A 72089-nucleotide genomic window follows, 5' to 3' on the forward strand; every position below is an offset into this window, starting at 1 on the left:
TCCTACCCTGCTGTGGCTGCCAACAATCTTGGTATCCCTTGGCTCCAAGACAATCATCTCAATTTCGGCTTCTGTCCTCACACGACCTTCTCTGTGTCTCTGTAACCAAATCTTAATGTGAGTACATCTGCAAAGACCCTGTTTTCAAAAGTGGTCACAATCAGAGATGCTGGAGATTAACACTTGAATGTAACTTTTTGTTGGACTTAACCTGCTAACTTAATGTAATTCCTTTTGATCATCTGGCTGCAGGTTTTATATTATTATTGTTATATAATGGGATAAGACTACTTCTCTCTTTCCAGGTTGATATGAATACTCAATTACCCAAGTATATGCTTGCCTTCTAGTAAGTGTTCTCTATGATGATGCTAAGTCCTTACCAGATTTCCTTGTTCCCAGTGTTAAGTCCAGTGAATATCAGTAGGTATGCAATATGTTTATTAATGGATGGATTTTCCAGGTAAGAAAGAAGTCACATTTTAGCAGAATCTAATGTGGTAAGATGACTCTAGAAGTTTCTTTAAAGCCAAATGTTGAGCCAGGGTTAAAATCAAGGGAGAAAAGAAAAAAGTAGCAGAGCATAAGAAAAAGGAATTGTAGAATTTGCTCAACAATGATCATAGTGGAGTATATTTTTGAGAATAAATAAAAAGGTAAGATTAAGACAATTATTAATTCACCTTTTTGATAAAAACGAGACACAAATGACGATGATGGTTTCTTCATCTTGTTGGAGCTCTCCGTGTGTACATGTGTATCTTCCTAGTTAGATGCTATGTTACAGCCTGACTTAGATGAACTTCTATATGGCTTTTCAACTTTTTTCATGTTCAAAGAGATAAAGTCAATGATAGCCTCAGCACTGCCATTAAAGAACGCCGTTATTTAATTCTTGAAGTTTAGGTCTTGGCAAAGTAGAGGTCACCAAGGGACAAGGTGTGGACCCCTTTAAAAACAGAGATATCAGAATCTGTGCCCCTGTCTTGGTTAGTTAATCATAGTTAAACATTTTAAAACTTAAAGTGCTAGTTGACAAATGTGTATACTGAAGATATATGATGGTGTGAAAAACAAGTACATTATGCTATAAAATGGCATTGTAATGTTGACCCTGGGCTATTAGTTTCTCTCATGGTTTGGAGCTGGGTATTTGGCATAGCGACCTTGAACTGCTGGAGATGGGGCCAAACTGGATTCTATTTGAATTTGTCAACACAGGCATCATTCAACTCTATGGTTTCTAGCCAAGTAGCTTTGCGAGGCTGTTGTCAGATGCAGTTCCAGTTGCAACGGAGACCGTGACAGTGTTGATTGGTCACTGTTTAGTCAATGCGTGCAGTCCATTGGTTGCCACAGTTCATGCTATGCTTCCTTCTGGAGACAATGGTCAACCAGCTCTCCTAGCATTGGGCCCTGTGTCAACAGGGGAATATTTGGACTAAATTTTCAAATTGTTTTCAGTGACTATCATAAATATTGCAACAGAGTGTGCATGTTTAATATTGAGCACTTCTGAAAAAGTTTACCTAAGTACAAGGTACATAAATGGACTGCTATCCTTTGCAGTCTTGTCCTTGGGTGATTCCATACTTATTCTAACAGTGATTCCACATTTGCACTCAATACTTGCTTCATTTGAAATTGTTCTTAGGGCTAATTAGTGATATATTAAAATGATGTTTTTTTTTTAAAAAATATGACTTAAGTGTTCATATTACTGATCATGAATCTTTGAAAAATTTCCTGACTGTTATGGACAAAAAAATGACCTCAAAAGCAAAAGATTTCTTGTCACTGGATTCATATAACAGGTAGTGCTTCAAGCCCTGACTGCATTCTTAGAGAAGAGTTTGAAAAGTGAGTTTTGACCAGTGTCACAGTCTCTGTAATGAGTAAACAGTGCCAAGAAGATGACTCAGGAAGGAGAAAACACTGTTAAGTGGAAATTATGGCACACTTACTTGAAACTAATTACACTATTTTATAGTACATTGAACAAGGCAGATCTAGCTGGTAAGAGGAGTTTATGCTCTTTACCTTCTAAAAATGGTCTGTATAATACTTGCTGTTACAAAGGTGACACAGCATTTTTAATGAAAGCTGGGTCTAAGAATAGCTCTACTACCAAGTTCAGAAAATTTACCTTAGGGGGTGAGAAATGCTCAGCAGTTTGTATTCAAATAGCTTCCTTAAATACACTCGTTACTCATTGCATATGACCTTCCCTATAATTCACGTTTATTTATAATTACTTGAGTGAGGAGCATTAAACTTTCAGAATTACATATTAACTTTTTAATGTAGCACTAGGAAAGTGATGTCTGAGAGTAGATGAAATGCAAAGGCCTGTAGCACCTTATTTGTGGAAAAAAATTTAAGAAGTGAGTCCTAGCTCTCCCGGTTGAGGCGTAAAACAGTCCTTTCTTTCCCCCATTGAAGCCTTATTGAATTGTCCACTTTGCCTGTTAAGAATTACCTACAGCTGCTGACAACAATTTCCCTTCTTGTTTTTAATCATTTTTTCTCCTCCTCTTCCTTCCCCTCCTTTACCCCCTTCACCCATATCTCCATCTCTCTGATGGAGAACAGAGAGATAGGAAGGAAATTGACTCTTCTCTTTGTAAGGTCAGTAATTCAATTCATGAAAATTTCACCCTCCTGACTTAACCACCTCTCAAGGCTCTATATCCTCAAACCATCCTGTTGGAGGTTAGGTTTTCAACAAATGAAAATTTGAGAAAAACCTTTAGTGCATATCAACCCCTTACTTTCTATTCTCTCCCTTTCCAGTTCTTTAGAATCACACAGTGATTCAGTAAGCTCCCTTCTACTTGTTTTCATTTCTGCATGGATCATTCAGATGCCCCCATCCTTGGTATCCCCACAACCTCACAGATATTCAGAGCTACCATGCCCTTTTAGTCCCTTCAAATAGAATGGTTGGCACTACCCTTCGTGGGCTGTGTGACCTCCAGCATTTCTGCTGTTTCCCCAAAATTTTCTGGAGGGAGTTGAGTTACACTCTTCTTGTCATTCTGTGCTTGATCTGTTTTCTTATTTTAGCATGGAAACTAAAGCCAGAGACTGCTGAATTTTCCCTTCACTGCATACCTGGCATACATTGTGGTTCCTCTCCCTTGACGCTTTCCCTCTTCTATCTGTTACTGGTATGACTCTTAGGCTACAAACTGAAGTTCTCAAGAAATGAGACTTCCTTGAATTTTCTATAGCCGTGCTTAGTGATCACCATTCCATCTACTGGAAGCAGTTTTACTTTAGTCAATTCCAAGTAAAATTCATGATCTCTCCCCTTTTCCAATTTCTCCTTTGTAAAAACTTGTAGAAAACCAGAAAATTCTTGCCTTAAGTTCAAACTTCTTGGATCCCACATGCCAGGTCTGCTCACTCATCTCTCTAAGCCAAATCGAGAGACATGGTGAAGGGCAGAGAAAGGAGACTTATTATACATCACTATTATATTATGGGAAGACACACTTCAACCACTCCTCAGCTGTCTTGGAGGCATAGATATGAGCTAAAGGTTTGAACAGATAAAGAACTGGGGCAGGGAGAGAGAAATGATTATCATGATTAAATAGTCCCAGACCCAGGTGCGGCCTGGCTGATCTTTATCTCAGTCTCTGTTCTCCAGGTTCCTGAGCAATTCTTAGAGGTTATTGCTGTCATTACATGAGGAGAGTGAACAAGTATGTCTTTAGATTTTTTTTGGCTGTTCTTCTTCTTTTATTATTACTATTATTATCGGTAAGTCCTGTACTTGCTGGAACCCAAGGTGACTGAACACTGACTGCAGGAGAGGGGCTCAGATTAAAGGACTCCACTGCCAGGGGAGGCTGGGGTGCTTAGCTTTTATACTGCCTTTAGTTAATTCGTGGTCTCAAGAAAGGCATCAGTGCTTTTTAGCAAAAAGCAGTGTAAGTACCTCCTACTTTAGAGCTGGGGCAGGCTGCTGTGGTGTCAGATAATCAAGTTAGGTGGGAGGATCTGGTCCCCCATCCATGCTGCCCTTCATTTAAGAGCTCATCTTGCTTGGGTGCTGTCCTTCTCCCATTTCATACTAAGGTTGTAGCTGACTTTGATCTTTTCCTGACCTTGAGGTCTATCCAGATCTTCTGGCTCTCAGTTGGACTTTTGCCACTCTTGGCTGGAGAGGTTGACATCCTGTTGAGCTCTGTTGGCTGCTGTGGTTCTGCCATCACTGCTATAACCCCACAAACATCTCTCCTCCATCCTGCAGGGTGCAGAGGACCTCTAAGAGCCTGGCCAGCTAAAGAGCAATGGAATGATTTGCTTTGCCCTCAGATCCGTGAAGGAATTAAGAACATGTCTTTTCAACACATGCTGAATTGATGTGTTCATGACTTTAAGGTGAAATCACTTAAGGAGCTGTAACTTCAGAAAGCCATTTGTTGCGTTTTTCCCTACATGCTGCAAGCCATGAGATTCTTTTTCACATTTCTAGGCCTGAAAGTAACTTTGATCACCATAGACTAATAATTCAGGCTGCAATGAACCTGAATAAGCTCTTTGAAGTTACTCTTATCTTCTAGGAGTTTCTATATCCATGTAACTCTTAGTAATATCCCTAGAATTTATTGTCATAGCCTAGATGTCCATCTATCTGTCCTTCCTGAACAAATTAATTTATCTTTTTTTTTGGACAAAAATATATGAAAACATCATGCTTTTTCATTTCTTCTGACTTCATTGTCTTGTGAAGATCCCAATGTACATGTGAATTTAACAAACAGTTGATGTTTTTCTCGTGAATCAGTGCTAATAATTAATTAGGCTCTTAGATTTAATCAGAGACCATATAAGAACTAAGGGGAGGGAGGGGTCTCTTTTCCCCTATATCCCAAACCCGCTGTAGAAATGATGACTCCTTTCTTCCCTGGGACTAGTCTGGTCACTGGGAGCAGAACTACTCTTGAAAAACATGTAGCAGGAGTCTTATCTGCTTTACCTTCTGACTCTTCCTGCACTGTCTCAAAACTCATGTGGGTGGGGTGGGAGCAGAAAGAACTGGTTTTGACTAGTCACATATTCTATTAAATCTATAATTGATGCCTGCAATCCTAATCCTTTAAAACCCAAAGTCAGGTATCTGGCCCCTCTACCATCAAGGCAATGTCCTTCTCCTTGTGGAATGCAGTAACCGACAAAATGGTGGGTGGGATGGAGGGGTGTGCCAGAAAACAGGAAGTGTTAGGAACAAGAGCCACATTGGATGACATTTCAAAATAAGCACCTGCTATTGAACAAGTCAGGTGCTAAACTTTTGGATGGAGTATGTGAGCACAATGCTACTTTCTTCCTGGCTGATATCTTCTCTAGCTTTGGTCTATCTTCCCTAGCTTTGGTATTTTCATAATTAAACCCCTCAGCCCAATCATTTTTTTCATTCCTGTTCCCTCCCTTTCTGAGGTGCTTACAAGCCTTCCAAAATTTGGCACATTTACTTAGCTCTCTTTTTGTATTATCCACTTCTTCCAGACCAAGGCCTGGATTAATGAGTGGGAATCCCTTGACATCTGCAGATGCCTTCTAGAAATTTAAAAGGCCATTCCCCACACCTCCTTGTACAAATGCCTGTGCATTATGCCTCCCTTTTGTTATTTGAAGGTAACTGCCAATGTGTTTTGCTCAAAATAGTAAGTCCTTCTTATTTATTTTGATGCTTTGAATTAAATGTACTTTTATTTAGTAGACATCACTTAGGATTAAGGACTTGTGAGTAGTTTCACAGAATATCATACCCAAGAAAAAAAAGAGTCGACTACTGCAGATCTCCCTTTCTCTAAAACCATGTGTCTCCTTAACCATTATCATCTCCAGAGGCTCTGAGAACTAAAATCCAAACTCTATAGCCAGCTCATTGCCTGAGTCCCTCAGACAACAGGGAACTTGAATCAAAACATTCGTTTCATTCAAGGGGAAAGGGATGGAAATGTCATAGTAATTTAAGGGTACTTGGTTTATTTTACCTGGAATGCTAACCTGATTTTTTCAGATTGGAACTGTACAAGATCCAGAGACACTGTTTAAAATTACTGTTTATTTTCATTGCAACTTTTATATCATTACAATTCAAAGTTTATATATGTTCTAACAAAGATTTATTATACTAAGACAACAGGATAATGGGGAAAATAGGAAAAAAAAAAAAGAAACCTCCATTGTTTCCTATGTAGGAAATGAGAGTTAAAAATTTCCATGAAATATATTTTAAAGGATTAATTCACAGTTTTGTCTGCACTTAATCTTTTAAAAATGAAGTGATGCTAGAAGGGACTCAGAGGGAAAACATGGTCTTTTCAGATTGACACTCTGTCCTTCACATGTTCCATTCTATCCAATTTGTAGCACTCTTCTCCCACAAGTATTGAACTGCTGGTAACCATAGGGCTAGGGTGATTCCTATATATGTAGATTCAAATCTCCCTCATTTTTCAACCTACTGCCTCTCCTCTGTCTTCTCTGGTACCTCTGGCCTGCTTCTTTGTAATTATCCTTATCTTTTCCTCTTCCCTTTGTCTTTCTGTTCCACCTTATCCTCCCGACTTTTCCCTTTTGCCCATATTATAAATTCTATAGAAGATGTTATCTGTTAAAGAATGTTGAGATTTACCATACCTAGCACATCTACATACCTTGTAACCTGCCTCCCAAGTCCTCAGTTTTGTTTATTGCTTTGAAGTTTATCTTGCACAAAAGTAGTTTTCTTGGGGAATGGTACTAGGGATTGAATTTAGAGACTTGTACTCACTAGGCAGGCACTCTTACCACTTGAGCCATACCACCAGATTTTTGTGCTGGTTATTTTCAAGGTAGGATTTGGCTTTATGTGTGGGTTTCATTTTTCCTGCAGGTACACACCACTGTACTGTGTATTGGTTGAGATAGAGTCTCATAAATGTTTGTGTCCAGGCTGGCTTCAGAGAACAGGGATTTTAATTCTGTGAACATTCTAAACTTTTTTTTTTTTTTTTTGTCGGTCGTGGGGCTTGAACTCTGGGCCTAGGCACTATCCCTCAGCTCTTCTAGGCACTATCCTTCAGCTTTTCAGCTCAAAGTGAGTGCTCTACCACTTGAGCCACAGCACCACTTCCCATTCTGAACTTTTATGGGAGTCTGTCATTTACTTTTAGGATTTTTCTATCTGCTGACTTTCTTCACACTTTGGGATTCTGTACTACATATGTTCTCTGGGGGGGTCAGCCTTGAGAATGCACATTTCCTGTCTTCTACTATAGTGATTGCAATTGACCTCAAGACTGGTAATTACCATAGAGCACTCTTGATACTCAGGCTGCTCTGCCTCCTGGACATGGCCTGTCATCAGCAAATGCTTATTATTGATGGCTGCCTTGAGCCTGCACAAATTCCATGGCTGCCCCAATGAGGATAGCTGGGTTCTGTCCCCCTACATTCAGTGAAAGCAGAGTTGGACTTAACTCTGTGGACTTCCGACTCTGATTTCTTCAGCCTTCATATGTGGACTTGGGCCAGTAATTCTAGAGAGTTCTAGGACTCTGTCCTCACATTGGATCTCATCATTGGCCCCTCTTGTTCCAAGGCTTTCACCTTCTTGAACGGAGCAGCTCTCCACATTACTGACAGCCACTGTGGGACTATCCAGCTTCTGCTCATGTAAATTAGCTTACTGAAACACCTTTTATATGTACATTCTATTAGCCTACTCCTCAGGAGAACTTTGACTAATGTTGTATTCATGGCTGTCAAGGCCTGGGTAGCTTAGTCATTCTTTCATTACCTAGTCTGTGAGTCCTGTTCTACTAGATATTGGGAGCCATGGGATCTCTCACAATGCTTCCAGGCACTGTGACTCCCAGGAAACATTAATCTTTTTTTTCTTTTTTCATTTCTTCTTCTTCTTGGGGAGGTGGGGGGGGGAGTGGGGGGAGGGGTGTGGAGGAGGCCCTTACTAGTCAGGTGTACCATTTGAGCCACACCTCTAGTGTGATTTGGCCATAATGCCTATGGAAGTTTTCTTGTTTGGGGTGTGTCAACTCTAAGCTATTAAGTTATCAAGCTGACACTGGCTATATAGAACATCTCATCTTGTTACAATTTAAATTTTGAGATGAGGTCTTATTATGTTGCTCAAGCTGGCCTTGAATTAATGATAATTTTCCTTCAGCTTTCCCAGTTGCTGAGATTACAGGCTACCATGTATAGCTGGCAAATGTAATACTTTAAGTGTTCTTATTCACATATGTCTTATGCACTGTGGAAAGCACAAACCTTAAATGAAAACTTACATCTGTATCACTCACCACTACTCAGAGTGAGATTATTTTCAGTGCCAAGCAGTTTTTCTTCCTTACATTTGTTCCCATGACTTTCTCCAGGACAGCTTGATCTGTCCCGATAGATTAGTTTTGCCTGTATCTGGGACTACATATTCAAGGAATTATATGGTAAGTGTTACATTCTTTGAAAATGGTAATCTAGCTTGATACTGGGTAAAGTAGGAGTGGGCTAAACTTTCCCTTTCTCCCACAGTTGGTAGCAGTGAGTCAGGCAGTAGTAGAAGGTTTGAATCACTTATTAATTAATTTTATATTTTAACTGTTAGTTTCTTTATCCTATAAAATGGAGAGAATAATCAGTCCTACTTTGAAAAGCGCTCATCAGAATAAGTAATAGATGTAAAGTGCCTCAACAGTGTGTGGTATGCACTTGAAAAGTATTTGTAATTAAAATGTATTCATTCTTGGCTGTAGGACTTTACCAAATACACATCCAATTAAACTATTAGCTATATCCCTACTTGTACAATTTCTTGTATTAATTCCTATGTTTAACTTTGTGTGGCTGTGATAAAAATATCTGACACATAACACTTAAGGGAGGGAGGAGATGTATTTGTTAGTTCACAGTTTGAGCAGTTTCAGTCCATAGTCCTAGCTCAGAGCATGGAGTCTGAAATATGTGGAGGAGGAGACTGTTCATCTAGTGGTGGACAAGACCCAGAGAAAGGTGATCCTGAAAAGGATTAGGGGGTGAAATGTAGCCCTCAAAGACATGCCCTCCTCCAACTAGAGCCCTGCCTCCTCCAACTAGGTCACAATGATGACTCTTCACCATCTCCCAATAAGCCATCCCGTTACGAATCCATCCATGGATCAGTTCATTCATTAGCTGGAAGGCCTCAGATCCAATCACTTCTCCACAGACCATCAGCTTGTCAATCAAGCTCCAGATACATCAGCCTGGGGTGACATTTCATCTTCCTGGTATCAAATCTTTCTGGTATCAAATCCTGGGACTTAGACTTGCTTCCTTTGATTTTCAGCAGCCAGAGGCAAGATACAGGGAGTGGTGAGGCTGGAGGTTCATTACTTGGGAAATGGGTTATCATTTGGATCTTTTTGAGTGTAGCCCCTTTAACAGCACAAACACCTACCGAAGAAATGCAAACCTCGGTGCTGTTCCTCACCCTCAGGCCCCAGGTGAATCTCCCTTCACTCGCATCCACTTACTTAGTAAGAGGGCCGGTCCCTTTAAGGCCCTGAAAAGGGTGGCCGCGGCGAGGCCACGCCCCGTCACGTGTGAGCCGCCCGGAGGGGGCGGGCCGTCTCCCCCGGTGCCGTCACTTCCGGTTCTCTGTCAGTCGGGAGCGAGCGAGCTCGAGCCTGTCGCTGTGCCGGAACGGAGCGTGAGTCCGCGGGGCTGGGCCCCAGCCCGAGGGCCCCTTCCCCGCCGAGCCGAGTCTCCCGGCCGGGGCCGCGGGCCGTCCGCGGGCCTCGGCGCTCTGCGCTGGCTCCGGCCGCGAGCCATGGCGGAGCCCCTCCACCCTCGCCCTCCCGGAGCCCCCTCCTCCGTCCTCGACCCCGCGTCCGCCATGCTCGGGGCTCAGGGAACAGGGTTGCGGGCGGGCGGGCGGGGCGGCCCCGGACAATGCGGCGGCCCCGGGCGGGCGGGGACGGGTGCGGGGCCTCCCTCCGCCCCCGCCCGGGCCTCGGGGTGGGGGCGCCCGGGGTGGGGGCGCCCGGGGTGGGGGCCCGGGGTGGGGGCGCCCGGGGTGGGGGCGCCCGGGGTGGGGGGGAAGGGCCGTGGGGAGGGGCGGGCGTGTGTGCGGGGGGAGGGGACGGTGGTTGATTTGCTGGGCCGGGGAAACGCTTCGAGAGGAGAAAATGGCGCTCGGTGCCCGTCCCTCCTCCTCTTCCCGCACGGCCTCCGCCCCCCCCCCCCCACGCCCCCTCCGGCCTGCGGGTCTCCCCGCGTCCGGGCCGCCGCCAGCCCCCCCCCCCCCCCCGGCTTCCCGGAGCGTCCGGGCACCGCGCGACCCCGCTGGCGTCGCGGGCCCCCCGCGCGCGTGCCGGGGCGAGGCGTGGGCCCGCAGCCCTAGCGGCTTTTCAAGAATCTTCTCCGGTGCCGCAGGCTGAGGATCCCCCCCCCTCCCCCCCGGTAGCTGAGCTCCGTGCACCTTCTGCAACGGCTCCGACCTCCTCGGGAAACGTTAGCCCTCGCTCAGTCAGAGCCAAGTAGGTCTTTTGTGAGAAGTTGGGGAGCCGGCCTCCGTTCCCCACGCCCGGCGCACTCCCGGACTTGAGTTTTAAGCCTCCAGGCAGCTTTTCGTAATAAACGGTAGTTCTTACCGCACGTTGTTGTTCATTGGCTGCTTGCAAGTTGAAGTTAATGACCTTTTAATAAAGCTTGGGGGGGGGGGGAGTAGCAGCTAGCAAAGGACGCTGAATTAAATCGACTTCGGGGGATAGGTTGTAAAGTGGAGCAGAGGAAAGTGTATGAAACGTGGGAACATTTACACCGAATTCCCTTAATCGTCGTGAAATGACCAGTTAGAATGGTCGTGTTCGGGTTGGGCATAGTTTGAGCTTTTTGAATTTAACGGTCAGGACCGGAATGGCCCACTTTTTTTTTTTTTCTTTCTTTAACCTTGATTTCTTATTGTGGAACATTGCCATACCTTGGCCAAAGCTAGATCGGTGGTGTTCCTTTAGTTGTTTTTAAAGGAGAAATTGAAATCTTATTTTTTTTCCTTTGATCAACATTTACAGAGGGTGTTAACGTTTTTTAGGGGCTATGTTTTTTTTTTTGTGTGTGTGTGTCAGCCTTAGAGCTCGAACTCAGGGACTGACTAGATGTTGCCTCTGAGCTCTTTTGCTCAAGGCTAGTGCCCTACCATTTGAGCCACAGCTCCACTTCTGGCCTTTTAGTGGTTAATTGGATAAGAGTGGTTAATTGGAGATGAGAGTCTCATGGATTTGCCTACCCCAGGCTGTCTTTTAACAGTGATTCTCAGCTCTCAGTCTCAATGATTAGGTAGGATTGCAGGTATGTCCACCTGCACCCTGCAGGCCCTATGTTTTTTAGGTATACAAAAATGAATGAATCTAGGATTTTTTTTAAGATGAAGAGAGCAAATGATACTTTAGTAATTTACTTTCTGTCACCTTGTATGAGTCTTGAAGTATCAACATGTCTTGAAATTTGGAGTCTAGACTTTTCAGATATTCTGCTCTCTGTTTTATAACTCAGGCACTAAGAAAATACTTCAGAAAAGTACTGAGGTATATGCTGGCCTGGGGTTTGCCCTTCCCATAAACATTTTTCAAATTTTAATTATATTCTAGGGTAGAAAATTAGTGTAAAATTTTGTGATTTATGATAACTTTGTGAATGCTGAATTAGAGCTTATTTTGATGTCATCCAAAAACCAGTGTATACAAAAAAAGATTTAATGACAAAACAAATTAGATACCACAGTTTGTGGTACAGCTTTTGCCCATATGTGAAAGATGGTGCCCATTCTGAGTGGTTTACTTTAAATCTAATTCCAGAAATGTAAAACAGTACTGAGAAAAATTTACTTTTAATCTGATTCGAACAGTGTCTTCAGCTGCCTGGCAATCTACTTTCCCCACCTGCTCCTAAGCCCTATAAGTATCAAAAAGAGTGGAGGAATGTATATGGGGCATTTAGTTCTTTCTCCTGTTTCAGAATATAGTCTATTTCTTACCACCTTAGATGTGATGAAACCTGTGTTCAATACCTTAAAATGACAGCATCATTGATTATTTGATTGGGGGAGAGTTAAGGTGAAGATAAAATAACAATGTGTAAGCTATGTAATATATTTTTCTTCCAGAATGCCTAAATCAAAGGAACTTGTTTCTTCAAGCTCTTCTGGCAGTGATTCTGACAGTGAAGTTGACAAAAAGGTGACTTTTTTTACTAATCAAATCGTTTTTTCTGTTTAGCTCAGCAGTATTGCCAACGTCTATTTTCTGAAGGCTATTAAAGGGCCTACTACAATTGTTTTTTAAACATTCCCATGTGTATGCCAGGCTGTCAGGTTTTGAGAAGCTTCCTTGATCATTCCAGAGGCTCCCAGCATGTCTGGAATTAACACAGATGCCTCCACAGTTGGATCAGAAACTTTTTTTTTTTTTTAAATTTTATTTTATTTTGAGAACATACTGTACAGAGGGGTTACAATTACATGGGCAGGATAATGCATACATTTCTTACCAAGCATTGCAGCCTCCTCCTTTGTTTACCCTTCACCTCCCTTCCCAGCCTCCCCCCTCCCCCCCACCCAATCATACCCCCCCCACACATGGACATTGTAAAGCTGGTTTTGACATGACATTTTGTACTTCTCATTGTTGCAACAGGTCCACCTGAATCCTTAAACGACTTGTTTGTCCCCATCTCCTCCACATGTTATACTAACATCAAATATAGTGAAAGCGGGGGTTACACTGTGGGGGAGGGACATACAAAGCAACAAAGAAATAATCTTATAAATGCGTTAGAAACACATGCATGTAAGAAACAAAAACATTAAAGTACATATTTGAGGGCTCGTTTTCCTAACATCACATTATCTGACTTTTTCCGCTTGACTCATACCTATACTAGATATTGCAAATAAGGGAAACCATGGGACCTATGTTTCTTTGGGCCTGGCTTACTTCACTTAATATAATTTTTTCCAAGCCTTTCCATTTCCTAACAAATGGGGCAATGTCATTCTTTCTGATGGAGGCATAGAATTCCATTGTGTATATATACCACATTTTCTTGATCCATTCATCTACTGAGGGGCATCTGTTGGATCAGAAACTTAATCTTAAAATTGAGAATCCAGTTTCATGCTTCTGAAATTGTAGGTGGCTTCTGTGCCACTTGCCTAGAAAAGCAGGTCTTCTGTTGAAGACCTTTAGGAACTGTGGAAAGTTGAAGGACCCCACTTCCTTAGACTGTATGCTCTAGAATTGTAATTGGTCCTCAGACAATTTTTGTCATTATATTTAGCAGTCTGCCTAATCTGTAGGTATTGTTTGTAGTAGTTTGACCAAATTACCTGAAGTTTTGACCAAATTACCTGAAGTTTGAGTGCAAGTGTTAAATTTGACTGTCTTCACAATTTTTCCACAAAAATTACTGAATTTTAGTCTTTGTGCATTTAAAATTTGAGTTTTTATTTCCGCTTTATTTTAGTTAAATCAGCATCCAGACAAAGTAACATGAAATTATCCATTTTGACAGAATAGACTATGCATAAGATGATAACTGCTCTGTAGACCCTGCATTCCACCTAATTGAGCACAGCAGTGGAGCATAACTGAGCAGCTCACTTTGTGGTCAAGACTTCTTCCACCTGGAACTCTCACACAAGTTTCCGTATATACAGAAATACATACACAATATACATTTATGTGTATATATATGTAAATACTTATATCCTAGAAGTAGAATTAATTAGATAGTTGGTACATCTCCTTTGTAAGAAGTGTCTAGTAACTTTAGAAATGTAAAGTGTATTCAAAGGTAGCAGACTCATCTTTTTTTTTTTTTTTCTTTTTTCCCTTGTAGCACTGTAAGCTAACAGGGTGAGTGATATCCTAGACTCTAGAGGAAGTGAACTAGTAAAGTGTAAATACAGACTGAAACATTACCAGGAAGTTGAAATAAGGCTTCAAAGAGCATGTATAGCTATACTCAAGAAATCTCTTTATTTTTATTTTTTGTTGGTCATGAGTCTTTAACTCTGGGCCTGGGCACTGTCCCTCAGCTCTTCAGTTCAAGGCTTAGCCCTCTACCACTTGAGCCACAACACCACTTCTGGTTTTCTGAGTGGTTTATTGGAGATAAGAGTCTCACAGACTTTCCTGCTCGGGCTCTCAGCCTCCTGAATAGCTAGGCATGAACTACCACATCCGGCATTTCAAGAAATCTCTTAATCGAAAAAATAATGTATTGGTGTAACATTTGAACATATTTAAATAAACACATTTTGATTCTTTTTTTTTTTTTTGTCCCAGGCAAGCAGTAGTCCACAGATCTTGATTTAAAGAATAATTGATTGCTGCTTTGTCTAATTTTTTTGTTATTTTTCCTAAATAATACTATTAAACCTGCAAGCAGCTACATTACATGTTTTTTTATTTCGTTTTACTTCTCTGTATGTTTTACCTAGTTTCATACATTAAATTTAGTAATTAAAATACTAATTTTGGATGATGATGTAGTTCTAAATAGTAGAAGGCTTGCTAGCATGTGAAAGGTCCTGGGTTCAAGTTTCAATGCCACAAGTTTTTATTTTTTCCACTCATGATTGCCCTCTACTGTTTGAATTGAGAACTGTAGTCATTTTTATTAGGTCATTTTGAGAATGAGGCTATATAAAAATCTTTTACAGTAATGCTGCTTTTAAAATATTCTTCTGAGTGGCTCAGTGGTAGAGCGCTTGCCTTGCATGCATGAGGCCCTGGGTTTGATTCCCCAGTACCACATAAGCAAAAAGAAAAAAACCGGAAGTGGTGCTGTGGCTTAAGTGGTAGAGCGCTAGCCTTGAGCTGAAGAGCTGAGGAACAGTGCCCAGGCCCAGAGTTCAGGCCCCACGACCGGACCAAAAAAAAAAAAAAAAAAAAAATTCTTCTGATTTTAAGTAGTCATCTTAAAATACACATCTTAAAATTATACATTTTCAGTAACATTTTTTTTTGGTGATGAAGACATTGAATTTAATCGCCTGGTACAAAATAGCTCTCTTAAGCTTTCTTAATCATATTTCTTAAGCCAGTTTAGATCCTTTCATAATAAGCAGGGAATTAATAAATACCTTTTTTAAAAATTTTTCGAGACAAGGACTTGCAATGTAGCCTTTCATCCCAAACATACAACCTTTCTGCCTCATCCTCCCCAGTGCTGGCATTACAGGTGTGCTCCTCCATGCCTAACAAAAACAAAACACAAATAAATACAGCAGTTGACTAAGCTTTTAGTAAAGCTGTGGTTTCTAAAAGTATTCAAAAGCATGAGCTCTGTATCTTTTTCTTTCAAAAATATTTTACGTAATCTACAATATGACTTTCTGATTAACACTATTCTAACAGCTGAAGTATTTTGGGGATCCTGACAACAATTTGAGAACCCTATAGATATACATGAAGCTTAAATTCTTAGATGTGTGGTTAAGTGAAACTTTCCTGTGTCTATATTTAATTTTTTCCCCTTAATGTAGTTTTTTGACTAAATCTTCAAAAGAGTTGAGTTTTTGAACCTGAAATGTCTTTTGTTAATGTAATTTTTAACCACATTCTTGCTTTTTCTTTCAAGTTAAAGAGGAAAAAGCAAGTTACTACAGAAAAGCCTATAAAAAAGCAAAAGACAGGTGAGACTTCGAGAGCTCTGGCATCTTCTAAGCAGAGCAGCAGCAGCAGGGATGATAACATGTTTCAGGTAATGCTGATTATCTCCTTATAAATCCAGTGGAACTATTATCTCGACTAAAGAATGTTAAATTTTTATGATTGGGTGGGGGGGAGGGGGGAGGCTGGGAAAGGAGGTGAAGGGTAAACAAAGGAGGAGGCTGCAATGCTTGGTAAGAAATGTATGCATTATCCTGCCCATGTAATTGTAACCCCTCTGTACAGTATGTTCTCAAATAAAATAAAATTTAAAAAAAAAAAAAAAAAGAATGTTAAATTTTGATCTGATATTGCTTTACAGCTTTTTATTGGGTGTTAGAATCCTTGACTGAGAATATTGATTAAAATATAAAAATAAGTCAGGTTGAGAATGTGGCTTAGTGATAGGGTGCTTGCCTAGCATGCATGATTCCTCAGTACCACATAAAAAGCTGGAAATGGTGCTATGGCTACTAGCCTTGAGGAAAAAGAAGCTCAGGGACAGTGCTCGTGACTTGAGTCCAAGCCCCAGGACTGGCCAAAAAAAATTATATACACAAATAAGTTAGAAATGAAAGCCTTTTACACAATAGTGGGCAGTGTGAACATTTAGAAGTCCATGTTTGCCATACGTAAAACAATGCATATTTAAAAACTATAAAAATATTGAAAAACATTATTATACACACAAGTGGACATGTTAAGTTGAAAACCCTTTATACAAGTATTTGAAGAGAAAGATAATAGAACAATGCCAATCTAAATGTTACAGAAATTCTTAAAAAGATTGAGAACTCTATTTAGAAAGCAACTTGGAGAAGTATTGCGTATTAGACTGTAAAGTGTCAATGGGATATTATTGGAGGATAAGTAGTAATTATAACTTGCCTAATTTTGGCCTGCTACATTTGTGAAGCCTCCAGTCCAGAAGAAAAGAAAGCAACTGAAAAGTAGAGTGGGTCAAGTAGGAAAAATGAGGGAAATTAAGGATTTTATGATATCACTAGGACAGAATAGGTGATGGGTAAGTTATTAAATCTATTTTTAGGGAGACTTGATGTTGGTATCATTGTATGACAATGATTGGTGAAGGGAAGATGAATGGAGGATAATTGCATACTGGTGACATTAGAGAGGTAATTACAGGCTTATATTTGTATAAGGGTTAGATGGCTTTTTCTTAAAGAAGAAATGATGATTACAAAGATGCACATGAGGAAGCATGGGACCATAAGAATGAATCCATCAGTTAGGATGTAGAGCCGGTTGTAAATGTGATCAAATAAGTAGGTTGTGGGAGCACCTAGAAGTCTTGGGTCGAAAATGTTCTTACTGGCATCATCAGAATGAGTAAAGCCAACCACTGCAGAAAGGGAGACTGTAGAGAATGGAAGAAGGCTGTACGTCAAGACAGGATAAGGTGGAAAAATATTAGTCAAGGAAGGAGGAAAAAGATGAATGTTTTAAGATGTTAAGTATTAGTTTAAGACAAAAGATTGAGAATGAGACTGCAGCCATTTATTTGAGTAGAACATAAGGCTTGCATATAAATTTTTTTTGGACTTGGTGATGCTTTCTGCTTGCCAGAATTAGACTGGAATGGAAAACATATGAAAGAAGAGCCAGTTGTGCAAAGTATAAGGAAGAGGGAAACATTTTCAAATACTGGGAGCTATGTTAATATCTTGAAATGGGAGAGCCTAGCCAGTGCAGCAGTTATGAAGTACAGTCTGTGATTGGAGCCTTGTAATGTCTGAGAGTAATTACTGAGAATGATGAAGGGTACATCTTACTAGGGCCTGCCTATTGGGAAGCCATGTTTAGGATTGTTTTATTCTGAGTGCCATGGAAGCTGTTTTAGAGACAGAATGAAAGTTAAAATCTGTTTTAGTGTCTATTCCTTTCATTGATTTTACTACTTTAGTAGACCTAAGGGCAGCTCTGGAATATTTTAGCTTAATATTGGCAAATGTTTGTTATACAACTGTTTTGGGCTTTTTTCCGCATCCCTCTTCAGTTCATGTATGCTTACTTTAAAAAAAAAAAAAGATCACTATAGAGCAAATGTCAAATGGTTTTAACCCTAGGGAACTTAATAGATTTAAGAGAAAGTCCATTAAAGGCTGTGCTTTTTTTTTTTTTTTTGGGGTCTAGTCGTGGGACCTGAACTCTGGGCCTGGGTGCTGTCCCTCAGCTCTTCAGCTCAAGGCTAGCGCTCTACCACTTGAGCCACAGCACCATTTCTGGCTTTTTTCTTTTTGCTTATGTGGTGCTGAGGAATCGAGCCCAGGGCCTCAGGCATGCAAGGCAAGCGCTCTACCACTGAGCCACCTTCCCAGCCCAAGGCTGTGCTTTTTGAAGTTTGTAGTTTGTGTTAAGAATAAATTTTGGTGGATAGTTTCACATTACTAAATCCGCGAGTAAAGTATGTTAAAGATTTAATTTAAAGTAAACATCAAAAGGTCTGAGTTCTTTTTTTGGGAGGGGGCATTAGGTTTGAACTCGTGTATGTCACTGTGCTTGCTTTGCTGGTGTCTGATTGGATAAGCTTCTCCCCACTCCCCCAGGGTACTAATTGTAACTTGGACTCCTCTATTCAGAACACTTGCTGATGTTACCTGAATGTGGATTCCCAATGATTTTTTTTAAATTGTGGTAAAAACCACAGAAGTATATGTACACTATTGTGAAACAGATCTTTAGAACATTTTCATTCTGTAAAACTGAAACTATGTATTGAATAATTCCCTTTTTCATTTCTTTTAAGAATTTGACTGGTTTAGGTTTTGAACATGTCAGATATGTTGAGCCGGCTCAGTAGTTCTGTCACTTCATGATTGGCTTCACTTAACAAAAATATTTAACCATATGTAATATGTTGACAGGAATATGGAGTGACATTCCATTGTGTGTCTTTTATTATGCATTGATCTGATGATGAACATTTGGGTTGCTACTGTTTCTTGGCTATTGTGAATATTGGTGTGCAAATATCTTTTGAGATCCTGCTGTCAATCTTTCATATGTAGAGTCAGTGTGTCTTACACCATTTTGGTCAGTGATAGACCACTTGTATCACCTCCTACGGTGGTCCCATAGGATTATATTGCCTACCAACATTATTGTACACCTTGAGCTGTGATTTGCTTTCCTTTTTTTTTTTTTTTTTTTGTCGGCCATGGGGCTTGAACTCTGGGCCTGGGCGCTGTCCCTCAGCTCTTCAGCTCAAGGCGAGCGCTCTACCACTTGAGACACAGCGCCACTTCCGGTTTTCTAGTGGTTTATTGGAGATAAAAGTCTCTCGGACTTTCCTGCCTGGGCTGGCTTTGAACCGTGATCCTCAGATCTCAGCCTCCTGAGTAGCTAGAATTACAGGTGTGAGCCACCAGTGCCCGGCGTTTGCTTTTTTTTTGAAATAGGGTCTTATTTTATGCCCAGGCTGGCCTAGCCTGTCAGCCTCCTACTGCATGCCATCATGTAAGATGGAGTCTTCATGCACTTTGATACCTGGGTAGCTATCAGGCTTGCCCCATACACAGTAGTACTCGATTCATTTGTGTCAGTGTATTCTGCTGACACAGTGAGAGGCTCCTAACACTTTAGAGAACAACCTATATATTTTAACCATGATTGTATTCATAAAAGTGGGAATGTTGGATCATATGTAGTTCTTTGAATTTTTGAGGAACTTCAGTATTGTTTCCATAGCAAATGTGCTATTTTACTAATGACATTTATAAATTTAAAAATGGAAGTGTGAGATATTTTCTCCTATCCTTTTAGAACTGTTAAAAGATTTTAAACATTGATTTCTTTTGCTTACAGTTGAGAATACTAGTTCTTTTCATGATTAAAAGAAGCAGCTTGAAGCAAATTATGAATGTAATAGACGTGGCTACCAAAATGTATTGCTGTTGTAAAGAATCCTGCCTCCTCCTCCCCCTCTTTTTTTGTCGGTCATGGAGCTTTAAACTCTGGGCCTGGATGCTGTCCCTCAGCTCTTGGCAAGTGCTCTACCACTTGAGCCACAACATCACTTCTGGTTTTCTGTGGTTTATTGGAGATAAGAGTCTCACGGACTTTCCTGCCTGCTGAGGCTGGCTTTGAACTGAGATCCTTAGATCTCAGCTCCCTGATTAGCTAGGATTACAGACATGAGCCACCAGTGCCTGGCTGGAATACCTCTTTTTTAATGTGATTTTTTTTTTCTTTTTTTTTTTTAGATTGGGAAAATGAGATACGTAAGTGTTCGGGACTTTAAAGGGAAAGTTCTAATTGATATTAGAGAATATTGGATGGATCCAGAAGGTGAAATGAAGCCAGGAAGAAAAGGTAGGTTTTTCACTTTGATTTTAACGTTGGGAATAATTTAAAATGGCTCCAAGTAACCTGCATTATTCGCCATTGAACTACTGGCAGAGTGCACAGGGCAAGGATCAACCTCACTCAGTTTTTTCTCTACCTTCACAGGCGTTTTGAAGTAAAACCTAGAAAAACAATGTACCCAAGTATCACTTTTGTTGGTTGATATTTAACTTGAATGTAATTTTCCTTTTTTACAATCTGAAGCACATCAGTACCACTGGGAAGTTGTTAAATCAGAAATGGAAAATGTTTTAGTGTCTTCTTTTGATTCCTTAGGACTGTTGGGTAGGACAGTGTGCTCTAAGTGAGTCCCTGTCTTCCCTCCCTTGGTTCTTCTTCATCCACTCCCAGTCAGATTTCACCAAATACTAGAGAACATTTGTTGAACCATCCTCAATTGTGTATTTGGGTAGTTAGTCTTTAGGTTTAAGCTGATGAAAAAGTGTTTTTATATATATATATTTATATTTTATATTTATAGTGCTAGTATGCCTGCTTGTCAGTTTTTTTTATTATGAAAATATTGTACAGAGGAGTTACAATTACATGGGCAAGATAATGAGTACATTTCTTTTCAAGCATTTTTGCCTCTTCCTTTATTTCTCCTTCCTATCTTCCCCGCCACCCCCAGTTTTTATTTTCTTTTTGCTTCCTTGTAGTTTTGGTTTTCATAGACTTTCTTTTTTTTGGGGGGGGGGGAAGGGTCCGGTTGTGGGGCCTGAACTCTGGGCCTGGGTGCTGTCCCTCAGCTCTTCAGCTCAAGGCTAGCACTCTACCACTTGAGCCACAGCGCCACTTCCGGCTTTTTTCTTTTTGCTTATGTGGTGCTGAGGAATCGAACCCAGGGCCTCAGGCATGCAAGGCAAGCGCTCTACCACTGAGCCACCTTCCCAGCCCAGACTTTCTATATTTAATGTTTAATGTTTTTTAAGTTCAAGTCATTCCTGGATTAGTCATTCAAGTTGTTTGGACTGGCTAATGCAGTTTTTTAATTCCTTCAAGTATTTACTAAACATTTAGCTTGAAAGACCTTTCTAGGTGTTGTCCCACTCTATCTTCCTTTTCAATTTCCTATTTTATGTGTGTGTTGTTGGGTAATACGCTAATTCTTACGTTACTTGATTTTCAAGTTAGAGCCACCCTTTAGTTCAGATGCCTCATTTTACTGGTGAGGAAACTGAAGCTTATCTTGCAGCTGTGGTTTGAACCCTGACAGCATGACCCTAGAATGTACTCTGCTAAGTCTTGTAGGAGTCATGCCCCAGGGGTATTTTCCAAAGTGAAATGAATGTTTCTTGAAGACCCAGTGCAGATTTCCTCTGGAAATTTGGGGCAAATGTTGGAATTGACACCACGAAGTAATGGAAGTGTTGCATGCATGCCAAGTCTGGGCCTGATCCTTTGCCTGCTAGTTGCAAGTATTTGTGAGAGATGTCTTAAACTGTCATTTGTTCTCATTGTCTTGGTCATTATGTTAAATTGATTATGACAGTTTAAAAAATAACAAGATTTCAGTGTCTGAATATCAGTATGTCATAAAATCTCAATATAGCAGTAGCCTGGTGATACTGAAAATGGCAGCTTTAGTCTGACGATATACCTTAAATAGAGGGGGTTGCTTTGTGGGTGGGAAGCCCCTAGATTGGACTCTAAGCATGGCAAAACCCACAAAAATCAAACAGCAATTTTGGTAAACACTATTTTAGTTGGAAGTAGGAAAATCCTCAAGAGAGCTTGATTTTTAAACTTTGAATTTTTAAACTTGTTGTAGGTATTTCTTTAAATCCGGAGCAATGGAGCCAGCTGAAGGAACAGATTTCTGACATTGATGATGCAGTAAGAAAACTGTAAAATCTGAGCCATATAAAACCTGTACTGTTCTACTTGTTTTAATCTGTCTTTTTACATTGGCTTTTGTTTTCTAAAATGTTTTCCAAGCTATTGTATATTTGGATTGCAGAACAATTTGTAAGATGAATACTTTTTTTTTAATGTGCATTATTAAAAATGTTCTGAGTGAAGCTCATTGTCAACTTTATTAAGGAGGATTGCTTTGTGTCTCCCACCTAGTGTAAAATAAAATTAAGTAATTACAATCTTAGCTGTTGTGGCCTTTTTGATTAAGATTAGGTAGGTACTGTTTAAGGCCAAAAGTAACAGTTTTATAGACAATAGTTTGAACTCAGCTTTCACATTTCAAAAGACTTTGCATTACATTGAATGTTTAAACTTGATTTATAAAATACATTCTTGATCTCTTCCAGCCAAATACATATACTTGACTTTTCCTCCCAGATATTTGACTTTTTTCTTCATTTTTTAAAATAATCTCTTGTTCACTTTTTTTAGTCTTTGCTCTTGGGTATATTAATGCAATTTGGAAACTCAGTCAAACACACTTCAAACTAAAATACTATTTGAGAATTATAGTTACTATAGTAAATATTAGCAAACAGTTTGGTAATCTGGCTTGTGGAAATTCTGAGCCAAGTGATTGTCATTGCTCAGTGTTGTGTATAGTAATCTTATCTATAGGAAACTTAGTCTACTGAAGATGACTTAGATGTCTGACTAACTTTCACTTAGTAAACATGCTCACCATAGGATAAAGTCTAAAAGCAGATATTGTTAACGTAGCTTAGGATTTAATAAAAAATTATAAAAACTTATTGGCGTAACATTTTATTTAATAAGATTGAGTGTGAATTATGTATATAGATAAGAGATGTCACTGAATTTTACTGTCAGTAGGTAATGAGGTCATTTTTTTTTTTTAGAGTACATATTCAGGTGTCTTGCTCTTGCTTCATTTTGTAGTGAGTCTTCTGGACTTCTAGTTACTAAGAATGTTGATGTTAGTTTTAATTGGTTTTCATCTTACCAATGATGATAGTGCAGAATGAGGCACAGATATCAGGGGCTTAGTAGCAATAAATAGGGCATGGTGTGCCTCAGGTAAAGAATGTAAAGGAAACTAACTGCAGTTCAAAAGTAGGTTTGTGAAGAGGAAGGACTTTTCCTGAAAGTAAATACGTACACACATGATCGCATCAGTAGGACATAGTCTAGGAGAGTAGTAAAAAGAAAGGTTTAAAGATACGTAAAAAATATTGATACATTATTTGAGGTAGCACATTTCAAACACTGGCTTTAAATAAAGGTAGCCATATCGGTTGCAGTATTCTGTTATGTTAGATTTCTGCATCTAACTTGTCTTAATAAATTTAAATTTTAAAACTGTAAGATCATACAGAATTTTTTTTCCTTCTGGTAACTATCCTTTTGTTTTATATTCTTTAAATGACTTTCTAAGTGGGATTAGTAGTAACATTTAGTAATTGAAGATTGGTAAAATAAAGAAGTCACACTTAATATAGTTTAATCTTTCGTAATAGGTATCCAAGTGTTCAAAATACCGTATGTACTTCAGATGAGTCATTCTTGAGAAAGAACCCCTTTCTCTTTAGTTGGGAACATATATGTGTCCCACTGGCTTAAATAGTTTTGTAAAGAATTGCTTATTTTGGGCACTTAGGGTAGTAAAAAAGGTCAGATTTTAGTGTTGATAAAATGAGACCATGATGGATAAATTCCTAAGTGAATCCTTAGGATGTGTGCATTTTGAAAACAATATGAATATATAGAGATGGTACTGTAATGGATTACCTAGGCATTTATTAGCTTTTTAGTATACTATTAATAGTCTCCAATTTGGATGTACTTACTCTGGCACAATAGTAAATTGACCACTAAATTCATTCAGTTATGTTACTGGCTATGTAATATATTGAAATTGTGTGTGTGTGTGTGTGTGTGTGTGTGTGTGTGTGTGTGTTGAAAAGAATGAGAGGAGAAAGGAGACTAGTACTGAAAAGAAAGGGTAGAGTACACTTATTTTCTGCTCATACTTTTATCTCCTTAGTAAGATTTCTCCCAGGAAGACGGCTTGTATTATAATGCCAGAATGAGTGAATATCAGCACACAGTTTTTTTTTTTTTTTTCTTTAAACAGCAGGGGTAATGGGATTCCCTCTTTGTCTTCTAATGTATGAGCGATTTTTGACTGATTTTCATTGTTCTTAGCATTTTACTGAAAGAACAACCACTGGGAAAAATATGATTTTCTTTTGTCTCATAAGTGCTTAAAAGTTTCTTTTGAAGAATACTCTTATTAACCAGTCAAGAGGCTATGGTGATCAAACTATCCTACATAATTAATAGTTAGAAATAGACTTAGGCTAAAAATAATAAGGAATTACATTTTGGCTTAGCTACTGAGGGGGAAGAAAAAGAATTTAATATAAATTATCCATGTGTTCCTGACCAGGTATATTAGCAGAGTGTTATAAAAAAATGTGAAAATTAAAAATTACTAACATTTAGAGATCTCTCCTGAAATTCTTTGTGGTTAATTTTTTTGGAAATCATGATGAGACATTTTATTAAAAAGTTTTTCCAGGTAAATTATTGTGTAACCTTGCACATAGTCATAAGTGTGTAATTTTTGATTGTGGAATGCCTGTATGCTTTGTTTGGTACATCTTCCATGGAGATGTCAGTGAATATAATACTCTACCTGTGAACATTTTAAATACTGAATAAAAATAAGAAATGTGCCCTTTGTGCTTTCCCGCTTTCACAAGCCTTATCTGTTAAATGGGTTTTAGTGGCAAGTGGAGCAGCTTTCTGGGTGAATGCTTTGGGGTTTTATTAGCCTGGCAATGTTAATCTTGTGAAGACCTTGGGTGGGAAATGGGTGTTGTGGGCCTGTGTTGTTTGTCTATGTGATCCAAATGGGAAAATGCAAATACCAATGTACCAGTCTACACAGCCTCGTGTTTTTCTTCACTGTGTAAATACTTAGTGTTGGTGATTTCTTTGGTGTATTTTAATGGCATACTGGACTCCTTTAAGTATTTCAAACATATTTGTAAAATCCCTGCTTTTCCTTTTTAAGCAGTAGTTTTGCACATTTAATTAGAGATAATGCTTTTGTATAGCTATATGTTGAATTTGTTTATATACACATGGGGATAGGAAGATTGATGGAGAACTGCTTATGAATCTTACTGTATTCATATACTTTCCTATGTAAATTAGTTTTAGTAAAACATAGACTCAGAAATTGAAATCCAGTCAGAAGTGCTTGAAATGTATGTAGAAGTTATGGGAATCTAAAAGGAGTTTGAAAATGTTTAACGTTGGACTGGCTGCTGTAATCCCAGCTCTTTGATGGCAGAGATTGGGAAGATCACTGTGTGAGGCCAGACTCAGCAAAAAGTAACCAAGATCCCATCCAAAGCAGTTTGAGAAGTTAATTGCATCCAGGTTGGTCTGGGCACAGACTCAAGAACTAATCTCAAAACTAAAGCAAAAACTGCATGTTATTTTTAAAATAACAATAAAAAAGTAAAAGTTTCAGCCCAGTGGGAGAAAAACTAAAGCTGAGGGTATGGTTCAAGTAGTGGAATACCTTGTCTAAGTGAGTACAAAGCCCTGAGTTCAATCCCTCAGTACTGCCTGTAAGAAAAAAATATGAAATTGTATTTTAAGAAAATGATGTAGCAGTCTACCCATATCCATCTGTGTAAAACATAGTTCTGCATGGAATCCCTCCTTCCACCCCACCCCCACTGAGTCATGTAAGTTCTTTACAGGTAGGGTTCACATTTCGTAGACCGGCTTTTATAGCCATTTTAGTTCTGGATTAATAGTGACCTAATATCCCTAACAAGCGAAATACTGGGTCTTGGGTCACTCGTAAGCTTCCTGACTGAGAACTTAAATGTTTATACTTCTGCTTGAAAACTAAATGTGGTTAGATGATGATTTGTGACTCTTAACTTCTGGGGCAGAAACACCCTGGGTTTCAACTATTTGAGTACTGTAACGTCTCTTGATTACAGAAACACTTCTGATAATCAAGCTCAGAAATCAGCTAAAATTGTATATTTAGTATCTTGGAAAGTGATAGAAAGTTCCAGTTTTACCCCCTAAACTGGAACAGCTTGAATTTTTTTCCAAGTATGTAAGATGGAGTAAGAATCATAAAATCCCCAAATATCCTTTCACTCAGAGACCCTATTCAAAGTTTAGCAACTTGTTTTCTTTTTAGCATTTTCTTTTTCTGGATCATGCTTGTTACCCAATTAAGACTAGTTATGTCTGTCCCTGACTTACAGCCTTGCCATTTCTAAAGCTATGGTGAAGATGTGGGGGAAGTCAGAGGCTGGCGGAGGAGGACAGCACACACTTGGGTAGCGCGGTTGTGAGGACCAAAATGGGATGGTGGCTGGAGAAGGATGCAGAAGTCAAGGTGTGGGGTGTGATGGTGGGCGAGCGGCAGAGCGGCAGTGGTGTCGCCGGAGGCTGTGGATGGGCCTGCCTGCAGTGCACACTCAATGTTGACCTTTGGTGTCAGGTACAATTTCAATCACGTCCCACTTTGTCTGCTGACTTCTTCCTACAGTGCTGCTGAAAACATGAGTACTATTAATATCTCAGGAACAAGTTGGAAGAATAGCCCTTTCTATTCGCTGAAAAATAATTTCAGATCCGAATTCTTACAAAGGTCTTTTGGTATCTAAGCACTCATAAATGGATCTATTTTTTGACCCGTGGTTCATTTCTTTTTCATCTGAATGTTTGGATATAGCATTTTGCTCACTTCAGAGCCGTTCATTAATTGTAGGCAAAGGATATAATTGAGACCATTTTGCACACATTTGAGCGCTATAACAATGGTTCTTGAGTGTTGAGATAAGAAGCTGTTATTTGCTATGAAGAGATTCCATATTCAAAGCCATGTCAGCAAGACGCTTTTGTTAGAAAACTGACTTCAGAAGTCTGGTTGACATTAAGCATTTAAAAATCTAAATATGTGTTTAAGACTGGGTTTTGCAACCTTTTTAATTCTAGCAGTAGAGTTGTGTGTGCACAAGTCCATACATAAAAGAACCGACTCAGAAGACATGAGACTTTTGTGATGATCTAGCAAGTTTGGATGTTAGGTGGGCCATAGGGCTCTTAAGAAGTTGCAATAAACAATTCATTTCCAAATGCAAAGATCCCTCTCCCATTCCTTAATCTTCATTTTTTTTTTGTGTTGGATAATTTTAATAAACACACCTTTTGGGGTTGGTTGAATTTGAGGAGAGGGTCTTTGTTAGGTTTTTAAAAAGAGGTAGCCGAGTAAGAACAGCACCAGCACGCACGTGGTATTCAGGTAAGGGGTAGGTTTATTCAGTAGACCTGCTGGGACCAGGCAAGGTTGGCACTCCACGTGGCTGAGAAAGGCCTGGCAATGAGAGAGAGCTGGGAAAGAGGAAAGAGCTAGAAAAGAGCAGAGAGGGGTAAGAACAGTAGCACTCACGTGGTATTCAGGTATTCAGAAGACCTGCTGGGACCAGGCAAGGTTGGCACTCCACGTGGCTGGGAAAGAGAGAGGAAAGAGCTAGAGCAGAGAGAGAGCAGAGAGCTAGAAAAGAAGAGCAAGAGCAAGAGAGCTAGAAGAGCAAGAGCAAGAGAGCGTCTGGGCCTGGGCTAGGCCTTATGTAGGGTATGGGCGGGGAAAGGTGTGGCCACATCAAATGCAGATGTGACCTCAGCGGATGCAGATGTGACCTCTTCCAGGTGTCCCAGTTGCCTAGGTAACGCAGGTAATGGGTGGAGACTTTGCTGCGAGGAGGGTGGAGTCTGCTAGCCATCCAGGAGCGGACCTTACAGTCTTGTCTCTACCTTTTTTTTGCCAGTCGTAGGGCCTGAACTCTGGGTCTGGGCATTGTCCTTCAACTCTTCAGTTCAAGGCTAGTGCTCTACCACTTGAGCCACAGTGCCACTTCCAGCTTTTTCTGCTTATGTGGTGCTGAGGAATCGAACCCAGGACCTCAACACTGAGCTACCTTCCCAGCCCCTTGTCTCTACACTTCTGTTCTTTCTGACATGCAGAGTTTGTGCTTTCTCATATTATTGAGTTCCCCCCTGCTGGTTGAGTCCCTTCCTGATCTCCTATTTATCTATTGTGTTTAGGAAATTAACAAGGGCATGGACTTTATGCTTGTCACATCTATTGGTTTAAACTCTTGAGTCACTGTGTAAGCAACTTTTCACTCAGGGTCAGATGCCTTGTCTTGAAAATGGATCACCACTGACCTTATTTTTCATGTTTATGTTTTCTTCATGGGAGAGTTGAAATGGATTTGGATTTGTGTGTTAAGACTTTCGGGTTTAGAGATTTTTTTTTTTAAGTCAGAACCCAGTGCTGGTGGCTCATGCCTATAATCCTAGCTGTTCAGGAGGCTGAGATCTGAGGATTGCAGTTGAAGCCAGCCTGGGCAGAAAAGTCTGAGACAATTTATCTCTAACCACCAGAAAACCAGAAGTGGGGATGTGGCTCAAAGTGATAGAGCCTGGCCCTGATTCAAGCCTCACAACCTACCAAAAAAACAAGTGCCACCTGCTACTGAATTGTGTAAACAAGTGTAAACTGCCCTGTGAAGACCCTTGTATGGTGTACAAGTGGATTAATGATCCCCATTTTGTGAGTGCCAGGGTGGAAAAGCACAGGAAAGAGGCAGGCATTGGGCATGTTCTTTCCCATTTAATTTTCCTTCCTTGAGGAAGGTAGGTGGGTACTCTTACTAGACGTTTTCTGTAGGTGAGTAAGTTGAGATTTCCAGAAGGTGCATCACTTGGCCAGTGACAGTGACACAGTGACAGAGCTAGGATTTGATCTTCATCTCTGCTCTGACTTACTGTAAAATCAGAGCCCATATTTACTTGTGTTCCTATGTAATAGACCCAGGCAGGACAGGCAAAATTCTCCCTTCCTTGATTTAGCAATGGACTTTATTGGAGTCCACTGACTTATTGTCTGGCATTGTAAACCAGGATTAGCATCTGAAGATTGGTGACTCTTAGTTTCTTTTAGCCTTCCCCCAGCAGCAAACGCAAAAGCAGCAACAGCAAAAGCAGTTGTTCACACTTGCATCCCAAGCATATGAGTGAAGCTAGCTGGTTTGAATCCTTTCATCAAGGCTAAAGCTGAGTGTGGTGGCTCATGCTTCAATCCTGGCAAATGAGATTGGGAAGATTGAAGTTCTGGGCCAGCGCAGGCAAAAAGTTTACTAGGACCACATCTAAACTAATAAAATTGCATAGTAGTGGAGGGTAGGAGTGGAGCTGTACACACCTGTATTCCAGCTAGTTGGAAAGCATAAATAGGATTGAGATTTAGGCCAGTCTGGCCAAAATGTGAGACTATTTGAAAAAAACAAAAGCAAAAAGGACTTAGTGGATTGTTCAAATGATAGGTAGGGCACCTAAGGCAGGTTCAAATCCTAGTACTGCACAGAGGAAGGGGATGAAGATACAGATTTTCACTAATGTCTGTCTGGCCAGAAGCCCTGAAATAGAGATCTACTTATTCTTCAGTTGGAGGGCAGCGGGGATTTCCTTTTGGCTTGGTCTTCTCCAGGTGTCCTGAGATTTAGGATTGACGGTAATGCTGGAAAAAGGAAGAGAAGTAGAAAGCCTCTGTTTTCCCTCTCATTTTTTCTAACAGGTGTGGGATGTCTTGGAATCTTTCTAAATGTGCTTCCCTGCTCCTTTTCCCTACTAGCTACTCCAGATGAATGTAGCAACATTCCTTAGAGTGACAGCTTAGACATTTATTATTCTGCTCCTGAATTCCCTTCAAGGTCACCTTGGACTAAAGTATCTGCAGTCTGGAGAACCATCCCTGGAGAACCAGGAATGCTTTTCCCAGGGTTAAAAGCCTAACAACTAAGGGCTTACAGTAAATATTTTAGTCCAAGGCTGAAGGCCTGAGAACTTACGATGTCCAAGGACAAGAGAAAATGTGTCTTTAGCTCTAAGTGAGAAGGCACAGATTTACTTTTTGCCTTTTTTGAAGACAGTTGGTGCTACCAACACCCAAGAGGCATGTTTCTTATCAGCTCAATGATTCAAATCCTAGTGTGTTCAGAAACACCATCACAGACGTACCTAGAAATAATGCTTCACAAGCCATCTAGTATCTCTTAATCCAGTCAAGTTGCCTAAAATAAGCTGTCACATGCTCTCAAGTTGTGAATTTAGCATGACACCTTCCTTTTGGAACCATGTTTGCTATATAAATTGGTGCAAAAGAATGCCTCAAAATTGTTTTGTAGGATTAGGCAGGTGGCATGCATATTTGAAGAGGACAGGGATAATGCCATTTGCCCTTTAAAACAATCACTGCCTGGGATAAGTACAGTTGGAGTGCAAGACCTTGGCCAACTGGCTGCTGGTAGCGCTTTGTCATTATGACAAGTTGAAAAAGTTTTATAGGCATTTTATTTTTGAAAGAAAAAAGTCTGTATAGACATACATAAGTAAGAGCTAGAGGCCTCCAGGGCATCTTTCAATTGTTCTCTGTGGTTGCAGGACAGTTTCTGGGGCCAAGCCCCAGGTTGATTATGAGCACTACAGAGTTGTAACACCAGTTAAGCGCTCAGTCCCGCCTGGTTAGTCTTAAGGGCATTGATGGGGAAATATCACAGATGTATATGGAACATTTGGGCTGGGAACTTTATGCCTGCAGATTTTTCTGGACCTTCATTGCCCCTTCCATTCTACAACCAGAATCAGATCCCAGCAATACCTGATAGAGTTATTAGACCTGCTCCAAGAGGAGAGCTTAGAATGAAGGAATTTCAAGACTTCTGCAGTCTGCATAGAGGATCCTTGAGTGTATTTGTGGGAATCACTCCTAGAACTGGGGGTAGGGAATGGGTAGTGGTGGGGAAGTCATAGATGTCCTCTTACACTCTTAAATCTAGTGACCACCTGAAGAACATTGGCTTTATATCCTGGTGACCTTGGAATTGCTTTTCCTTCCCTATACTTCATTTCGAAAAAATTTAAAGCCTCTGGGAAAGTTGAATAAATAGTAACAGGGAATATCTTTCACCAATTATTTCATAATATTCTATTTGTGCTCAACTGTTTCAAAGCAAACTGTAGATGTGTACATACATGCACATATGCTGAGCTGTTTTAAACACTTCAAGGACTAAATTTGTATTATCTCTTCTAACACTCCTCTGTGACACCATCTGGGTGTTTTTAGTGTTAAGGCTCAGTCCCGCAGACTGCCTCTACTTTACATATTAGTTACACTTCTGACCAATTTGGGAACAGCCAAAGGGAAGACATGTGGACTGTTCCTGACTTCTGGGAGTGCCATCTTCCCAACACCTATGTGTTCTCCACTTTAGATCTCTGAGCCATATCAGGACATTCCCATGGAGCTTTCATTATGTAATTATGATAGATGAAATTTTAGCCATAAATCCTTCTCCTATCTCTTGAAGCTGAAAGTCCCAAGTTTCTAATCAAGATTTGAATCTGGCATTCAGCCGCTATCCTGAAGGTATGTAGAGGCCCTACCAGGAGTCACTTTTTTTAAACAAGTGTTTCTTAGTACCCTTATTACCACTCAAGAATTGTGTGTGTGTGTGCTCACGCACGTGTGCACTGTTAGTGGGGCTCAAAACCAGTGCCCCATGTTCCCCCTTGGCTTTTTTGCTCAAGGATGGCACTCTACTGCTTGAGCCATAGCTCCACTTCGAGAAATTGGGTTTTAAGAGCTCTGTGGCAGGAATCAGGAACAAAGATCAAATATCTTTCCATAATTGCACACACACAACACACATACTCTTACAACACATACACACCCATTATAAGCGCTTGATCAAGGCTGAACTGGATAAACAATGGTGGCTCCATTGCCTAATGACATTGTGGCCAACTGTGTAGACATAGTGTTGAAATAGCCTGACTGTACATTTCTCAGACCATAACTCTGGCAGTAAGCAATATATAATAGTATTATAGATATCATTGTTTTGGATGAACTGTTTGTAAGTGGATTACAGGAGTTCAGGCCCCATGTTAAAAAACAACAAAAACATTTCCCAAAAACAATTAGTGAGAAGAGTGATACTCTTACTAATATCAGGTGGCTGAGGTAATTGGATTCTCATATGCTTCTCTAGTTAACCTGTGCTGTTTGGACTGAAGTATGTGAAGAAAACTCTGTTTCACAGAGATAGGTATTTGGAAGAGAAATATTTTAATAGCCTTTTCAGATGATTTTTTTATATCTACCATAGAAGTGGTAGATTAAAATTTTTATTTTTTGCATGCACAGCAACTTTATTTTCTCACAGATCTGAGGCCCCAAGTCTGAAGTGAAGATGTTGGTAGAGCTGGGTGTTTTGTTTCGTTTTCCCTCCCCTGAGGCCTTCTTGGCTTGTACGCAGCCGTCTTCTCAGTCAGTTTTTACAGTGGTCTTTTCTGAGGAGTGATAGTTTTCTTTTCCTTTTTTCTTTTCTTTTGTGATACTGGGGTTTGAAGTCAGGTTCTTGAGCTTGCTGACGCGGCACTGTACCAGGCCCTTTTGCATTTGCTATTTTTCTGAGATTGGGCCTCTGCTTCAGCCAGTCTGAACTGTGATCCTCCTATTTGTGTTTCTTAGTGTAGCTGGGATGACAGATGTGGGCCACGTTACCTAGCCATTGGTTGAGACAGACTCTTGAACTTGTGGCCTGGGCTAATCTTCAACCTCCAGCCTCCCCATCTCCACCTCCTAAGAAGCTAGGATTATAGGCTTGAGCCACCCGTCTGATGTCAACTGATAGTTTCTTACAGGTTTGCGGCAGTATGTAATTAGTCCTTGAAAGCATGAATTTCACTTTTGACAACGAAGGCTGTGGGTTGTTTCTCTTCAAGTGACAGGCTCCATTCATTTTTGAGAAGTGTCTGAAATCCACAAGTCTGCATAACCATAGCTGCCACTTTTTCTTGCAAAGTGAAAATGGCACTCTGTGGAATAAGGAATTTGTTTCCTTGGAATTCAAGCAATCATGCTAATCCTTTCTCTTGAGATAGTTGTGGGCTAGTGTTTGTTTCATGAAGACATTCTCCTGATTGACTTCAGTATTATCACAACTTAGAAAAATGGGTTCTTTTTTTTTTTTTTCTAATCAACCTATATTAAAAGTTTCCCAATTCTACCAAATGGTATTTTCCCCCTGGTGTAGTAAGTGTTTTATCTGTGTTCACATACTTCCCTTGGTTATTAGTGTTGTCTCTTTCAATCTCGAAAAATTCTGGATATGACTTGAGTGTCTCCCTCCTAGTTTTCTGTGTTTGAAGCTTGGTCCCCAGTGTGGTGGTGTAGGAAGTAGTAGTCAGTAGCCCCTGGGGGAGATAATTAGGTCATTGGAGAATCACTCCTGGGAGAGATTCATGTTTTTTGCCTGATCGTGGGTAGCTGACAGAAGAGTCCATACACACAACCATTTCCCTTCCAGTTACTCAGCCATGTTGGGATGCAGCAAGGGCTCTTTACCAGAAGCCAGACAGAGTGGCTTGCCCAGTCATGAACTTGCAGCTTCACAAACTGAGCTAAATAAATATCTATGGTTTAGGAAGCCCCAGCCTCGGGTGGCTTGTTATAGCAACAGAAAACACTTAAGTCACATTCCCTATTATTTTTTGTTTTTCATCATACTGACTTTTTAAAGTTCAGGTTAATTGTCTTAGATTATCTCTCCCATTTTGTATTTATTTTCCTCATGGGTCAATTCAGGTTAAATGTCACTAGCAAGAATATGGCACAGGTGAAATACTGGACTTACTACATTATTCCAAAAGGCATGTTAGGCCAGGTGCTTCACTGTTCATCACATGAGGTTTTATTACTAGTAAGTACTAGTAAGTCAATGGCTGATGAACCACTTATTAGCTACTTTCACTATTTTTGTTGTTGTTGGTCAGTCATGGGTCTTGAACCAGGGCCTAGGTGCTGTCCTTGAGCTTTTGTGCTCAAGGCAAGCATTCTACCATTTGAGCCACAGTGCCACTCCAGTTTTCTGGTGCTTAATCGGAGATAAGTGTCTCAAGGACTTTCCTGCCTGGGCTGGCTTTGAACCACAATTCTGAGATCTCAGCCTCCTGAGTAGCTAGGGTTACAGGCGTGAGCCACCAGCACCTGGCTTCCTCTCACCTTTTTAAAAAGCTACCTTTGTCCTCCCCTCCGTGTTGAATTGTTTGAAAAGTGTGTTCTGTGTAGGGGACTTGGGATGGAAAGGAGGGATGTGTCCATTGCATTGGCAGTGGAGCCTGACCTCTGGTCACCTTGGGCTTTCTTTGCCAACTGGCAAAGAGGTTATTGCACTACCTTTAGTGGATCTCGATCATCTGGGTGAAACTGATTGTTGCTACACAGTGGTGTCAAAGAGGACTACGCCTGGAACCAATGGATATATTTTCAACTTCTTTTTTTAAGATGACTTTCTTTTTCTTGTCAAGGGATTAGTTATGTAAGTAAGGTAATAAGAACATTTCTTGTTGAACTCGTTTCCCCCTCCCTCATTTTTCTTTACTCAGTTTTCTTGAATTAAAAGCTGCCGATGGCCAGAAGTGATGGAACAGGCCTATAATCTCAGAATTCTGGAGGCAGAGGCAGGAGGATCTCAAGTTTGAAGCCAGCTGGGCTGCCCAGGACTCTGAGAGACGGTGTCATATCTATGAATGGAAATCGTTGATAATCTTTCTTTGTACTTTTTCTTGTGAGACAAGGTCTCCGTGTAGCCCTGCTTGGCCTCAATCTTCTCTTGCCTCAGCCTCTCAAATTCTGGTATTACAGGTGCACACCAATATGCCCAACTCCCATGTATGCTTTTGCTTTTTTGTAGCATTCAATGTATTTCTAAATAAATATAGATGTGTCCTTCCTGTGAGTGGCTGTGGAGGGGTAGCAGGCAGAATGGCTGTGTAAGGGAGAGTTTTCTGTTGGGTGTGGATCTCAAATTCATGAGAGCTACCTGCAAGCCAGTTATTTTTCAGAACCCCATTCTGGCATTCCACTGCTCTCCTGATCTTGGGAGATGGGGCTGAAGAAGAGGCTTGATAGACTTCATTTATAATTTTGCCTAGATGCTACTCTTTAGCAAAGAGATCTCAAATAGTATTGGTAACATTAGTTCTAAGTGCTTTGTGTAAACTTCTTTTGGAAAGCCTACTACCAGTAAACTATTATATGAAAATATATGTCTTTATTTGCTTAAATCAACTTCATTATTACAAATGTCTCCAACAAGAGAAATTGCTTTCTTTGTGGACCTTTTTCTTTGCTAGATGGAAAAGGGCCGATAGTTCTGCCAATCCATACTAGAAAGGTTTATAGGCATATACCCATATACCATATACCATATACCATTGCAAGGGTCAAGCAGTCAGGGAGAAGGTCCGTGGGCTCCACCTAGTGGCTATCTAGGGAATGCAGTGACCGCTGCATTCTTTCCAAACAATTGTGGAACCAGTGCTTTATAAAATGCAATAAAAATAGTTAAATGACTTTATTTTGTAAATGGCTACTTCCTCATATTAAATGCTCAAATAAATGTGGTTTTAACACTATTTTTAGTTGTTTCCTCTTTTTTTGTGGTTACTGGTGTTTGAACTCAGGGCTTTATACCTGTTCAGCAGTCCCTCTTCTGTTTGAGCCACACCTCTAGTCATGCTTTTTTGTGGTTTTTTTGGAGATGAGTCTTGTGGGCTCTTTTGTCCAGGCCAACCTAAAACTGTGATCCTCAGACTTCAGCTTCCTGAGTAGTTAGGATTTTAATATGATAAAATGACCTATGTCTTGTTAGAATTTATCTTAGACTGAATTGATAATGCATATAGAAGAGAAAGAGTAGCTTGTGGGGAAGATACTTTGAAGGCACAGCAAACCCAGAATACTAATTTTTAGCTTTTATGTAGACTAAAGCAAGTAGGGATACATTTTTCAAGTTTTATCTTCAATTCTTATTGAGTAGCAAAGTCCAACAGTTCACCCTGGGTTCCTACAGATACAATTTAAATTTTCTTTTGATGAAAGAGATGAATTCCAGATCTATTTTCATCTTCTGATGGACAATGCAATTTACAACATTCTATGTTATTACAGTCTGTAAATTTTGTCTTTCCAAATGATAACTTCTTCTTGTCCATAGGTCTTGTCAGTGACAAACATTACATGAAAGTATTAACATTCAAAATTAAAATTCAAAATATTGACATTCAAAATACTGAAGTTATCAGAAAGATAAGAGTTTAGTTGAGGCTTTGGCAATGGAACGCCTCCTTTAGTAGCAGTGACAGTCACTATATGATTACATTCTATGTTGTTGCATAATAAAAAGGAGATTTTTGACTTCATTAGCTTTGTGTCACACAGTTTTTGGTATGATAAGAAACATTAAAACCATCTGACTTTCCTTAATAGCAAGACTTTTTAATGAAGGGGGCAGTGCAATGCATTGGTTTATCAGATAAAATTCAAATACCTAAGGGTAGAAGGGCAGCATTGACTTCCAGTGGTTTAGACACGCACACGTGTGCACACGTACACACATTACCCCATCACCACAGAAAAGTACAAAACAACCTATAAGATATAAAAAAAAAATGATTATTTGATGGGTAACCAAACTGTCCAAATCTTTTTTTTTTTTTGTCGGCCATGGGGCTTGAACTCGGCCATGGGGCTTGAACTCGGCCTGGGTGCTGTCCCTTAGCTCTTCAGCTCAAGGCAAGCATTCTACCACTTGAGCCACAGTGCCACTTCTGGTTTTCTGGTGGTTTATTGGAGATAAGAGTCTCATGGATTTTCCTGCCTGGGCTGGCTTTGAACCATGATCCTCAGATCTCAGGCTCTTGAGTAGCTAGGATTACAAGTCTGAGCCACTGGCACCCAGCTTCAAACTGTCCAAATTGTATAACTATTATAATGATTACACAAATTAATAAAAAAGTTAAAAATGAATCAATGAATAAGCAGTATAAATGGCTCCTATTTATTACCAACTATGCATCTGAGAAGTCTCATATCTAATATATATTTAAAGCTAAAAAATTAAACCTCCCAAAAATAAACCTTCAAAAAAATCAATGGGCTAAAGACTTAAAAAAAATCTTCTCAGAAGAAGTAGTAAGAATGGCCAATAGACACATGAAGAAATGTTCAACATCTCCAGTCATAAAAGAAATGCAAATCAAAATGGCATTGAGCTTCCAGCTCAGTGTAGTTAGAATGGCCATTCTCAGGAAAAGGAGGTGGGGAGGTGGTCAGAAGGGAATGCTATTTACACGGTTGGCGGGAAGGTAAGCTCCTTCTACCACTCTGGAAGGCAGTGTGGAGGTTCCTCAAAAGCTTGCACCCATTCCCCTAACTTGTCCAAGTGCCCAGGAGGAGACTGGGCAACACTCTTGTCCCTTCATGGCCAACACACTACAGTTTTTCCTGTGACAAAATAGTGGAGAGAACAGAAGGAGGTGGCACTGATTGATTTCCCTCACAGCCTCAAGAGGTTTCAGCCTGTGGTTGTCAGGGTCCATTAGCATTGGACCCATGGTGAGGCAGCATTCTGAATCAGAAGGGCATGGAAGAACAAAGCTGCCCTTCATGGCAGCCAGGAAGCAAAGCGAGGAAGGGCCAGAACAAGACCTCCATTCCATTCACGGGCACCACTCCAGTGACTTCTCTCCAGCAAGCCTGACTGCCCATCCAACATGAACTCATCAACTGAAGTCACCTTGCAGTCACACCACCAAGCTGGGGTCCAGGCCGTTTTCATGTAAGCCTTCCTGGGTGACACTTCCTATTCAAACCATCACTCATGGGTTAGGAGGAGTTTTGCTTAAACTTCTTCCTTCTGGGCTGGGAAGGTGGCTCAGTGGTAGAGCGCTTGCCTTGCATGCCTGAGGCCCTGGGTTCGATTCCTCAGCACCACATAAGCAAAAAGAAAAAAGCCGGAAGTGGCACTGTGGCTCAAGTGGTAGAGCGCTAGCTTTGAGCTGAAGAGCTGAGGGACAGCAGCCCAGGCCCAGAGTTCAGGCCCCATGACCAGACCCAAAAAATAAAAAAAATAAAAAAAAATAAACTTCTTCCTTCTGTATTTTCAGCTCATCTTCTTGGCTACTGTTTTGTTCTTTTTACCACTATTGCATGGATATCAGAAATATTTAAAAATTATATCGTCTTAGGTGTTTGGAGAAAGGGATATTCTGTGGTCATATTTTCTTCTCCTATATTTTGCCTTTATTCTATTCTATTTGCAATAAATACAAGTGAGATGAGATGTAAATGAAACAGTGGAGCTTTATTTTAAAGACCTTGAGATGTTCATTGCTTTGCCAGAAGGTGGTAGCAAAGTTACAATCAGACCTTGGGTAAAAGTTTTAAGTGCTGTCAACTCACTGAAAAACCAAGCCAAATGAAAACTGAAGAAACAAACACAAAATAGGAAAATATTGCCTTTATTTAACATACAATTTTAGTTTTATAAATTCTGGTTGTAAAACTCTTATTCTTAAAAAAATACAATTCTTACCTCCATCTTTGTATCCTGATAAGATGAAGGATTATTGTTTTTGATTTTTTTTTACAAAAACAAGCAATATGTTTTTATTATTTACTTTGGAACTTTCCACCTACCTTCTCCCCGCCCCCCCCAAGTTGCCTAAATCCAAAGGTACATAAAAAAATGGTCAGAATATTTTAAAAGATAATAGGTTTAAAGTGATCTGTAGTTTCTTCTTCATAAGTGCTTTCAGCTGGGTGGTAAATCAAAAACTATATGGAGTTATGTTAAGGCAGATGACCCGTGATTGCATTGGTAACCCTCCCTGGAAATGCAAGTTTGGTGAAGCACTCTTCATGGTTGCTTGATCTGTTATCCCAGGAAGGTGCAGGCCTGGGATTGGCAGGTGAGGAGCCAGGCCCCACCCCTGTTGTCACTGCCCGTTCTGCTGGCCCTCCGTGACAGAACTGACATGGAACCCTGGCCCTGGCTGACACCACTGACACCCTCTGGGCAGTCCACCAACGCTTCCACAAGGATATCTTATTGTCTCTGCCCAAGACATCTGGGATGCTAGCTGCGAGAGACCATCTTGAGAGTCATACATTATTGAGCTTCTGTAGCAACTTGGGTGACCCCATATTGACGGAGGAATCACCATCTCAGTGGGTTCATCATCAACGAACACTTGACATCCTTACCAGTAGCGGTTGATGGTGCAGCGGGCAGACAGATGGCGGAGGTTCAGCCCATGTCTTGGAGCCAGGCTGTGTGCCTTCAGCTCTGCTGCTCCTCCTGCTGGCCGTCCTCCTCCTCCCCGCTGGCAGTCCTCCTCCTCTTCCCTGAGTCCTGTAGCCCGCTGATGCATATATTCTTGATGTAATTGGGTTTCTGACCTGATGGCTGCTGTTCTATGGAACTTCCAGGCACAAAAGTGGTGGTCAGCTGGCCCCGACGCTGAAGTGGGTGGTGTGAGCACTGTTGACCTCCACTTCCACCAGTCGTCTTCAGTAGATCAGTAGGGAGATGGTCCCATCTGAGCCCCCATAGGCCAGGCTCAGGCAGGAGCTATGGATGGGCTTGCACACAGAGCTCCCTGAGGGCTTACGGGTCTTCTTCCAGGTGCCGTTTTCTTCTTTGCAGATAATGACTCTGGTCTCAGCAGCAGAATGCCAGAGGTTTGCTATACATAAGGTGGGCTCAGGACCGTTGCTACCTAGGCCCTCCTGATCCCCTCCTGGGGGTTTCTGGGATCTGTCTTCCCCTCTGCACTTTGATGCTTTTGGCCGACCTGTCTGAGTAGCAAGTTGCCAGGCGGGCACTACGGCAGTTCAGCTGGTGTTGGCTGCAGTGGGAGGGCAGGCTGGGGAGCCTGAAGGAAGGCTGTCCTCAGCGAAGGCCACCACGGCTGGCCGCTGTGGTGGCAGTGGGGACTCTGGGCTTTATATCTGGCAGCTCCAGGCACTTCCTCCAAATAGCTCACTTCCTGCACCAGACTGGCTGGGTCAAAGGCACTTTTGCCAATGCAAGTTCTAGCAAATTATCAATAATTCTGCCTACTTAAGAGATCAGAAATGAACATGAAAAAAGATGCTTTCTTTTTTGTTCCCATTTCGCTCTCCAGATTATTTTCAGCCTTTACTCCTTTTCTTCTGGTGCCCAACTAATGCACCCTCCAGTTCATCCATCCACTTATTCATTCATTCTTTTTTTTTTTTTTGTCGGTTGTGGGGCTTGAACTCTGGGCCTGGGTGCTGTCCCTCAGCTCTTCAGCTCAAGGCGAGCACTCTACCACTTGAGCCACAGGACCACTTCCAGTTTTCTGGTGGTTTATTGGAGATAAAAGTCTCATGGATTTTCCTGTCCGGGCTGGCTTTGAACCGAGATCCTCAGATCTCAACCTCCTGAGTAGCTGGGATTACAGGTGTGAGCCACTGGTGCCTGGCAACTTATTTATTCTTTACTCCTTATTGAGTCTACTCCACGCCCGCTACTGTTCTAGACACTAGTGAAATAATGGTGACCAGGACAAATAAGGACTCTGCTTTGATGTAGATTATGTTCTAGTGCATCTCTGCTCTGTAGAACTTCCTGGGGTGGTAGTGATTGTACGGTGCCATTCAATACAATAGCTTCTCACCACACATGCACTAGTGACTGTGTGCCTGACCTTTGTTATTGGGCAGCTCAATCCTGGGATGGAGAGAAAGCCATTCTAGACAGAGAGACCAGCTGAAGAAAGGGGCCCAAAACGGGAATCGTTTTTTCTTTAAAGAAAGGAATGTGATAACGTGTATTAGGAGTGAAGCCCTTGTAGGCCTTGTAGGAGTTAGAGTAAGATAAGAAATGCGAGAAGCCATACTTGTTTAAGTGAAATGGTCCTATCATGGTCACTTTTTTGACCATAAAGTTACCCTTTTAAATAGTGCAATTCGGTCATTTTTAGTAGATGGTTGTGCAGCTATCACCACTCGATGCTTTGCTTTTCTTACCCTAACACTTTAATGCTCAGACCCTTATCCCCTGTTTCCTTAGAGCACAGCCAGGGCCCAAAGCAATTCCCTGCAACAATCCCTAAGAATTTTTTTTTTTGATGAAGCCAATGATTTGCAAGCAAGTCGAGCTTATTATTATTATTATTATTTGTCTACAGAGCCATTTTTTGCTCACAGTTGGCCAAGGAAAGAGGGAACATACCAGCTCCCATCCCTCTGGAAGCTTCTGGGTGAGGCCACTCTGATGTGATCAGTCAACGAAAAGGACATCAGGCAGTTGCTGACCAGGACGGGCCTGCTCTTTCCCCTGGGCTGAGGGGCGGGGAGGGGCTGGGGGCGCGGAGGTGTGGGTCAGCATCCTTACGGCCTACCTCCTCCACTCCTCCACATCCCTATTCATTGTCCTCTATGCCTTCTCTTGATTTGGCTGGGACAAGCGGAAGAATCTCTCATCGGTAATCACTGTTTCCAAGAGGAAAATAATGAACAGCCAAAGAGAATGGAATACAGAAAAGATGACCTATGTTCTTCCGACAAGCATCTGTGAGTGAGGGACAGCATGGAAGAGCCGTTAAACATACAATCTCTCTCAGTGAGCGTTCAGCACAGCTCCACCCTTGGCAGAAGTGAACTTGGAAGGTTTCCGTGAGCCTTAAAATTCCGTCATTCTGGCAAAGAAACACATGAGGAAATGTTCATCATCCCTGGTGGTGAAGGAAATGCAAATAAAGACAACCCTGAGATACCACCTTACCCCAGTCAGAATGTCCCACATCCACAAATCAGCCAACGACAAATGCTGGAGGGGATGTGGAGAAAGAGGAACCCTATTACACTGCTGGTGGGAATGTACACTTATACAACCACTTTGGAAAGCAGTCTGGAGGGTCCTTAGAAAGCTAAAGATTGACCTCCCTTACGACCCAGTCATACCACTTCTAGGCATCTACCCTGAACAACAGGAACCAATATACAAGGACACGTGCACCTCCATGTTTATTGCAGCACTGTTCGCAATAGCTAGGATATGGAAACAACCTAGGTGCCCCACCACAGATGAATGGATCCAAAAATTGTGGTATCTATACACAATGGAATATTATGCAGCCATTAGAAATGACAAAATAATGGCATTTGCAGGGAAATGGATGGAGCTAGAAGGAATCATGTTGAGCGAGGTAAGCCAAGAACGAAGAGACAAACGGTACATGGTCTCCCTCATAAGTGGATGCTAAATCCAAAAGGTTAGTGATACGACAAAACTAACAGGACTTAAGAAACAAAGAACTCCCGCTCATCTGGTTGAACCACTACTAAATATCCTCATGCTGCTGATCACAAATATGGTATATAACATGTGAACACTGTTATATATTACAGACTGTGGTAGACAATTTGCTCCAGGGAAGTTAGAATGAACTTGTGACTTTGAAATTATGTAATCATTTAATCACAATCAAAAAAAAAAAAAAAAAAGAACCTCGGGGAAGGGAGGGAGGGAGGGGATGGTAGGGGGAAAACAATGGAGGGGGTAACAATGTTCAAGAGGAAGTGTACTCATAACCTCACTCATGTAACTGTGACCCTCTGTATAGTAGCTTTACAATAAAAAAAAAAAAAAAAAAAAAAAAACAAACAGCCCCCAAAAAAAAAAAAAAAAAAAAAAAAAAAAATTCCGTCATTCTATTTCCACGGACCCAAATTCCACAAACTCTTCTGGCCCAAAGCTTCCATATCCTTCGTCTCACCAGTCTTAGACCTAGGACATTCCGAGGAGAGCTCTCATGAAAGAAACTCTGATTAATGGCCTTAATCAGAGTGGAGCACGCGTGGAAGGCAGGCTTCCTTACCTCTGTAGATGCCTGACGTCAGGGGAAGAACCAAGCCTTAAAGAATGTTTCTTTGCTCCTGAGGAACTTGTTAAATGAGAATTCTCCAATCTGTGGTTGAGATGTCTTGAGGGAAGGCTGAACCACTGTACAGATGCACATGCTGGTGTCTGAGTGGCAGGAACACTTTGAAGTCTGAATGGGCAGATGTGGCTCTCAGGGATTGAGGTTGCGGTGTGAGTGGCTAGTATCCCAGTGTTTAAACCTCCTCAGATAGGCCTTTTTCTCTTTTCTGTTTTCTTTTGCTGGTCATGGGACTTGAACTCAGGGTGTAGGCACTGTTCCTGAGCTGTTTTGCTCAAGGCAGCACTCTACCACTTTGAGCCACAGCTCCACTTTCGATTTTCTGGTGGTTAGTTGGAGATAAGAGTCTCATGGACTTTCCTGCCCAGGCTGGGGGCTGGCTTTAAACTTTGATCCTCAGAGCTCAGCCTCCTGTGTAGTCAGGATTGCAGATGTGAGCCACTGGTGGCCGGCTCAGATCTGCCTTTCAAAACACTAGCGACTTAGAATTCATCCAGATGGTTCCATGTATCCTCCTGGTTTTTGCTTTCAGAAAAGACCCTATGTTTATCTATGCCCTCCTCACTGTGATTTAACAAAGGGTTGGAGTCATACCCAGGTTTGAGTCTTTCATCTGATTAGCAGTGAAGCCTTTGTCAAATTGCTTAACTTCTCAGAGCCTCTGTTTTCTCATCTGTAGAAAGGAAATCATATCAGTGAGGAAATAAATGAACGTGTATTCATGATCGTATACAAAAATACATGGCAGCTGCTGTCTGAGGGATTATTCTTGCTTTTCTCCTTCGGTGAGCCTTGGACAATATAGATGTTCCTCAATTTATGATGGGTTTCCTTCTGATAACTCATCGTAGGTTGAAAATACAATGGCTGGATTAGTACCTAATACCTTAACCTTCCAAAATCAGAGCTTAGCCTTGTTTTACCACAGGCATACAACACTTTCATTAGCGTACTATTAGGCATCATCACTTAGTACAAACCCTATTTTGTTGTAAAGTGTTCATTTATCTCACGTAACTTAATACTGTCCTGAAAATGAAAAACAATAGTTGTATACCTGCAGAGTGTTTCTACTAAATGCATTTTACTTTCAGACCATTGTGAAGTTGAAAAATCTTGCAGTTGAGCCATTGCAAGTTGGGGACCATGCTACGGTAAGACAGGAAGTTTATCGAGCCAAATGATTGTATAATATAACCAGCTATATTCCCATATTTACCAAGGCTCGTGAGTTTATCTTTCAAGTACTCCTTGGTTGGATTTTTATTTTTGTGCAGATACTGGGTCTTGTATTTGGAGACTCTGCTTAGCCTTTTCACCCAAGGCTGGTGCTCTACCACTTGAGCCACACCTCCACTTCAGGGTTTTTGCTGGTTAATTGGAGATAAGATTCTCTGATGCATCTTCTTGGGCTGGCTTAGAACTGATATTCTCATATAACAGCCTCCTGAGTAGCTAGGATTACAAGTGTGAACCATCAGCACTTGGTTTGGTTGGAATTTATTACCTACAGGTGTGAACCATCAGCACTTGGCTTTGGTTGGAATTTGTTTCATAATTACCCAGAAGGATCTGAGAGGAGAAGATTTAGTTATATTTTAAAGAGAGAAGGAGATGGTAGAGAACTTCTGTTAAAAGCATTTTCATTAAAGCAGAAGCATTACCCAGTCTAGGAAAACCTTGGACATCTGTTTGGGTGAGTTGTCAGCAATTTGCTTTTGATTGCTTCTCTGCTAAGCATCTATCTTGGCCTTTTGGCCTATGTCCTCTGCTGTTAATGCTCCTGGAGGGTCTCTTTCTTCTACTGGTGTCTGATTTAGACACCAAGACCAGACCAGCCCCCTTCATAGATATCCCTAGTCCCTTTCTCTCAAGGGTTTCCTCTGTGTTCTAGACTGACCTGTAGAATATCTATTGGTACAGTATAGTCTGACAAAAGAAAAGTGGCTTATATATTGTTGTTACATGAGCCCTGTGTGCTCTTTGATAAAGGATGGTCACAGACTCACGCCACTCAAAGGCAAGATGGCAAGCCTGCAGAGAAGGACGTCTCTGAATGGTTGTTGCTTTTGCTTTCTCTGAAATATTAATCTGTAAATGGTTTCCTAGTGATATTCTGTGGACTGGTAAATAAAAGAAAGGAAGGTCTCTCTTTTATTCTCTGATTCTCTGCGGATTCAGACCTGATTTTCTGCTCAGTTAGAGAAGGGGTTCTTTTCTAAGAGTCAACTCAAGAGCCCTTAAAATCAAGGTATCTAACTCTTTTGACATCGTGCCTTGCTTTTCCAAGGCTGGGTAGTGTTTCTGGGTAGTGTTTCGAACCCAAATTCTGGGTTTGAATTTCTAGAAATAAACAAACCAAATAAAGACATTGTGATAAGGGAAAAACAAAACAATAACAACAAAAGCCCCATTATTTATTTATTTTTTTTAATTTTAAGGGCCCAAACTAAAAGTTTCCAATATATGCACAGAATGCTAGAGAACAATAATAATGATAGACTCCGAATATGAAGGAGCCCTAATTAGAAGTGATCATTTTCCCCTCAACGATCTTGTCTCTTGGTATGGACGTTTTCTAATTTTTTTTTGTCTCATGCATGACAGGAGGAGGAAAATCATTTGTGTTTCAGTGCGTGCACAGACAGCTTTGGTTGCTCCCTAAGTTTTCATTGCAAGACCTCAAAATCACAGCAGAGGGAAACATCTGGAAATAATAGAAATTTCACTGAAAGAAATGGCTGAGGGAAAAGTGACTTATAGAGACATCAGTTACCTTAATGACCAATCAACTTGCGGCTCTGGGATGGGACTTAACCCATCTCCAATTAACCAGTTGTGCTGCCTTGAGAGGGCTTGAGAGGGCTTTCAAATGATCAAAGTAAAGAGCACTGGATGAAAAGAATCTGGTTTTTATAAATTCAGGACTACCAACATTGCTGTATCCTAAAGTTCAACCTAAGTCTATTAATCTTCTATACTGTGATATTGTATTTATTTATTTCTTTGGTCCAGGTACTTCAAAAAGAAAATGGTCTATTTGTATTTCAAATTCCTGAATTATATTTTAGTCATGACTCGGATGTTCTGCTGATTATCTTAAATTGCTGGTTTTAATGGAATGTTGCCAAAAAGTGAGCAGATTGAGAAACTTGAGTCAAACTGAGGCAAACATCAGCAAATTTCATCCACATGAGAAAGGAACGTGTATTTTTCACCAGATACTTCAACAGTCTTGTTTTTTCTTTGTTGTTAAATTTCATTGCATTGGTCATTCATTCATTCACTTATTAAGTGACCAATACATACTCTCTAGTAAGAATCCCAGTTTACACGTAGCAATAAATCCAATGTTCTCATTTTTAACCTTGGAAAGTTTGAAGTTCAGCTGTTAGTATTTTTTTCTTTTTTCTAAAACACAATTCAATTTGACGGATAATGACTGAGAGCCTAGTGTGACCTAGTGTGAGATGCTAATCATTCAGGCTCCAAACTGAAATGTGGCTTATGGAGGAATGCTGTAACATACCACAAAGGTGTTATGAATTCAAGAATGAAGTTCTCAGAATGCTGACATTTCCTGGAAAGGAAACACTGTTAAACCACATGATGCTATCAGCTCTCTTCCTTGGGTTTCCCCTTGCTTGACTCATATACTGCACTTGGTCAAAACACCGTGGAGTTTGTGGAATCGCCCTTTCTCCGCAGGTGGTCTGTCTAGAAGGGCTTAGCCGTGAACGTGTTAAGTTGGGATGGGCGCCTCGGCACAGAGCAGATTGTTCTAGCATCTGGGGCATTTGTTTTATGTAATTTAGAAAATGATAGAACTATGATTATCCCATAATCCTGATTATATAAAAAAGAATAACCAGATCCTTCAAGGTAAACAGGAGAGAGAAAGTTTTCTGGGAGTGGAGTGAGGGAGGAATAGCTGGTAGAGAGTTGGTCTTTTATAATTACTAAACATTAACATCATTTTTCTTTTCTTTTTAAATTGTTATTATAAAAATGATGCACAGAGGGGGCTACATAAGACAGAGAATGAGTCCATTTCTTTTTGGACAGTGTCCCTCCTTCCCTCACTCTCTCCCAGTTTTTCCTGCCAGTCCCCAACCACAAGTTGTAGAGTTCATTTTCATTAATATCAGTTTTCAGTTTCAAAATCCATAGTAATATTCGTGCAGGCTCGCCTCCACTTACAAGTGATGAGGACGGTCTAACATTGCGTATTGATGCTTAAGCGTTTATGAGCATCCAATCTTTGTGATTTAAAAAATACTGATTTCTGTACATGCATTTGTTATTAATTCTTTGTTCCTCTGGTGGCACAGAGGATTGAATTTGGGGGGGGGGCAGCTCATTTAATCACTCTACCATTTTGGGTTACATCCATTCTCTGCCATCACACTTGAAAGCAGGTCCCTGGTCTGAGAGCTGAGAGGCCACGTCCTGTTCCTTATCTAGCTCCCTTCTTTCTTGGCACAGCATGCTCTTTGGAAATCCTCGAAGGACTTAGATCCTTTTTATCTGAAGAAAACCCCAGAAGCATAGTGCATTGTGTTCTAGTCTAAGATGAGACAACTGTTCTGAAGAAAGTGTTCTTAGCCAGGGCGCCCGTGGCTCACGCCTGTCATCCTAGCTACTCAGGAGAATCATGGTTCAAAGCCAGCCTGGGCAGGGAAATCTGTGAGACTCTTATCTCCAATAAACCATAGAAAACTGGAAGTGGTGCTGTGGCTCAAGTGGTAGAGCAGTTGCCTCGATTTGAAGAGCTGAGGGACAGTGCCCAGGCCCAGAGTTCAGGCCCCCTGGCTGACCCCTCCCCCCCAACAAAAAAAGTGTTCTCCCTTCTTCCCTTCTCTTCTCCTTCCTCCTCTTCTCCTTCTTTTCCTCTTTCCATTTCCTTCTTTGAGACAGATCTTTCTGTGAAACCCAGGGTGGTCTAGAACTTGTGATTCTCTTGTCTCTGATTCTGGGTGTGGTGGGATTATAAGTATACACAGATATGCCTGGCTCCATTAACATAATTTGTGTGTGTGTGTGCCTGCGTGCGTGCATGTGTGTGTATATGTGTGTGTGTGTGTGTGCGTGTGCGCACTCACGTGTGGGCTGGTACTGGGTCTTGAACTCAGGGCTTTGTGCTCTCTCCTGGCTTTTTCACTCAAGGCTGGTGCTCTACCACTTAAGCCACATCTCCACTTTTGGCTATTTGTTGGTTAATTGAAAATAAAGGAAGGTCTCACAAACTTTTCTGCTTGGGCCGGCTGCAAATCATAATCATCAGATCTCAGCCTTCCAGGTGACTAGGATTACAGGTATGAGCCACCAATGCCCAGCCTGTAGTATTTCTTAATAAGCATGATTATATAAGTTTTGGTTCATGGCAGTTAGATGACTTAAAGGGATTTAAGATGAAAACTAAAATCTAAGAGGCAAAAATGACAATAGGTACTGTGTAAACAAAGAAAACAATTCCTAGAGCCATAGAAACAAGGGCATATTATATATTATAAATGAATGTGTTTATAATTACAATCTTGTATCGTCATAAAAAGGGTAAACTACACTGACTATCTTTTGCATATCTTTTTTTGACACCTACATTTCTTTTGAGGATTTTATACAAAATGGTGACAATGATGCTTTGGTGTTGAAAAGTAGTAAGTTTTGCTTATATGGGAGAGTCACATATAAGTGAGAATTTACAATAAATCTTTTCTTCAGGGGAGATGTAAGAATGGAAAATGTGATTCATATAGCAGGCATATTCTTTTTTTCTTTTGTTGCCTTAGTAAACTGAGTATAAAAATGCTACTGCCAAAGGGTGTTCTGGGATGTCTGAAGAAGTTGAGGAAAATGGAAAATTCTGTATAACTAGAGAAATCAAGATGACAACCACCAGATACCATGCATTCGCGCATGCTTGCAGACATTCTGCCCTGGATGAGAAAATGAGAACAAGAACTCCCTTTGAACTAACAGAGATGTGGTCGGGTGCTGCTCATTAATGCATGTGCAACTGTGGCTCGTTCACCGGCTGCAGCTTTGTGAACATAAGGGACCACACACATGTTGTGTTCCCTTTCTTAGTTTCTTTTTTCTTTCTTTTCTCTGTTTGGCAAAGACATAAAGGAAAGATAGGACCTGTACAGCATCTTCCTTAAGCTATTTCTGGTTTTATCTGAAATCTGCTGTGAAAGGAGAAAGCAAAGAGAACTTGGCTAACATGTTCAGGGTCCTGGGTTTGCTCCACAGAACTTCAAGAAAGAAAAAAAAAAGAAGAGAGAGGGAAGGAGGAAGGAGGCAGGGAAGAAGGAAGGAGAGGAGGGAAGAAGGAAGGAGAGGAGGGAAAAAGGTAGGAAGGTTGCTCATGCAGGAATATTGCAGTAGGTCTCAGCAGAGGAGCAAGACAAGTTTTCCCAATTGCATGTGCCATATTCCTTGTGTTCTTGCTGATTGTCCATATTCCCTTAAGCAACCTCATGCTTTGAAAAATTAGTCATGGCATTAGAGCCAGTAAATAACCAGAAAAGGTGATTTATTTCAATGTGGGAAATTTGTATTCTCTTATATATTACTAGGTAAAAAAAACACACACAAAACAATCTCAAACAAACTAAAAAGTCTTATTTCCTTCATGTTTTGTTTATATTATGGAGACATCAATCATGTTGTTGTGGAACATTCTTATTATCACCTTTGTCAGGCCGTTGGACCTTGGCTATAAAAATCTACTTCAAAGTTGGAACTTGCTTTCAATTCCAGAGGAATTTAGGAAAGAAAGTGCATTTTTTCTTACATTGAATAGAATGCTAATAAACCAAAATAATTAGCAGTGAAAACCTTCAGTTGTTCAAGTTTGTGCTATTTTTCACAAACTTACAACCCTAAAGTATATATCTTTCTAATTGGGAGCAGGAGGGGAGGAGTTATACTTAGCTTGCTTAGTTTATCCCAAGAATCCTGCCCTAAAATATTTTTATTTAAAAAAAAGAAAAAGGTCCATTTGCACATAGTGTGCTTATGTCTCTATGGACTGTTTTCTCTGAAATCAACAAGTGGTTGTGTGCCTTCCTGGAGCCTTAATCTCTCAATGTGAGATTAAGTCTCAGGGTGACCCAAATTCTCCTTGAATTAATAGGTTAAAATGTAGGAGTATAGATAAAATGGTAGTTAAAAAATTAAAGTTTTCAGCTGGGTGCTGGTGGCTCATGCCTGTAATCCTAGTTACTCAGGAAGCTGAGATCTGAGGATCACATTTCAAAGCCAGCTCGGGCATGAAGGTCTGTGAGACTCTTATCTCCAATAAACCACCAGAAAACCGGAAGTGGTGTTATGGCTCAAGTGGTAGAGCCCTAGCCTTGAGCTGAAGAGCTATGGGACAGCACCCAGGCCCAGAGTTCAAGCCCCATGACCAACAAAAAAAAAGAAAAAGTTTTTAAGAACTACAGTTCAATGGAAAAAGCATTCCATCCTGGCTAACTTACTCATAATCTTTAGAGACACCTTTACCAAGTGAATTTGGTGTAGCTTTGCTCTGTTGATTTCTGTCAGCAGAACTCCCTGCATGTTAAAATAAAAATTAAAAGCAGAATTGGAACCAAACCTTTAGAAGGAGACAAAAAATTCCAATACTTCTCATTGTATGCTGGGTTATTTTTCAGTTTAAGAAGATAACATGTAAAGAAATGCAAGTGGTCACTCCAGGTCTCTTAGCTGTACTTTCTAGCCCTTAATATGTAGCCCATAGAAAACATTTTATTAAAGGAGACTTAAAAATATAATTTTCTTACCAAGTTGTTAGATTGCTTTCTTGTCAGTAATAAAATATCTTTTCCACATCTAAAGATGAACTTCTAAATGACATGAAAAGTTATATAGAATGAGAAGACTTGCTGAATTTCAAAAACTATGCTTTGGAACTGTATATGGATCACAAGCCTATAATCCTAGCACTCGGGAGGAAAAGAAAAGCCAGGAAAGCTGCAAGTTTGAGGCCAGCCAATTCTACATAGATAGTTCAAGGCCATGCTCGGGGTATACTATGAAACCCTGTCTGTTATCACAGAGGTGGTGTATATAGGATTATAATTACATTAGTCAGGTAATGAGTACATTTGTTTTCGGACAGTGTCTTCTGTTTCCAGACTTTTTTTAAAACAGACTTACTTTAATCTCTTTAAAAAATTTTTTGAAGCTAAGAGCTTCCATAGAGTGTTCCCAAGCCTAGCAGTAAAAAGTAGGAACTATGATAAAAATAATTTCTTACCAGTGAGTGCTATAGATTAACATTCAGAATAGTATGTCATAGAACATATTTGCCAGATGACTCTTCAAAATTATGTAGGTAATATGGGGCAAAATAATTTGTTTAAAAATAATTTGCTATTATGCTTGTCCCACCCATATTTTAGCTTAAAATTAGCGTTCTCTTCCCTTTCTCTCCAAGTCTATTTAATAGCTTTTCACTTGTTTTTTTTTTTTCCCTTTGAAAGCAAGAAGAAAGCTTCAGATGTATTTGCTTAGACTTGAGTTTCTCTTTTTCTTTTCTTCTTAGAAAAAAATCCCCTCAAAATGAAAAACAAAATAAACAAACAAAAATCCACAAAGCACATTCGTGCACACCCCTCCCCCTATTCTTTCTGCCTCTCCAAGAAGTGGAACTAACAGCAGTTTTCCAAATGGAAACAATGAGAAACCTTATAGGGATGGTGAATTTGTAATTCAGTGTGAATGTCCTTCCCATCCTCTTGTGTGATTTGATAATCTCAGAAGGGTTGGTATCTTCCTCTCAGTGGTGTTTGTAATGTGGAAAAGTGTATGCATTTTTATAATAAGATTGTTGGATTGCTATTCAGGCAGAACTGCTCATTTGATGAGATTTAGAAGCATATTGAGAATCCAAGTTGATTTCTCTTCATTAGGGAGGGGACTGTATCTTCCAACTGGCTCTGCCTTGGTTCCCAGAGCAGGCTGAGACTGGGAAAACATGAGAGCGTTGACTGGAGGGGCGCTCACATGAGCAACATCAAGCTCTTCTGTGATACACTGTGTCCTTCACAACTCTTCTCATAGATTTCCCAGGAGATCTTCCAAAGGGCCTGTGAAAGGGAGCATGCATTCAAATGTCTGTAACTCATCAGAGATCCCCATGAACCTGTGTGAACTTCCTCAGTTCAGATTTTACCCCTTAGTCAGATCTGGAAGGGCAAGGACTGACCTTGGACACAATGGACCAGGAGGACACAACCATCTGCCCACGAACCTGGAACTTTTCCCCCCCTGAGATTCCTAAGGTATCTATATGGTGGAGCCATTTTGACTTCTGAAACTGGCCCTGAGTTTTAGATTGGGGTCATAATATTCTGTGGATAATAAACCTTCTGGACAGGTTGCTGAAGGTCATTTTGAATGAACTCTATTGAAGATCTGATTCAACCAGTTCACCATTTATAGTTTATTCTCCAAAAGTTGTGAGGCCAGTATATATATGGTTGCCAGTGTCACTATCATTAAGGCATTTGTAGGCTGGGGGCAGTGCTCAAGTGGGAGAGTGCTCGCCTAGCGTGTCTGGTTCAGTCCTGAGTGCCATAAAAAAACAAACAACAAAACTCCCCCCAAACCCAAAAAGCATTAATAGTGATCCATTGAGGACAACAGTTTAGTAGGTATCAAAGCCATCCAATTCCATTGCAAGCCTCACTTCAGAGAGTTTGTTCTATATCTTTGTCTTCATCATTTGTAGGTCCAGGCAATTCTGGCCAGGAAACGCCCAGGTGCTGTGCATTTGGCCCAACTTCAGTCTTGCTGCCTCCAATTATGTCCTGGGCCCAGCGTGGGCCCAGGCCCTGGCCTTCAGAACCACTGAGGTCCTATGTAAAGGATTCCTCCTGCCCTTCTCGTGTTGGCTGAGGCTCTGAAGATCACCCCCATGCTCAGAGCAGGCAGTCTCCATAATTGGACCCCGTGATTCCATTCTCTGCTGTGGTGGACATCATGAGCACTACAGTCCCTCTGAGTAACCACACCAGGCACATCCTCCTCAGATATGGCTGCCGGATCAGAACAGGAAATGGCAGTACACTAGGATGTGAAAGTCCAGGGAAAGAGACCCAAGGCATCTGGGGGGGTAGGTAGCTCACCCACGGAAGCCACGTCCGTTCCAGGCAGTGCCAGGAATTAGGGTCTGGGCTGGAAAAATCGTGGTGTTTTGAATACGTTCAGGTGCAGTTCAGACTCTTGATCCCATAGCTCCTTCTTGAGTGAGGTTGGGTGTAGCTCTAATTCCCGTTTCTCTTGCCATTTTCACTAGGTCTGGGGATTCTTTCCCCTTCAGCAAAGCAAAGCAACAGAACCAGAATTCTAGGTCATTTTTATTAATAGGCCTTTCTTATTAAAGAGCATCTTTCTTCTTTCCCTCCCGCCCTCCCTTTCTCCCTGCCCCCCCTCCCACTTTCTTGCTGTCTGCCAGTCCTGGGGTTTGAACTCAGGGCCTGGGCACTGTCCCTGAGCTTCTTTTGCTCAAGGCTAGCACTCTACCATTTGAGCCACATCACCACTTCCAGCTTTTTCTGTGTATGTGATACTGAGGAATCGAACCCAGGGCTTCATGCATGCTAGGCCAATACTGTATCACTAAGCCACATTCCCACCCCAAAGAGCATGCATGTTTCTTCATAAGGTCATCTACTTACTGTTACTTGTTTATTGAATGCCTTAAAGAGGAAGACTTAAAATAAAGCTAGCCTAGGAGGTAGTGTGTAGTGTTCTGGGTGGTCTGAACTTGAGACACTTGCCAAGCTTGTCCCCATATTAAAATGAAGAGAGAGCATAGGAGATGGGGAAGGAAGAGTGGCTTTAGATTCCTGCTACAACTATTTTTCTTTTTCTTTCTTTCTTTAATTTTCTTTTTCTTTTGTTTTCTGGTTGTGGGGCTTGAATTCTGGGCCTGAGCACTGTCTCTGGGCTCTTCAGCGCAAGGCTAATGCTCTACCACTTGAGCCACAGCGCCACTTCTCTATTTTTATTTTCTTTAATTATTTGTTTGCATGCCAAAGAAATTTAATTATACTATTATCTGAGATTTCCAAGTACATAACTATTTCCCCAAATAGAGTACTTAAGGTTTTCCTGCAATAGGGTTTATCCCAATCATATAGTGTTTATAGATTTTTTACAAAGTCAGATGTTTACTTGTTATGGTATAATAACAGACTATATAGGAAGACATGTTAATATTTGTGAGAAATATCTTTTTTAAAATTTAATTTTATTGTCAAGGTGTTGTATAGAGGGGTTACAGTTACATACATAAAGTAGTGAGTACATTTCTTTTTTTTTATTGTGAAAATACCGTACAGAGGGCTTACAATTACATGGGCAAGATAATGAATACATTTCTTATCAAGCATTATTGCCTCCTCCTTTGTTCCCCTTCTTATCCCTTCCCATCTCCCTCCCCATTTCCCGCCTCCCTCCCCCCCAAAGTTGTAAAGTTTGTTTTTCGGCATGATGTCTTGTACATCTCATTGTTGCAATGGGTCCACCTGTATCCCTATTTAAACGATTTGTTTTTTCCCTTCCCCTCCACAAATTATACCAACATCAAATACAGTGAAAGCAGGGGTTATATCATTGGGGAGAGACATACAAAGCAACAAAGGAATCATCTTATAAATATATTAGAAACAATCACAAGAAAGAAAAAACATTTGAATACTTATCTTGGGGTTCATTTCACCTAACATCAACTTATCTGACCTTTTCTGCTTTTCTCAGACATATACTAGTTATTGCAAATAAAGGAAACCATGGGACCTATGTTTCTTTGGGCCTGGCTTACTTCATTTGATATAATTTTTTCCAAGTCTTTCCATTTCCTAACAAATGGGGCAATGTCATTCTTTCTGATGGAGGCATAGAATTCCATTGTGTATATATGCCACATTTTCTTGATCCATTCATCTATTGAGGGGCATCTGGGTTAGTTCCATATCTTAGCTATGGTAAATAATGCTGCAATAAACGTAGTTGTGCTGGTAGCTTTAGTAAGGCCTTGTTTGTGATCATTTGGGTAAATGCCCAAAAGTGGGATTGCTGGGTCATAGGGAGCTCTATGTGGAGTCTTTTGTGGAACCTAGTAGTGAGTACATTTCTTGTCCAACTTGTTACCCCTCCCTCATTTTTCCCTCCCCCTGTAAGAAATTTCATTACAACTTAAGCCAGTAAGTTAGAACTAGTAAGTAAAAGATTCAAAACAGTTATTCTTAAAATTGGTATATTTCCCAATTAGTTTGGTGGTAACTGACCTATAAATGTTGTTAGGAAATCCAGGAATGATTGCAGCAATGAAAAATAGTTCTGGTTTGCAGAACTATATAATCCTGTTATATCTTAGGACTTCCTGAACATTTTCTTCCATTATTTCCATAAACTTATGGCACTGTGGTCATAACTAATTTCACAGTTATTCTTTTAGTAGTTCCATAAAAGAAGAGACCATCAATTATTAGCTATGTACTTACATTTTTTTATGTGTCATCATGTCTATTCCCTTATTCTAAGCACAGCACACTTAGGATCAAATTGTGCTTAAGGGCAATATATTCAACCAAGTAAAGGCCTAGGTCATACCTCATGGCATTTTAAATCTGATTTCAACAATATGCCTTCTGTATTTTTAGGATACTTGTAAGAAAACTTGTCATAAAAGAAAAAAGATTTTTTTTTCCTGGTTTATAACTCTGCCCTAAGAGTTCTTGTCATTTTTAGAGGCAGCTTATATACTGTGCTTTAAGTACAACTGGTGGAGTTTATCTGTTGTAAGCCTGGTTTTCTCTGTATATGCCCAACTTTTACCCAATTCAGCCATAGAAGAAAGGATACAATTATGTTTGTGTAAATTGATTGTCTAATGAAGGCATGTAATGTTAAAAAAGACATATGAGTAAACTGCTTAAAATTAAGCTTTTGAAGACCAGATGTTTCAAGGGGAACTCTGTATAAATGAAGTACAAAGTATATATTTGTGATATAGAAAAGCTACATATGTGAACCATTTAATCCTTTTTTAGAGAAACTAGAGCAGAAATATGATACTTGAATTCCCGAGTTGTCTAGAGAATTCAATTAATGATCTACTTATTGATGTAGAATTGATATTCTAGAAAATTATAGAGCTCATTTTTATGATTATTTCCAGAGAGAGTTTAATTATAATCTTTCTCATTTCAGTTACAAGTCATTTTGCCAGAAAGAGTATAAGATGCAATAAGATTAAACATTTAATTATAAGGTAGCAGCAGAGAAATTTGTTAATTCTTCTTTCTATGCTGTTTTTTTGGAAACATGGCTCATTTTAATGCATCATTTTGAGCTATAGATCTTCAAATATAGTTCTACCTCCATAGCAAGGCCAGCATATTAATGATAGAGTGATGACAACATCCTTCTCTTTAAATAAAACTTAAATGTTTATAAATGTCACTCTAGAGCTTTTGGAAAATAAGCAATATTCTATAAAATTATATAAAAATACTGTGCATAGGCCCATCAAAAATGACTATTGTGGTATATTTCCTTCCAGCCTTTATCCATACAGGTACAAGAATCTCTGTTATGGCTTAAATATAAAATGTCCCCACAGGCTTATGTGTTGAAGCTAGTGGTACTTTTTTTTTTTTGCCAGTTCTGGGGCTTGAATTCAGGGTCTGAGTGCTGTCCTTGAGCCTCCTTGTGCTCAAGGCTAGCGCTCTACCACTTGAGTCAGAGCTCCACTTCTGGCCTTTTTTGATTATTTTCTTGGAGATTAGAGTCTCACGGACTTTCTTGCCCAGGCTGGCTTTGAACCATGATTCTTAGATCTTAGCCTCCTGAGTAGCTAGGATGACAGGTGTGAGCCACTGGCACCTGGCTAATGGTACTATTTTGAGAGGTGCTGGAAAGGTTAGTGGCAGCATGTATATGAAGAAAGTAGATCACTGTGGCAAGTGTGTGTGAGGCTGTGTGTGTGTGAGTGTATGTGTGTGCGCGCGCTCATGCGCATGTGCGTGTGCATACTGGGGCATGAACTCAGGGCTTTGGATGTTGTCTCTGGTGGCCATGGAGTAAGCAGACTTTGCCATATTCTCCTGCAACCATGAGATTCTGCTTCATCTCAGGCCCCAAACAATGGGCCTTGGATTTCTCTCAAGCATTTGTATAATGACTAAAAATTGATTAACACCATACTAAACTGTGACTCAATGGTTGGTGCTCTTTCTGAGATACTGAAGTCCTGATGAGGGTACAGTCTCCTCATGCTGTTCCTCACATTCTTGTTGTGATGGAGGCTGGCTTCCCATACAAGTGTGGAGAAGAGTCCACGTCTATGTGTTATGCCATAGTTTTGTCACCCCAAATAGCAATCATCTGAGCAGTTTCCTGCCTCTCATAGAATCCCTTTAAAAATATTTCCTAGGGCTTCCTCCTAAAGTCCCTTTCACTGGACTAATAAGAGTCTACAGGGTCAAGAACCATATCTGAAATAGATGCTATGTTGCCTCCCCTGGTTCTGAGTTCTTCTTCCTCTCTTCTCCAGAGGTTTTCCTACAAATGAAATTTGGCTACAGTGGGGAACAATTGTATAGGTGGTGGTCAGAAAATACTTTAGAATGGTGGACCAAACATTTCAGTGTTTCAGTGAGAGTATCTTGCTGTAGAAATGTTTGAGAAAGTAGGATAAAGCTCGTATTATCTTACTTACCTTGGAAATAACAGAGGTGAAAGCAGTAATAATTGATCAGTGGATTTGATCAGACTGTATTCCTCTGTAAATTTCTTTTCTAAACCACAGCTAGGTTATCTAGCTGCTGCTTCATTATTTTTCCCCTTCTAGGATCAATGCCTGTCTTCCATCCCAAGACTTCTCTCTTTCTGCCTTTCTTCCCTTCCCTTCTTCCCTTTCTCCCTCCTTCCTTTCCTCTCCCTCCCTTCTCCCTCTTTTTCCTCTCTCCCTTTTTCTTCCTTCCTTCCTTCCCTCCCTTTTTTCTTTATTTCCTGGCAGATGGATTTAAACACACATCCGGCAGTTTACCTCCATTGCTACTTTTCTCCCTTTCTCTCTTGATTTCTAGATAATCATTCTGAGAAGCTAGCAGTAGTATTTAATTTACTTCCCTTTGCTCTTTCCCTACTAGACCCCACCTCTTAATTGGCACCTCTTAATACTACCATAGTAGGTACCAACCTTCCAACACACGAAAACCTTGGGAGGTAAATCACATTCAAACTAGAACACTTACCAATAACAAAACTATCTTTCACTGTGTGCAGGAATTTCCAAAGAAAAGGAATTTCAAGAGGAGATATCATGGAGCACATCCAGAACTTACCAGTATGTGAGTCATTTTGTTTATTGTCAAGACCAGAGAAAATTCTAGTTTACTGTAAAGGATCAGGATGAACTTGGAGGAAACAGGCATTTGGAAATCTTTGACATCACATTATGGAAGTATAAGGGAGGGAATTCTTCTCCTGCTACAGGAACTGAGTTCTGTATATAACCAGTCTCATAGGGCACCATGTAGCGACAGTCTAAGGAAAGGGTTGATGGAGACGAGGGCTGCGTAGTATCACCTATGGCTGTGCAGAGTTCTGTGTGAGTTTACTCTATCTATAACTCAGGAGTCCATTTAGCTTCACATTAACATTCATACCGGTGACCTCGTGTAGCCTTTTCCTTTCCTATGAGTAAACAGACACAGGAATTCCCCCCTCCCCCCCAATTTTCAGGATCAAGAATTTGACCTGTGAAAGTTTTGCTTTTTTGTTCTTAAAATAAAAGAACTCTGGCAGTCTTGAAAGCAGTATGGGATGCTCCCTTAATTGTAAATAATTGTTTCATATATTTGCCAATGGGGCCTACTTTGAATTGAGACATTCTTAGAAAAAAAACAAAAACATGGAACCCATTCAGACAGCATCAAAGACTCCTCAGTCTTCTCTGGAGGGCAGAGAACAGACACTTCAGCTTGGTCCAACACATACTTCTCTTGCAACCAACCAGTTATTTATTATTGTTGTACATGCTGACAAGCCATGAAACAAGGCAGGGACAGGCAAGACAACTTGCCAAAGGACTGATGCCTGAGCATCTGTAAGGGAACAGTATAAAATCACAGACAAACAGAGTTGGATCACTTAGTGATCCAAATAAATGAGAACAGCTCACCTAAGCCAGCAAAGGGGTCAGGAAGACTCAGAGAGGTCAGCAGGCCCGTCTTAATCAAGAAATAACAGATTCAGACATAGCATCTTATCCCTAAGTGAATGTTCATTTTTTTTCCATACCACACATGAGGATTTATGGTTGGGATTTCATTATTATATACAGTTTCTATTAGTTTAGTTTTTTTTTTTTTTAAATTTGGGTAATCTGAGACTTGGCAATCAGTTCATTAAACACAGGGTTTTGGAGGCTTCTCACTAGCGATGCACTGTGGATCTGGTATTTGACTTGAGCGGAACACACAAAATCTGCAGCAGGAATTCAATTTTTGTTGAAAACTCGCCGAAACTAAAAACATTAAAGATACAATTTCCAGGTAGGCATGTGTTTGAGGTTTTAATGGATCCAGAGCCCTGAAAAATAATAACCTGTTCATTCCTTGGCTTGCTCAGTTCTCCTCAGTACTTAGGAAAGTCTGATGGAAAACTAAAGTTTGATGGTTTAATCTACAAATATCCTACCAACAACCAGTCCATCCAAACTACTTGAACTCATATGTTTTTATTTATCAATGTATCCATTAAGTAATTAGCAAATATGTATTAAGCTCCACTGGCATACCAAAACCTAGTGGTGCAATGCTACTGAGGAGTGTTTTTCTTGTCTTCATCAGGTCTGTTTTTCTCCTGGAATTTTCAAGGGATCTGGAAATTATCCTTGACCTTTTTAAAATTCAAGAACAATGTAGTAAATATCTTGGGATACAATGTGTAATTTGATGAGACTTGACAGATACGTACAGTTCTGTAATAATAATAATAACAATCTTAGTCATCATGTGGTTTTCAGCCAATCTCCACCCACATCACTTAACCCCATATTACCTCTGGCTTTGCTCCTGTTGCTGTAATTCTGCCTTTCTAGAATTTCATCTACATAGGACCAGGAGGAACGCAGTTATTTGCTTCCCTTTGACTTCAGTTACTTATGATATTATTTTCAAGTCATCCGTGTGTGTTTACTAGTAGTTTGTTGCTTTTTATTGTTAAATAGTTGTATATCACACACAGAGATCCAATACATTTATTGCATTTACCATTGGTGAGTATATTGATTCACTTAAAGTTTTTTTTTTTTAATACACTAGGGATTATAAGGCTTGAGATAGTTCCTTTTTTTTCTTTTATATATAGATAGACATTCAGTTACTATATTTTAGTACCATTTATTGAGTGGTGGTAAAATTTTCATTTTCATTTCTGTATTGTATTTCTTCTACTGATTTGTCAAAAATCAATCAGCTGGAGATATGTGAGAGTCTATTTATAGAATTTTATTTCTGTTCTGTTGATCTAAATGTTCAATTTTATGCCAATAATATATTCCTTTGTTTATAGTAGCAGTATAGTTAGTACTGAAACTAACTTTGTTATTTTTCAAAAATTAATTTGAATTAGTTTTATTTTGTTTTGTTTAAGATGGGTCTTAGCTATGTAGCCCAGGGTGGCCTTGAACTCACAATCTTCTTATCTCTACCTCCAGATTGCTGGGATTACAATCATGCTCCACCACACTTTGCTTATTTTGACTATTTGACAGAATTATTCCTTTGTATTAGCATATACATTTAAGAATGAGTACCTTTGATTTTTTTTTAATGGGGATAGGGGTTGAGGGATAGTATCAAGGTAGGAATTCTCACAAACTTCCACATGGTTTTCATGACCTTCATAACTCTTAGATTTCCCAGGAGATCTTCCAAAAGGCCTGTGAAAGGGAGCATGCATTCAAATGTCTGTGACTCATTAGAGATCTTCATGAACCTGAGCAAACTTCCTCAGTTTAGATTTTATCCTTTTGTCAGATCTAGAAGGGCAAGAACTGACCTTGAACCCTGGGCTTCCAGGACATAACCAACCTCTCATGGAACTTTTTTCCCCCCTTTGATTCCTAAGACATCTATATGATAGAGCCATTTTGATTTCTGAAGCTGGCTCTGAGTTTTAGAATTGGGGTCATAAATATTGTGTGGACAATGGACCTTCTGGACAGGTTGCTGAAGGTCAGTTTGAATGAACTCTATTGAAGAGCTGATTCAACCCATCCACTGTGTATAATTTATTTTCCAAAAGTAGTGAGTCAGGTATGTGATTGCCATTATCAGCATTATCATCAAGGCATTGTAGGCTGAGGGCAGTGGTAGAGTGCTTGCCTAGCATGTGTGAAGACCTGTGCATGGTTCAGTGTCAAGTGCCACCAAAAAAAAAATGGTACTACTCATGGTCCACTGAGGACAACAGTTTAGTAGGTACCCAAGCCGTTCGCCTCAATTTTTATTTCAAGCCTGACTTTCAAGAATTCATTATATATCTGTATTTTATTCATTCATTTACCTCTAATGGGTACATATTGCTTATGTTGGACTACTGTGTTATTGTATCAGTTCTATTTTTATTCTTGTTTTAATTCTTATTGTATTTATGCCTTTCTTGATTCGAAGAAAGCATAATAGCTCCCTTTTGACATACTCAGATGTGGGACAAAAAGGAAACATGGGCTGTGTGCTGGGGGCTCACACCTGTAATCCCAGCTACTCAGGAGGCTGAGATCTGAGGATCATGGATCAAAGCCAGCCCGGGCAGGAAAGTCTGTGAGACTCTTCTCTCCAATTGACCAACAGAAAACTGCAAGTAGTACTCTGGCTCAAGTGGTAGTACTAGCTTTAAGCTGAAGAGCTCAGGGACAGAACTCAGGCCCAGAGTTCAAGCCCCATGACCAAAAAAAAAAAAAAAAGAATAAGGAAACATGGAAGATGTAGGACCTGAAAGCCATCTGTCAGAAGTTGAACATTAAACTGAAAGAGGACTCTATTGCAATTCAATTTTTAAAAATGATTTTAAGATATTTCATGTCTATGTTGATGAAAGATAATGATTTATAGTATTTTTAAATTTTTTAAAATACTTTTGGTCTTAGTACCAGGCTTGACAGAATGAGTTTGTAACTCTTCTCACTCATTTTATGGGAGAATTTCCGTAGAATTAGTGTTATTTATCGTTCGTAAATGCTTGGAAGAATTTGTCATTGAAGCATTGGGCCCTGAAGTTTTCATTGTTGGAGACCTTTAAAGTATAAGTTGAGTTCTTTACCTAGTATAATTCAGATTATCGTTTTACTTTTGGATAAAACCTGGGGCACATGCTAAGTATCAGACTTTTCATCAGTGTGACAAATACCTGCAAGAAATATTTGGAAGGAGGAAAGCTCTATTTGTTTAGCTGTTTATTTTCAGGGTTTCCGTGCATGCTCAGGGTGCTGCATTGCCGTGGGCTGTGGTGTGGCAGAACATCACCGAAGCAGGAGTGGATGGCAGGGGAAGAGGCTCACCGCATGGCAGCCAGGAAGCAGAGAGATAGATGGCAAGGGCCATGTTCTCTGGGACTTAATTTTTGTATGAGGCCCCATCTCCTATTTTCCCTTGTCTCCCAAGAATGCCATAAAATTATGAACACATCAGTGGACAAATTCATCAATTAGGTTAGTAGCCTCATGATTCAGTCACTGACAAGGACCCAGGATCTGAGTTTAAAGCCCCAGGACTAGCAATAAATAAATAAATACAAAAGAATTCCCAAATTCTTCATAGTTCTAGAATTGTTCAAAAGTTGAATTTCACAATATCCTCTGAGACTCAAGGAAAATTCTGACCTATGAGCTCCCACAAAGAATAACACTACATGCCATATATTCTAAGATACAAAGAAGAGACCAATATAGGGTAAAGATTAAATTCCAAAAAGGGACAAATAAAAGACTAGGAAGAAAGAATTGGGCCAAAGCCAGACCAAACCTAGAAGGATAAACTTTAAATCCTTGTGGGGCACATCTGGGTCATGTGGTAACAGGATTTGTACTCCAAAGGACTTAGGCTAAATGATTTAATATGGATTATCATACTATTGCCTCTTTTAAGTCCTAATGACTTAGGACTTAATATATTGGAAATATATTAGGACTTAGATATTGGAAAGACAATTACTTCTAAATTTGAAGATAGAGACCAAACCAATACCTATTTGGCTTTGGCCACTTCCAGAAAATTGGACCATGAACTGTAGGAACCATAAAGTTTATGGTCTAGAAATAAGATGACCACATTGGTTTGAGATCCTTATTTCATCTTGGTGTATCACCAGTCATGAACTGTAAGCTCAGTGCTACCTTCCAAGACTCTTCCTCCACCAAGACATCTTTTCAATGGACTTTAGTAGGCAGTTGTTAACTCAGACAATTATACCTGAGGACATCAATTCTTACCTTTTTATCTGGACAACCTTGTCTCTAATTGCTAGGTTGAGGAATCTAATTTTTTTTTCATATTTTTAGGCAGACTAGACTTGTCTGTATTAAGGCTAAATTTACCTATCATTGGTTGAGTCTCTAATCACTTGCTTTCCTGCTATTGGCAATAATAATATAACTCCTTTCTCCTTTCCTGTCTCCCTTAAATTCAGAGAGCTCAGCACTTAGGGCATCTCCACATTTAAAGCCCATTGCTTGCATTCTTGAACTTTCTCCAATGAAATTACTAAGAGAAAGGATTGCTAAGAGCAATTGCTGTGGTGATTTCACTGAGTTTTGCCTTTTTTATAGTGACAGGTGTTAGGACCATGGCAGTTATGACTTACTGGATAGAGTCCTAAATCCAATTCTGTTGAACACATAGGCATCCCAGCTGTGTGGGGTTTCCTGTGCCTGTTCATGTTACAGGAAGTAAGTCTTGTTTTCTCAGTCACAACCTATTTAACAATATTCCCTTAGTCTCTTTTCTGTCTAGCCTGCTTACTACATTGGTCTGGGGCTCCTTTTTTCTGGTTGCCAAGGGCAGTAGAGATGCACGAGATCTGCCTGACTCAGCTAGCCCCACAGAACAGGGTGGCGGGCTTGCATTCAAGGAATGGTTTTTCTGTAGAAGAGAAGTTAGCAATTCCTTGACCAGAGAGCAAGTAACATTACAACTTTTAGTACTTCAAAATTTTCTGCCATTCAGTTGCAGACAAATTGTTTTGGAACAATGAGCCTTTAAGAACTTAGATTCCACCGAGGAGATAAAATGTGACAACTATAAAAGAGGCTCTTAGGGCAAATTTAGAGGTCCTAGAAGAACAGTGAATGCATATGTTATGCATTTGATATGTAATATAACATATTATAATATAAAATGACATAAGTGATAACTATTATGTGCTATTTTTACATTACAAAATAATTTCATAATAATAGTAATAGTTTGAACACCTCCCATATATCAGGAGATTAATAGATTAATCTATTAATTAATAGAATGTCTTTCATTGCTTAACATAGGTTCTAATAACTTTCTCTCCCCTTGTACCTTGTCTTCTCTCTCCTTGTCCTCACCCCTCCTTGGACTGGAGGATTTGAGGCTGAAAATCCAGCCCTCTGTTTTCGTGCAGATTCTCACCCTACAATAATAATTTTTAGAAAAACCATCTTGCTTCTTTACAATGTGTATATTTCCATCAAGGGATTATGGTAACCCATCCGATTTCAAGCTGAAGAATTTTTCTTGGTGAGGTGATTATCAAGATTCCCAAAGATGATGATTCTAAGTCGCTAATGCTGATAGAGTCTTACACAAATTAATTGTATCATACTGGATACATATATACTTTCATACATACATATACATAGATATGCAGAGTTAGTTTGAATTTAGTCCAAAATATGATTAATTATTAACTGAGTAATACCTATATGCCTTTTCAAAATAGTGGTTCTTATATGTAAAATGCTACTTATATGTTTTTACAAATAGTACAATTCTTTACAATAATGAGGCCTTACTGCTAAGTAAACACACACACACACACACACACACACACACACACACACACACACACGATAGATACCTACTCACTTCCTGGCTTTAGTGAGAGAGGACTTCTTATGGCACATTAAAAAAACTCAACACAGTAACTGTAGGGCTGAGGTTATGCAGGGAGCCCATGGGAGCTATGATGCAAGGAGTAACTTCCTCTTTCTGTCTACAAAGACCACTTATCTAAAAAGAGCTTCCACTGCATGGAAGAGAACGGCCTCATTCTTCAGCCAGAGATTTGAAGACCTTCAATATTTATCTTCAAGTTCCCTTGCAATCTTTTTTGTCTTTCCTGTTGCTTTTATGAAGTGTTCTCCTCTAATGAACATTTTTTTCAATTTTAGTCTTTGTTTTGCATGAAATATATTTGTCTTGTACTTCTATAACAAAACCAATTCACAGACAGTGTCAACTATAAATGCTAGAAATTCATTTCTCATGGAGTCTTGAAAGTTTGAGGTTCCAGTGTATAGTGATCCAGGCTCTGCTTCCAGATAACACTTTGGATGCTATGATGTTCCTCTTGTGGTTGAAGGTAAGGAAGGGCAAAGAGGGCTTAAACTAGTTCCCTCTTGGTCCTTTATTAAGACCCCAATACTTCCAAAAGAGGGAAACCCTCAGGGTGTAATCATTTCCCCAAATCCTAACCTCTTCACACCCACAGGGTTGAGTTTCAGCATGTATTTTGGAGAAGGCACTGTCTTTCCACCACAGTACCCTCTTGGTTGTTGGGTATCTGTCTGTTCCTCAAGGCCAAGCTCTATTCATCTCTAAAGCTTCCCTGACTTTATCCCCAACCTCTTTTGTTTTTTGGTTCTATTTCTGACCTAATTGCATTCTATATTCAACTTACAATGATAACGCTAAGTAACTTATTTTTATTTTTTTAAATAAATAAATTATATACATAAGTTATTGTAAAGGTGATGTACAGAATGGTTACAGTTATGTAAGTCAGGTAATGAGTATATTGCCTTTGATTTCTCCCAGTTATTGCCAAATGTCCTCACCCACAAATTGTATAGTTTATTTTTATTCAAGAAAGAAAATACAATAGAAAAAAAAACTGTGATTTTTTTTTTTTTTAGGTAGGCTCTTATTGGCCAGCCCAGCCTAGCCTCAAACTCCTGATTCTTTTGCCCCTCTATCTTGTAAAGGTTGAGATTACAGGCATGTAACACCATGCCTGACTTATTTTTAATGCCTTATTTTTGTTTACATGTAAACAAAGGTACGTATTTTTATATGTGAGATACGTGGCTGCATTTAATTATCTGGTTTTGTTCTAAGGAAGATACATTTTATTTTGTGATCTTTTCCCTATCCTGTTTTTTTTTTTTTTTTTTGGTCAGTCGTGGGGCCTGAACTCTGGGCCTGGGCACTGTCCCTCAGCTCTTCAGCTCAAGGCTAGCGCTCTACTACTTGAGCCACAGCGCCACTTCCAGCCTTTTCTGCTTATGAGGTGCTGAGGAATTGAACCCAGGGCCTCATGCATGCAAGGAAGCACTCTACCACTGAGGCCCCTTCCCAGCTTCTGGTGGTGCTAGGCATCTTACACAGGCCCTTGTATATTCTAGGCGAGTGCTCTACCACCTTTTAAGCCTTGTGAATAATTTTTTTTTTTTCAGGAAGGCAACTGATTTTTGTGGGTTTATTTTGTATCCTGCTACTTTGCTGAAGTGATTTATGATTTCTAAGAGTTTGGGGATGGAGTTTTGGGGATCCTGGAGGTATAGTATCATGTAGTCTGCAAAAAGGGATAGGTTAACTTCTTCTTTCCCTATGCGGATCCCTTTAATGTCTTTTTCTTGCCTTATTGCCCTGGCTAAGGGTTCCAGGACTATATTGAAGAGGAGTGGAGACAGTGAGCATCCTTGCCTTGTTCCTGATTTTAAGAGAATTGGTTGTAGCTTTTCCCCATTAAGTATAATATTGGCTATTGGTCTGTCGTAAATGGCTTTTATTGTTTTAAGAAATGTTCCGTCTATTCCTATTTTCTCCAGAGCTTTTAGCATGAATGTATGTTGAATTTTATCAAAGGCCTTTTCTGCATCTGTGGAGATAATCATGTGATTCTTGACCTTGGCTCTGTTGATGTGTTGGATTAATTTATTGATTTATGTATGTTAAACCATCCCTGCATCTCTGGGATGAAGCCTACCTGGTCATAGTGTATGTTTTTTTTTTATGTGTTTCTGGATTCTGTTAGCTAGAATCTTGTTAAGGACCTTTGCATCTGTGTTCTTCAAGGAAATTGGCCTGTAATTCTCTTTTTTGGTTGGGTCTTTGCCTGGTTTGGGGATGAGTGTGATATTGGCTTCGTAGAATGAGTTTGGGATAGCTCCCTCCTTCTCTGTTTCTCTGAAGAGCTTGAGGAGTATGGGTATTAGTTCTTCTTTAAAGGTCTTATAGAATTCTGCTGTGAATCCATCTAGTCCTGGGCTTTTTTGTTGGAAGACTTTTGATAGCTTCCTGTATCTCGTTGTAGGATATTGGCTTATTTAATTGGTTTACTTCTTCTTTGCTCAGTTTGGGCAACTTGTATTTCTTTAAAATTGCATCCATTTCTGCCAGGTTTTCTTCCTTTAAAGAGTATAATTTTTGAAAGTAGTCTGTTAGGATTGTTTGGATATCTTGGGTACGTGTTGTGATTTTTCCTGTGGCATCCCTAATCCTGTTAATATGGGTTTCCTCTCTTCTTTTTTTAATTAATCTTGCCAACGGTCCATCAATTTTATTTATTTTTTAAAGAACCAGCTTTTTGTTGGGTTAATTTTGGCTATAATTTTCTGATTTTCTAATTGGTTAATCTCTGCTCTTAATTTGGTTATCTGGCTCCATCTAGTAACTTTAGGTTCCATTTTTTTTTGTTTTTCTAGTTGTTTTAATTGCAACATGAGATTATTTACTTGGTCTGTTTCCATTTTCTTGATGTGGGCACTGAGGGCAATAAAGGTTTTATATTCTTGTATTATTGAGATATAGACACACTTAAATCTTTTCTTGATATTCCTAGAAAGGATATAAATAAACAAAATTTAAGGAGGGCATTGACAAGATTTTCCCTTAGGTAATACATATTTAGGTCTTACAATAAGAACCACAGACTTCTTTTTTTTTTTTTTTAAATTTTATTTTATTTTATTTGAGAACATACTGTACAGAGGGGTTACAATTACATGGGCAGGATAATGTATACATTTCTTACCAAGCATTGCAGCCTCCTCCTTTGTTTACCCTTCACCTCCCTTCCCAGCCTCCCCCCTCCTCCCCACCCAATCATACCCTCCCTCCCCCCCCACACCGACATTGTAAAGCTGGTTTTGACATGACATTTTGTACTTCTCATTGTTGCAACAGGTCCACCTGAATCCTTAAACGACTTGTTTGTCCCCGTCTCCTCCACATGTTATACTGACATCAAATATAGTGAAAGCGGGGAGAACCACCGACTTCTATAGCTTCAGCATTTAAAAAAAAATCTAGCTGATGCTGGTGGCTCACGCCTGTAATCCTAGCCACTCAGGAAGCTGAGATCTGAGGATTGTGGTTCAAAGCCAGCCCAGGCAGTAAAGTCCATGACACTCTTATCTCCAATAAACTACCAGAAAATCAGAAGTGGCGCTGTAGCTCAAGTGGTAGAGTGCTTGCCTTGAGCTGAAGAGCTCAGGGACAGCATCCAGGCCCAGAGTTCAAGCCCCATGACCGAGAAAAAAAAAAATCTGACCATGAGCCTGGTGCTTGTGGCTCACACCTGTAATCCTGACTACTCAGGAGGCTGAGGATTACAGTTTGAAGCCAGCTTGGGCTGGAAAGTCCATGAGACTCTTTTATTTCCAATAAACTACTCAAATAAATCCAGAAGTGTTGCTATGGTTCAAGTGGTAGAGTGCTAGCCTTGAACACAACACAAAGAGGCTCAGAGATAGTGCCCAGACCCTGAGTTCAAGCCCCAGGACCAGTTGAAAAAATCCAATAGACCAGCAATTTCCCTGCTACCCAGTGGTTAATGGAGGAAGCAGGAAAAGTAGATCATAAATATTTCATTTACATGTAGCTATGGCCACATGTCCCAGAGAAAGTCCAGGTTTTCATTTATAATCACACACTACATATCCACGAAGAAGCCGATCTTACTCTTCTAAGCTCACATGTGACAACTCCTGAAGAATTAGAAAACAATGCTGACATTTCCTTGTAATTAAGCAGGGTCACAGCCATTTCAGACTATGTGTTGTTTTGGTATTCAAGACCTTTCCATTCTTCCCATGGCCTAGCAAAAATCAACAATATGTGATTGTATAAAACATTCCTAAGTTGTAACACTGAACAATGACCAATTTGTTTCTGTGCGGTAGAGCTAGGAGTCGGCTCTGAATGTAGCTCTGACTTTACGCCTGTCACTGGTGTTCTCAGCTTTGTCTACTGTTGTTTGGGCGCTTTCATATGGTATAATTGAACTGTCAGGAAGAGAGATTGACAAACGTATCTGCTTGGTCAAACTTTAGTCAGACTTCCAAACTTCCTTCTAGGCTCATCTGTGCACTCCTTGTTAAAATCTGTTTCAGCAAACTCTGCTAATCAGCTTAGCAAAAACCCTCCTATTTTATATCTGAGCATCCTGGATATCTGATCAAGTTCCTCATCCTTTTCCACCCCCTAAGTGAGGTCTGATATCCTGGCCTGCCTTTAATGTGAGTCCTATTAGCTCAGTTTAGCTAGAATCCCCCTATCCCCTGATGTTTCCTTTCAGTAATTTTCCATCCACTGATTCAGATCAACTCTGGGGCTGCAAATCTGACTTGCCTTTGCTGTACTAGCAAGGCAATCTCTCCCTCACTCCAAAACCCTATTACAGTGGTCCTTCATCTGTTATGATCTTCTTGCATAAAGTCTTTCTTCCACTGCTTAACCAGTGCTGTTGAATAATTTTTTTTCTTTAACAAGACCCACATTTTGGAATTACTTTTGCTATTTATTAGTTAGCAGTTTAGGTAAATTGCCTAAACTCCTTGAGCTTCAGTTTTTTGTTTTACTTCTAAAATAAAGGTAAGATTTACCTCTGCCACACAAAATGTGTTGAGGTGTTAATTGCTATCTTGTTTTATTTTTTAGTGCCACACAAAGATGGGAAGATTGTAATTTTTTTCTTGCTCTCCCCCTCCTCTTTTTGTATGTGAGCCATCACTTTAGCCCTTTTTGCTTTAGTCATTTTATGAACAGGCTCTCGCTTATTGTCATAATCCTTCTATTTATGCTTATAGATGAGATGCATCACCATGCTCATCATGCTCAGTTTTTTACTGGTTGAGATGAAATCTAGTGAAGTTTTTGCCCTGGCTAGCTTTGAGTATTCTTTTGAGTATCTAGGATTATAGATATGAGCTATTCTACCTGGCTCTTTTTTGTAATAGGGTCTGCCTTGAATCACTTGGTAGTCCCAGCTAACCTTGAACTCACAATCCTCCTGTCTTCTCCTTTCTTTAAGCAAAGAGTCATAGATACCTTTGCTTGTTTTTATGTCTTTTTATTACATTAAATAATTTTCAAGCTCTAATGTGTACGTGTGTGTGTGTGTGTGTGTATGTGTGTATGTGTGTGTGTGTGTTGCTTACTTATTTTCAGGCAGTTATTTTATTTCAGAGGTAGTAATAATAAAATAGTATAATATACTTAACAACAAATATCACCCATTGTGCAGTTTGACGAATTTTGACAAATTTATATTGCTAGTTAACAATCACTATCATGAAACTACAGAACATTTCCACTGTATCAAAAACTTTTCTTGTTGGGGACAGTGGCTCATGATGTTGGATAGCAGGAGAATCGCAGTTTGAGCCTAGCTTGGGCAAAAAAAAACTCATCTGAACCAATGAAAACTGAGTGTGATGGTATGCATAAATAGGAGGATCACTATCCAGGTCAGCCTGTGCTCAAATGTGAGTCTCTATCTTTTTTTTTTTTTTAATAGCTAAAACAAAGATGGAAAAAGAGAGGAGAGAAGTGTGGCTTAAGTGGTAAAATTGCTGTTTAGTAAGCATGAAATTGTGAGTTCAATCCCTTTCGAAAGAAAGGAAGATATTATTTCTCTTGGCCTTTGCAATCAGCCCTCTCTCTCTACCAGTCACTATCAACTTATTATTATTATTTATAGCTATAGTTATTTATAGCTATTATTATTTATAGCTATAGTTTCTGTTTTATTTCTTTCTGTGCTTTACCTTTATTAGAACAATAAAGTCTGACTATGGAAGTAAAGATTTTGATGCACTTGGGATGATTTGCAAGCAAATCTATTGCAGAGTCGGTGGAAATAATAATGATCTCTCCATTATTCTTGAGCACAAATACATGAGGACAAAATGAAGTGAGTATCCACAAGAAAACATCAACCAGCAAACTGACCCCGTGGCCCTGTGACTGTCTATTTCCGCTCCATGCTCATCACAAAGTGTTTCTTCTTACTCAGCATCAGCCCACCGTCACCACTTTGTTTCCCTGCTATCATTTTCTTTTTTTTGTTTTTGATACCAGTCAGAACTATAGCAACTCCAACCTCTCTTCTACTTTGTACCTGTGACAAATAGTCTTAACACAGCAGGAGAAAGATTCGGTCTCACTGAGAGTCATCACGTTAAATACATGCCAGTGGTCTTATGGTTTCTTGACAGATTGTTGAAAATTTTCTAGTTTATTAAAATACTACTCTCCTAGATGATTATATCATGTTTCTCTATCTTCAAACCATTAATAACTCTCTTCAGATCCTTGCCCTCAGTGAACAAATACTGAAGTGATCGCAAGAGAATGTTCCTAATGTCACCATGTTGCTGTCACTGTATTAACTGATATTCTACACTGTAGATCTTTGCCTCTATTTTGTCATTCTGGCTAAATTCTTTAGGTTCAGGTGAAAGACCAATGCTTCTGCTGTACAACTGATCCCTTCCTCACTCTGTGAAAGATAATGTTCCAGACTCTCTTTTCCCCAGATCATTCATTTCCCCTTCTCTAACATACCATTTCGGATTGGTATATAAACGAAGTGCCACTTCTGCACTTTGTTTCTAAAAACAAAAACAAAACCAAA

The 72089-nt window shown here is 40.0% G+C and overlaps 1 protein-coding gene across 1 annotated transcript; it reads left to right on the plus strand.

Annotated features, from left to right (window-relative positions):
• Window positions 1-9628: 9628 nt before the first annotated feature.
• On the plus strand, window positions 9629-22174 carry Sub1 (SUB1 regulator of transcription). Its single transcript, XM_042690575.1, has 5 exons — window positions 9629-9709; window positions 12164-12236; window positions 15643-15765; window positions 19937-20045; window positions 21850-22174. Exons 2-5 carry the CDS (start codon window positions 12165-12167, stop codon window positions 21927-21929), a joined length of 384 nt encoding a protein of 127 aa, XP_042546509.1. The 5' UTR covers window positions 9629-9709; window position 12164; the 3' UTR covers window positions 21930-22174.
• The last annotated feature ends 49915 nt before the right edge of the window (window positions 22175-72089 follow it).

The sequence above is a fragment of the Dipodomys spectabilis genome, unplaced genomic scaffold (genome assembly GCF_019054845.1).
Source record: "Dipodomys spectabilis isolate Male_0828 unplaced genomic scaffold, ASM1905484v1 ptg000138l, whole genome shotgun sequence".
In the NCBI taxonomy this organism is placed as follows: domain Eukaryota; kingdom Metazoa; phylum Chordata; class Mammalia; order Rodentia; family Heteromyidae; genus Dipodomys; species Dipodomys spectabilis.

Bases quoted from the DNA above. Each gene is read 5' to 3' on its own strand.
- Sub1 (XM_042690575.1), top strand. From the start codon at position 12,165: ATGCCTAAATCAAAGGAACTTGTTTCTTCAAGCTCTTCTGGCAGTGAT. The intron at 15,766-19,936 runs GTAATGCTGATT...TTTTTTTTTTAG, and splicing joins GGGATGATAACATGTTTCAG to ATTGGGAAAATGAGATACGT. The intron at 20,046-21,849 runs GTAGGTTTTTCA...AACTTGTTGTAG, and splicing joins AATGAAGCCAGGAAGAAAAG to GTATTTCTTTAAATCCGGAG.